We start from the raw sequence: 72,089 nt of genomic DNA, 5'->3' as shown, positions 1-72,089 counted from the left end.
GAGGCAAGTAACTCACTGTATCTTTATAATGGGTGCAGTCTATGATTCAGTCACTCCTGACACTGAGAAAAGCAGAGGGACCTGCTCTCTGAAGAAGCTATGGCATTTTATCATGCTCCATTGTTGTGGGCTTCTTTCTTATAGTCAAGAGACACCAGGGTTAGCCCAAATGTGAAAGAACCTTGTTATTATGAAAAGCTTGCCCCTGGAAAATGGGCACTAACCTCTGTCCTTCTCTTTACTGGCATGGAGGAAATGCACTGCAATAGCCATGTCTATAATTGCCCCCATTTTCTTTTTACTAGAATACATCTAAACCTGAGGTAGACCCAGCAAGGAGCCTTATGAATGATTATCAGCACTACTTTGTGACATTTTCCCAACATGCACTTGCGAGACACACTCACAAACAGACAATGGAAGGGTTCCTGCAGAATCAGAGCTGTGACTGGAACAGGGCAATCAGGGCGAGGGAAGTGAAATTATTATTTTTTACTCTGCTTGAGCATTGCTGTTCTGCTAAATCACTTAGATTAATTTTTAAATTAGTTTTCTCTTTGCCTCTGTGTAAAGTGCCACAGTAGCAGACAGTCACTCAATTAGTACTACACGCAAGGCAAAGAAAATAATAATAATCTGAGTGATTCAGTGCATCAACAATGGCCTAGCTCAAATAAAAATATATGATTTTACTTCTCCTGCCCCTCCATAGAGGATCAGGGGAAGTGTTCAGCTGACAGCAGAAAGAACCAAGGGTCGCTTGAGGTCAATATGCCATTTGAACGTGAGGATCATGCAAAATGTAATATTGCTCCTCCACTTAACCTCAAATAACACTATTTAAACAACACCAGTCCACACCCAAAGGGCCAGTGCATTCACATCCTTACAGAGGAATTAACTCAACAAATTCCCACTGATTCAATGGCCTGCTCTGGTTGTAACTTACTACTGGATTTCAGTCACTAAACCAGAAGCAGTAATATTGTCTAATGTAATATCTTTCACCTTGTCTCAGAGTTTTGCAAACCTCCACACATCAAACAAGGAAGAGAGGGAGGGAGGGAAGGGGAGAGAGAGAGAGAGAGAGAGAAGACCAGGAGCATCCTTCAGATTTCATTTTTCAGACTTTGTTCTGACTGTTGGCGTTTGTGGGGCCCCAATGTGTCCTGAGAGTAGCAAGTGTTTCCTTGGAACTTCTGAAGCTGCCCACCCTGAATTAGTGAATGCACACATATAAAACAAGTTAGCAATTTTTCTTAAAAGGTGCTTTAATGCCTGCAGCAATGAGTTCCTTAAAGCTGAGATAAGGTTTCCTCTCTGATCAGCATTACTTAGATGATGCCGTATCACCCCTTACATGTTAAACCATTTATATTGTTCCAGATTTTTCTAACTCTATTCTGTTTTCCATCCACGAATAAGCAAGTAATCCTTGCCTAACTGATGACATGGTTGATAAATTATCCTCCCCCTCCACCCCATTAGTTGCAAAACGCATCTATATAGACCTTTAAACTACATCTGTTACTTGATGCAGTGCTAGACAAGGATTACTATTATTGTCAGGGCTGTAACATACAGAATGAGAAAAGCTAGTCTTTTTATGGGATATTAATTAATAAGGCAGGGTACTGGGGGTATGATCCAATAAGCCCATTTAAATGCATGCAAGACATTGCAAATGCACAGATGGCTTTAACAGAAATGGCATAGCCCTCCACTTAACACACACACACACACACACACACACACACACACACACACCAGAGAAGGAAGGGAATATGCAAGCTTGTAAAAATAAAGGCTATCAGCATATAGCATCCTTAGGCAGCTGGCAGGGCCCCAGTACTGATGTCAGCATAATAGTTATTTAAATTTCCCACCATGCTCCCAGTACATTGCCATTCCAAGGCATTGTGAGAAATTAAAATGGCATTGTAGGGCACATTGTAGGAAATTGTTTTCTTGTTGTTGCCACCAGCTGACTTGATAGCTCAGTGGATTAGGTCTCTGGCTGCAGAGGCAGAGACTTGGGAGTTCGGTTCCTCACTAAGCAACCCAGAAAAGCTAACCTGTATTGCCTTGGACAATTCGCGCAGTCCTGGCATGCCAGAAGAAGGGAACGGTAAATCACTTCGGAGTGCTCTGTATCTAGAAAACCCTGGAAAGAATTGCCATAAGTTGGAACCGACTTGACAACACAGTGGGTGGAGCAGCAGGGGAAAAAAAGAAGACCTTATGAAATTTGTTGACTCAATAGAGGAGGCCACATCTGTTAGTTTGCAAGAATTGAGCAGAACTTACTGGAACAGACAATATTGCTAGGAAGGGGGGTCAGTAGGAAGAGGGAACAACCTAACATGAAATGGTTTTAGCAAGATCTGAGCAGAGTTAATGACATGACATGTTGGAGGTCAGTAACTCGTATAGTCACCACACATCAGAAGTGGCTTCATGGCACATATATTTGGTGGCATCTTTGGAAGGGTTTTTTTCCTTAATTACCAAACAATTGTATGGTGACAAGATTGGTGCAACAGATACCAAAACTCTACTAACATCATGCAAGACCATCTCCAGCCACAAAGCAAAAAACAGTAATTTCACAATATAAGAGTGAGCTTCTGAATATTTATTCTCTATTTTTTAAAATAACTTTTAGAATATTTTTACACCAGCAATAGAAACCCTTTTTACTGTCAGTTTGATTGGTATGGAGTTAAAAAGTTCTCCTCCTGAGAGTCATTTAATTTGGCCCTGATTGGCAGGGTCAATTGTTCAGATTTCCCTTCCACCTCTCAGTGTCTATGTTTAGAATGTTTGTGCTGATAACCAGTTTATAAGAAACCCAGAAAGTCCAACGTGTTTGAAATTATTTTTTTCAAAGTCAGTATTACAGCCCCTGATAGCTGGATTCCTTCCAATTTTTTTTTAAAAGCTGCTGGAACTAACTATTCTCTTTCAAGTTAAGCAAGCCTGGTCTGTTCAAAGTATTTGATCTGTTTTAAATCTGCGGACAGAAAAGGCTGCCAAAGTATTTGATCTGTTTTAAATCTGCGGACAGAAAAGGCTGCCAATGGGCAAAAAAGTTTTACTTTTAAAAAAACACAACTCAAAAACCATTTGTCCAAATGTCCCCAAATTTGGCACAAACTTTGCAGTAACAGACTGCTAAATCTGTGCAAACCTTGGTGCTTATCAGAGGTCCAGTTTCAAAATTATAGCTTTTTGTTTGGGATGCTCCCATTTCTAGAATTGCCTTATGGAATGCTGATTTGCTCTGTTGTACAATATCTATTGAAAAGACACAATAACATACACCCTCCCATCACAACTTGTATCAGTTTTAGAAACTTTTCCATTATTTCACAATTTTAAATGTTATTGATATTTAATTAAACTGTTATATGTGTATTCCTCTTAATAAAGAAATAATGAAGTTGAGATATACAACTCTCTCCCAGATACCCTGGCTGCTCCCTTCTATATCTTCTTGTGTGAGTGACAAACAAATAACTTATACTCCCCAACTATGCATACTTTCAAGATAATTCCGTGTAGCCCCTCTCACATGTCTTCACCTCAATGGTGAGATCTAGGGATGTTCACAGAAAATGAAATCAAATCATTCAAATAAATACCAATACATGTACATCATTGTGAGTTTCGTACACTGAACAAACAAGAATAATTTAGTCCTCAACAAACATGTACTTAGCACAGCAATATTAAAATTTTAAGATGAGAAAAAAAAGCTAGTTATGATTTCTTATACATTAGCCTTAAAGAATGATGCACAATGAGTGCCGCCTGATGTCTTAAATTGTCATTAGTAGATGTTCACTGATATATTTTTAAAGCCAGAGTTTAGAAGGCTGGTGGAAAGGCAAATATTAAATTCTGCTTTGAACTCTGATGAATTTTTTTAAAAAAATCTTCAGTATGTGAATGAATCATTTTCTCTTACATCCCAAAGTAAGAAGAGCGCTTTTATTGACAGTAGAGATACATTCAGTTATTACTTGCTATCAAGTTCCTTCACCGTATGATGGCCCTCATAGAGTTTGCAAAGTATATGAGATATTCAATGAGTGGTTTACCATTACTGACCCTGTCTCCCAGGAGTAGAAATTTGAACTCATGTCTCCTGTGTCTTGGTCTGACACTCTATCCACTATACCACACTGGTTCCAAAAGGTGTCCTACCTTTGCATAAAAATAGCAAGAAAACATACTGCCTCCCTGTGTTTCAAAAATAAAAATGAAGGAGTTTTTGTTGAGTGAGACAGGGAAAAGGGGTGACAATTACATTAGCCAACACCCCAGTACAACTTTATATACTACTTTGTATAAACGTCTTGTCTATTACGCTTATGTAGCTGAGGGTGTAGATTATAAAAAGTTCACACTGAAAGAAATCTGTTACTCTTAAAGATACAGTACTACAACTCTTTCATTTTTCTTTTTGCTATATGTACAGAAATAGACTAACGCACCTACCTCACTGAGAATTGCTCCACTGCTTTCTTATCTCTTCCAAAGTGTCATAATTCACTCTGGGTGAGGGTTTATGCCTAGATACTTCCCTTACCTTGGTAGCAGAAAGCAGCAGAAAGGAGTGGCAGCTGGTGACTCCAGCTTCAGATGACTGTCAATCCATTCTGAAATGTAGTCTGCACTGTATAGAAGTTGCCTACTGTGATGCCTCGCCACCACAATAGATTCAGCATCTTGGATAATTCTTGTGAAAGGGAGACAAACTCTGGAGTGGATTCAGCATACCTGAAGAATTGGATTCACCACTTGCTACTGGAAGAAAGGTCACAGCTATGGGTCCACAAAGCATTTAAGGGGGCTGACCATGGCACTATGTATTCAAGAATTCCTAGCCCACTGCTCTTGCCTCTCTGCCAGCATTGTAGCGAAGACTCAACGTATCAGGCTTATCAGCTTCAGTGCATGGAGGCACTGGTGGTTGCACCTCAAGCAGGAAGATGTCTTAGTCCCGCCCTGCCCAGGGGCTTTTGGCTGCAATCCAGTAGTAAGCTGCAACTAAAGCAAGCATGTTAAATCAGGGGGGGATTTGATGAGCCAACTCTTCTGTGAGCTCCCCTGAGCCAGAGGACGTACTCAGGTTATGACTTATCCCTGGATTTCAGCCAGTGTGTCCAATTGGTACATAACAAGAAGCCACGTTTTCTCTCTTTCCAACATTTAGTCTGAAGGGAAAAAGAAGACTCCGTCTTCCAAGGGAACCTGCTTCCAACATGCTCCACAGTATGAATTAACTGGACATTACAAAAAGCCCCATACATTTCACTCAAAAGATACTAAATCTCGTAATCATGCTGCCCAAGCTAAAGTCAAGGGCCTTTCTCAGTCTCATTACTGCTGTATTCAAAGGCAGCTGGCTTCTCACAGAGGCACCACCCCTGAACCTTTCATTTTGAGTGGAGAAACAGATGCACAGAGCAAATGAGTGCTGGTCAATCCCAAGAAAGCAGCCAGGGATTTCTAGATTTCCCTTTATGACCACAGGCTTTCGCCTCCCACCATTGTGGAAGATGATCAATGCGGATAAAGCAAGGCACAAATTGTGATTGCTTTTTAATGACCAGCGAAATGCCATTCTGATTGGTCCAAAAGGGCATGTGGTTGCTTAACTGCTCTCTCCGTAGAGAATTACCTTTTCACTCTGGGTTGTTGTTGTTGTTGTTTCTTTAAAGGGGGCTTACCTAATTAGGACCTTAGGCTAACGGTGGCAAATAATAGGTGGAGGACAAAGCCAGGAGGACATCTGGCGGAGCTGACAGATGCAGAAGTCAGCAGCCTCAGTAGGTTGCAGGGCAAGCAATTCAAGCCCCAGCAACAGAGGGAACTGCATGATTAATGAACCCAGTGCCTCCCCTCCGTGGAGTCCCCAGCCTTCCCACTTGGTGCAATTCATTAAATACTTATGTGGGCCACTATTAACACCCCAAAAGGGGAGTATCCAGCGGCTGCTGTAATAACAGCCATGAAGCGAAGCAAATGGGAAGGGGCGAAAGGGAGCGGGGAGAAGGGTGAAAAGGGCAGAGGAACCAGTTTGCTGGGCAAGCCATTTGCTCAGCATTTTCAAAAGGCCCTTGCCCTTGCAAAGGAAGCTGCAGATGTACCTTGCCTTTCCTAGAGGGGGTGGGGTGCTTTGAAAAGGGCTTTAAAAGCACACTTGTGCACACAAAGCATTTCCTGACAAAGGACAGTTTCCAATGGCCCTGAACAACGCATCATTAAGATGTTTGAGTAGTTGATCAAAACTCTCCCTCTTACCACTGGCTCGTTTTAAAACCCATGGATGGCTTCAGGAGCCATTCAGAGTACACTATCTGTGTCATAAATAAGGCCCGATTAAAGCATTGGTCCTCAAATTCAGTGTTTTCTTTTTATCTGCTTAATTGGCCAAATATATGTGCCGTGCAACATTCTTGACAGAAGTGAAACTGAACATACAAAACTTACTTTGTGCAGTGCTTTAATGAACAATTTTTTCCCAGCAGAAGGAAAGCGGGATTAAAGGAAGGGACACATGCTTAGCTGTAAGCCAGGGCTAACTTTTATTCTTAGCCTAATCAATTAAAACTTGGCCTTTTCAATCCCCTCCCATTGATTTATCAGGTGACATTAAATTAATTAGATACTAGTTACTGCCAGATAGCTCAGTGGTTTAGATATCTGGCCGCAGAGCCAGAGGTTGAGCAATTTCCCAGCGTGCCTCCTTGAGAGGGGCTAGACTCAATTATCCATAAAGTCCCTTCCACCTCTGCAGTTATAAGATGACAACAACTAGGGGGAAGAGGAGGAGAATGCTATGGTCCCTAAGATATGGGTCCCAACGTTGGCAGGACTGGGCCGTGGAGACAGATCTCCCGCCCCCGCATGCACAGATGCACATAAACACACATGCATGCGCAGACACACACATGCCCCTCACACATGCACAGATGCACGCATGCCCCCATGCACGCATGCCCCCTGCATGCATGCATGCCTCCAAGCACGCTCCCATGCACACACAGACATACTCCTGCACACATCCACGCACGCAGAGACACAACCCCCCTGCACACATGTTAAACTGGTCCACAGTGTCAAAAAGGTTGGGGACCACTGCCTTAGGACATACTCTTGGAGGTAAAAAGAAAAAGAAATAGAGCTCTGATATCAGACAGAAATTGGATCTTCCCTGTGCACCACTGTAGAAAGATCCCTGCCCCTCACATCTTCAAAACCAGCAGAAGGAAACACATGGTTCAGGTAGAGCGGTGGATGGGGTGGGGCGGGGCTTTGGGTCTCCAGGATCCAAAGCCTTCCTTTCCCCAAATGTGGCCCCAATGGGGTGAAACACTGAGATCAGACATGCAATTAGTCTGAATGATCCTTCATTCATTGTGAGCAATGGCAGGGGAATCGTTTATAAACTGAAGAAGGGTGGTAAATGCTCCTTCTTCCTTGCTCTAATCCACTTTGCCAGGAATAGCTGGGCAGGAGCTAGGTATTTCTGAGCCCTACTCTAAGTGCTCTGTTTTAAATATAGAGTTGCCCTCCACACCAAGCAAAGCTTTCAGTCTTACTCCTAAGTAAAAAGAAAGTTTAGGTGAGGAAGGTAAGCATCTTGAAGCACTGCTCAAGTTATGGGATTCATTCATTTTAAGTATGACTTGTAAGCCAGAATCCTACTAATGTTTATGTAAAGTTTGTGCTAATATAGAGAATGACAAACTTTACCTTTCAGCCTTGTTCTGAAAGATGGGTCTGGTAGTAGTGAAGGGAAATAGCAGCAAATAACGGCATGGCGGAACGCACTGTGGCTAACTCTGGGGTGCCAGAGCATGTTCTCAGTTGCATGCCTGGTCACATGCCTGATTGTGCATTCAAGATGCAGTCTGGTTCCTGATTGGTTAGGTACAATTTTTGAGCCACAGCAAGTTGTGCTAAACTTACACAAGCACTAACAGGATTCCAGACATAGAATTACAGAATCGAAGTACTGTAGAAGGCATCTCAAAGATCATCTAGTTCCATCCTCTGCTAATGCAGAAATCAACACCTAAATGTTTGTCTACACATGCTTATTTGGAGCAGGACGGGGTGGGCTAAGTAGGGTCACTTAAGGTTGGGCAGATGGCCTTTATGCTAACCTCGCATCCAGATGGCATTGGCACATCAAACAACCCTGTTGGGTTTGGTTCCTTCTACTGGGAACTTCCCATATCATGAAGTGGCTTAAGATAGCCACTTTATGATATTGGCATACTAAACATTTTGTTAGCTCCGTGGAGGAGAAGTGAATTTTTTTTATGTACCATATTACGCCAATTTAAACTCAGTACTTGACAGTGAATTCATCTATGAGCAGTTTCTTGACCAGACCTTTAAGAACAGTCACAAAGAAAAAGGGGGAAAATCCCTCTCCTTGCCGCCTCCTATCTTCTCCCACTTCCAGAAAGAAGTTTTCAAAAAGTATTTTTGATAAGTGTTGCAGCACATTAGTGTTGCTCTAATACATTGTAAAGGATTTTTAAAAATTTCCTCTTCCCCTCCATGGAGGAGCAGAGGAAGTGTTTAATTCACCAGTATTTTGTAGTGGCTGTCTTCTTAAAACACATCATGATACGGGAAATTCACAGGAGAATGCAGTTTGACAACAGCAAGTTCACATTGGTTTGTTTCCAGTGATCACGTGTGCTGGAAACAAACCAAAATAGAGTGATTCTACCTATACCAAAAGAAGTAGAAGTTCCTGAGAGGGACCCAGAAAGGTTCAGGTAGAAACCCTCTGCGGACAGGCTATTTTGCTCTAGCAATTACAGTGGACCCTCGACTTACAGAGGGCTCGACTTACAGACGTCTCTGGCTGCAAAATTTAGGTTCGACTTGCAGCCGGAGAATCGACTTGCAGACCAGAAAAAATCCAAAATGGAACAAAAATGGAACAAAAACAGCCGGTTACGGATTAATCAGTTTTCAATGCATTGTAGGTCAATGGAGACTCGACCTACAGACTTTTCAGCCTGCAGCCACCATTCCAATACAGATTAATTCCGTAAGTAGAGGGTCCACTGTACATCATGTGATCACCAGAAAAAGTAACAAACCATCCAGTCCTTGCAGTGGACCAAACAAAAGTATAAATGCTTGTCTGATCACACCCTAAGGCATTTCTAAGAGAAGGCCATCCAACCTCTGTTTTAAAACTCAAATTGAGAAGGTAGTCCATTGTACCATCAAAGAGCTCTTACTGCCAGGAAGTCCTTCCTAATGTTTAGCACATCTCTTTTTTTCTAGTTTTCATCCATCATCTCAGGTCTTCCCCTCTGGAGTAGAGAAAACAAGTGTGCTCCATCTTCCATGTGACAGTCCTTCATAACACTACTCAGTTATCTCCAAGCTAAACTTTCTCAGCTTCCACAATCACCTTTTACAGGGTTTAGTTTCCAGGCCCTGTGCTATCTTGATTGCCCTCCTCTGGACATGTTCCAGTTTGTCCATATCTTTCTTAACACAGGATGCTCACCGCTGGGCACAATTCTCCAGGTGAGGTCTCACCAAAGCAGAATGGAATGCTATTATTGCTTCCCTGGCCAGGGCAGCCCAAAGCCTTCCCATACCTCAGACAACAAAGAAAATGTCATTTTCCCTGTAATTGTCACCTTTATTTTTTCCTTCTTTCATCCATGCTTCTATTGCTTTTCTTCCCCCTTGGCATGTTTGTTTCTTCTTTGTCTCTCCCCCACACACTTCTGCTTTTGCTTTTCTCCTAAATGTGTGCCTTTCCTTTCTCCCTCCTCCTGACACCTCAGCATCTTCTTTTTTTGGGAGCGGATGGTGGTGGATTTTCTTGCCTCCTGGCACCTCCACCACTCCTTCCCACTCCCTCATCACCTCTGCCCCTCTTTCTTTTGTGTTTCACCCACTAGCATTTCTTTGTCTTTTCCAAGAAGTAGTGCTACCTATTTCTTGTTCCACCTCACGCTCTAACCACAGCCAAAAAACCATTCTTCCATTCCTTTAACCTCTCTTGCAGGATTGAGCTCACTTAGCCCTCCTGACCTTACTGCTTCAAATATTGATTACCCATTTGTTCTGTTCCTTCAAAATTGATTACTCATCTGTTCTCTTCCTTCAAAATTTGCTCTTCCTTCCATATCTTAGACATACAACTTTTGAATCTCATTTCATGCAAAAGCTCCTTAAACAGCTACCCTGGTTTCATGACCAGGTTACCAAAGATTTGAAACCAGAAAAATAAGAATTGGGAAAACAGTTGTATCCAATATGCTGGAGTTTCTTGGGTCATATAATGAGGATCCTGGTGACATTATTGAAGGTGAATTTACAATCCTGGCCGTACAGAATCTACCATGAACTCATTTTAAGTCATTCATTTTCAAACACATCAGTTACTCAAACCCTTTAAACTCATTTTCTGCAGTATTTTACCACATAGATCTCTATGCAATATTCTCTATGCAACTTCAAATCTCCAAAACGTTGCCTCAGCAGACCTTGTCTAATATTGGCCCATTAGAACAAACTTCACAGTAAAATAAGAAAAAGTGTAGATAACTTTTAGGCAAAATAAATGTTTTGTAGTGCTTCATACAGTATAAGCTTTCATTCTGCACAAAACTTCTGTTTTCTTTGGTTTCCTTTGTTGCTGCCTGTTCTTCAGAGAAAATCCATTTAAAGCAATAAAACATTATTCTGGGGATCAAAATGCACTAAACATAAATTCCTGAAATGCATTTTTCCTCTTTAAACAAAAGCTGAAAGACTTTGGGCAGGGGGAAAAAGGCAGACAGGATCCCTGTAGCCTTTTTTTCAAGATGAAGATGCTCTCTTCAAGCTGATTTTTTAAATGTATGAGAAATACACAGAACGTCCAGATCTCCCCCACTACATTTCAAGAAACCGCTTGTGGTAGAGGGATGAGAAAAGGTTAAGCAGCTTCATTTCTTCATCCTAGATCCACAGCCCTGCCCACTCTGCTTGTTTGCTTCAAGTTAAAACAGAGAGAAACAGAGGGCGACAGTACAAAACAACATGGAACTCAGGGTCGCATGGAGTTTAAGCAAAAGAGAGTGCTTGGTGTTAAGCCCTCATCCCATGCTTTTTTTCAGTCTGGTGAGGTTAAAGAAAGAAGCTCATTTACACTAATTAGTAATAATTGTGTGCTGTCAAGTCAATTCTGACTTATGGCTACCCTTTCCAGAATTTTCTAGATAAAAAGTACTCCGAAGTAGTTCACCATTCCCTTCTTCTGGGGGCATCCTGGAACTAAGAAGCTTGCCAAAGGCTGGCTCTTTTGGGATGCACAATGAGGACCTAAACTCCTAACCTCTGACTCCACAACCAGAAATCTTACTCACTCTGCTATCCAGCCGTTTTTTGGACACTAATTAAAGTAGACTGATGAGAGTAGAATTGTGCCACATGTAAAAGATGTCAGGTTACCTGCAAGCATGCTGGGACAGACAACTAGAAAAGTTTTCATATCGTTATAAATATGAAAAGAAAAAAACAAGAAGCTTACAAATGCAGTGGTAGAAGGGGTTTTCTTACACATTTTACAAAAACATTGCATTGGATGAGAAGATGAGGTTTACTATTATTTATAATACTGTACTACTAACTCAAAGCAAAGTGTGCTGCTTATATATTGCCCCATAGCACTTAAAGCCCTCTCTAGGCTGTTTACAATTTAATTATTCAGGCTACATGTTGCCCCACCCCACCTCCAGTGAGCATGATACTCAGTTTACCAACCACAGAAGGATGGAAGGCAGAGTCAATCTTGAGCTGGCTATCTGAGCCCCTCAGGATTAAATTTAGGTCATGAGCACAATGTTGGTGGCAGTATACTGCAGTTTAACCACATGCGGCACAGTAACTACCATTACTTACATTCAGTATTACCTTGAATAACTTGATTTCACTTATTCAGATAACCTCTCCAAGAATGCAGACCACAACTATTCCATTCCTGGGTTGTTTCCAACTGTTTTGTCATACCCAAGGCCCTGCCATTGTGGTAGCACCTGTCAGAGCTTATGCTCCACTGGCATAGCCTTTCATCTACCGGGTATAATAAAAACAATTTGAGTAGTGGCATCACTGAGAATAGAATTTAATGGGAAGGGCACCAAAGAGAATCTGCAGAAGGGAGAATATTAAAACAGAGACAATGTCCTAGAAAGTAGGGGTGTAGCACTGCCCCATTATAATCTCCATTTACATTTCTTTGTCGCTTCTTTTAATTATCTGTCAAGTCTGCTGGTGACTTCCTTAACGTGAGGGAAGATGGTAAAATATGCATAATCACTCAAAGACTGGAAGCCCTACAATATGGCATTTAAAACAGAATTTTAGGCCAGAAGTTAAACAGAATACATATTCTTTGCAATTAGCCTTGTTTTTCTTTTGCAGTATGACTTCCTCAAAGGCATGTGCCTTGGTATTCAGACATGCAAATGTTGCTTATGTTTACTTGGCAATGACCAATCACAAAACAAAGGATGCTAAATGCAAGGTACAGGGGTGTGGGAAAGCATGAATTATAACAAATGTTTTTCACCACTTCAAAATGCACACTGGGCATATATAATGTAGCATCTAGTTTGAGTGTCTGCTTCATGGGAAATTTTGTCTGCTCATTTTCATTTTTTAAAAAGACATAGCCCTAATTCTTTCAGTAATATGTTTGAAAATACATATAGTAGAGGCAGTTGAAAGAAATTTCTTGTGGTTTGAGTGAGGGCCTCCACCTTCTTGTTTGTCAAAGCAGGTAGCAGAATTGGATAAATTATGTAAAACAGTAAAGAATTCAAAATTAATTATAGCAAATAAGGAGGTTAATGCAAGATTATTCAAGATGCATAATGTAGACAGTCTGTAGAATCTGGTTTCTCTGGTTGCAGAATGTGAGTTGTCTGGACACAACTTTTACAAAATTTCAAATATATTCACATACTTTGCATGAGAACATAAATACAGAGAAAATTAGTGATTTTTGTCCCCTCCACTATAGCATAATCCTATGAATATTCCAGGAGAAAGTCACCTTCAGAAAATGATCTGGAGCTGATAAGTAGATATCTCAAAAGCACATGTCCTAGATCCCTTTCTAGGAAAGTTCCTTGGACAGCAACAAAAAATAAGAAAAGGTCTTGTGGAACCTTAAAGACCACTACATTTTATTTGCCATCAGCTTTAATGGACTGTTTTTCATTGTTTTAGCTTAAAAAAACAAATCTCAGTGGTTCCCACAGCCTGCTTTAGCAATTTTGTTCAATTGTGCTCCTCATCTGAAACAAAATATAGATTCTCCATAAGCAATTCACTCATGGCCACAAATAGAAAATCAGTGTGTCACAATGGTTAGTGTGTTTGACTGGACTTGGTTCCAGATTTAAGTCCCCATACGTAATGAAACTCACTGCAGGCTCATCCAGATAGACCATTTATTTGCCATATTGAATCTGATTTAGTACTGATTTTACCAGTATTTTTTCCTGCCATCCAGATGACTCAAGGCTTGTTTTTGTTCCAACAAGGGCAAGATCCATAACCTTCTATGTTTTGGTTTGGCTTGGTTTGCTTTTCCTTCCTGAAGCATGGTTTATTTCTTATCTTTGTATGGTTCAGAGGGCTAAATAATAATAATAATAATAATAATAATAATAATAATAATAATAATAATAATAATAATAATAATAATAATAATACAATTTATTGTCATTGTAAGTATATACACAGTATACCATACAACGAAATTCACAGACACCCAGAGACCAGACACATGCACACACATAACATTCCCCAAACACTCCCCACCCACTAGAAGTCCCCCACTAAACATACAAACATCTACACCTCAGGCCAAGTAACACAGTCCAACTAATTATTCACTACTGGTGGTCTTTAAGCTCATTATTAATTGCAATTATAGCTCTAGGATAAAAACTATTTAGAAAACGTGTGGTCCGAGTCTTAATTGTTCTATATCTTCTGCCAGACGGTAACAGTTCAAAAAAGTTATAAGCAGGATGGGAAGAGTCTCTCAGGATGCTGTGTGACTTCCTCAGACAGCGGGATGTGAAGATGTCATCCAGGGTTGGTAGCTGGAGCCCGATGATATTCTGGGCAATTTTAATGGTTCTCTGTAGAGCTTTTTTGTCCGCTACAGAGCTACTCCCAAACCATGCCAGAATGCCATAAGTTAGGACACTCTCAATGGTGCTACGGTAGTAGGACGGAAGTAAATACTGTGATAAATTTAACTTCCCGAGCATTCTCAGGAAATACAGCCTCTTCTGTGCCTTCTTTATTAGCATGTTGGCATTTATAGTCCATGAGAGGTCCTCTGAGATGTAAGTACCCAGAAATTTAAAACTACCAACTCTCTCCACTTCCTCACCGTTTATGTACAGTGGTAAATGTACATTTCTCTTCCTCCTAAAATCAATTATGAGTTCTTTAGTTTTTTTGATGTTAAGTGTGAGATGATTTTCTTTACACCATAGTATCAATCTTTGTACTTCCTTTCTATAAGCAGACTCATTGTTCTTATTTATGAGTTCCACCACTGTCGTATCATCCGCAAATTTAATAATTGCATTGGTGTTATATAGTGGGGTGCAATCATGTGTGTACAGGGAATAGAGGAAGGGACTTAGCACGCAGCCCTGGGGAGCTCCTGTACTTAGTACCAGGGTAGAAGAATGGTGGGATCCCATCCTTACTGACTGTGGCCTATCTGTCAGAAAATCCTTTATCCACATGCAGATCTCCTGAGGTAATCCCAGGTTGATCATTTTTAAAAACAACCTATTTGGTAGAATGGTGTTAAAAGCAGAGCTATAATCCACAAACAACAGCCTCGCATAAGTTCCCTGTTGTTCTAAGTGGCTCAATACAGTATGGAGTACGATGGACACAGCCTCATCAGTAGATCTATTTCTCCTGTATGCAAATTGCCATGGATCCAAAGAAGGTGGAAGACTAGCCTTAATGTAATCCAGCACCAATCTCTCAAAACATTTCATAATAACAGATGTTAAAGCTACTGGTCTATAATCATTGGGAGATACCACAGCTGACTGCTTCGGGACTGGCACTATAATAGATGTCTTCAGGCAAGTGGGGACAGAACACTGCAACAAGGATAGATTGAAAATATCCGTAAAAACTCCAGCTAATTCTGCAGCACAGCCCCTAACAACTCGTCCCATGATTCCATCTGGTCCAGCTGCCTTTCGAATATTAATATTCTGGAAAGCGCGTCTCACATCTGAAATCTGCAGAACTAGTGGTTGTCTGTCGATGGTAGATTCTAGTGATGTATTATGGACAGTAGGTGCTGGAATAATGGTTGTTCCTGTTTCCACCTCAAAACGGCTGAAAAATTGATTTAACTGCTCAGCCAAAAAATCACTGCTGCTACACAGACTGTTTTTGTTACTCTGACCAGTGATTTGTCGTAGGCCGTGCTACACTCGGCGAGTGTCAGAACTTTCAAGGTATTGTTCAATTCTCTGGCTGTACATAGCTTTGGCATCCCTAATGCCCCTTTTCAGTTTAGCTCTGGCCTCTCTATACTGTAGTTCATCACCAGAATGAAAAGCAGCATTTCTGGCTTTTAATAAAAGGCGCACTTCTCTATTTAGCCAAGGCTTGTTGTTAGAAAACACTCGTACTTGTCTTGTGGTAGTAATAACATTGATGCAGCTTTTGATATAAAACAGTACTGTCGAGGCATAAGTATCAACATTGTCCTCCTCAAACAGTGTCCAATCAGTGCTCCTAAAGCAATCTTGAAGTTGCTCAGTTGCATCCACTGGCCACACTTGTATTTCTCTAATTGATGGTCTGATTCTTTTAACAAGGGGTCTGTACGATGGAATCAAAAAAAGAGATATATGATCTGACTGTCCCAAGCTAGGCAATGGCTTCGTCTTATATCCATGCATGATGTTACAATATACCTGATCCAAGGTATTTTCCCCTCTAGTGGGACAGTCCACATACTGATAAAAGTTAGGGAGGACGGTCTTTAAATTGGCTTGATTGAAATCACCTGCTACCACCAGCACTCCATCTGGGTAGGCCTGCTGCTGTTTGCTGATAGCAGTTAACAAACAACTCAAAGCTGTGGTTGTGTTAGCATCAGGAGGTATATATATTGCTGTTATTATAACAACATTAAACTCACGAGGCAGGTAAAAGGGAGAACAGTGAATGTCCATTATTTTAACATCTGTGCTCCAATTATCGTTTGTGTAAACACAAACCCCTCCACCTCTGCTCTTCCCAGATTGAATACACCTGTCTGCTCGATGTACTCTGCGTCCTTGTAGTTCATTTACCTCCCCTGGGATGGAAGAATCAAGCCATGTCTCTGTAAAGATCATAACACAACAGTCTCGAATATTTTTCTGTAGGGAGATAGTAAGTTCCACCTCCTCAATCTTGTTGGGTAGAGATCTAACATTTGAGACAAAAAGACTTGGCAATGCAGGCTTGTGAGGATTTTTGCCTAACCTCACTTGTAGACCAGCCCTGCAACCTCTTTTCTGCTTGCGTTTTCTCCGTGTTCTTTTCTTCCTGACAGGGAGAGCAGGGGGAGTAACCCCCCGATATGCAGGCCGTCTTAAAAGCTCAGCTGGGATGTTGTAAGTTGAGACCCTCGATTCAAAGTTGCAACTGTCTCTGCCAATAGATAATAATTCTTGTCGACTGTAAGTTACTTGTACCTGAGCACGTAGAGTCCATAATAAGGACCGATCTCTGGAATGCCTAGCCGCTGCAAATACTTGCGCCGCCATCTTGACCAACTGTCAAGATTTTTTTTTCTGTGGCACTTCCCAATGTAAGTAAGAGGCATAAATGAAGAGCAAAGAGCTGACGACTGAGAGTAGTCGCAGCAGCTTTGAAGAGCACAAAGTAAAAGGTGGATCCATGTCATCAGTGGTTTGGGGAGGATCTCATGTAAAAATCACATGGATTCATGATGATCCTGGCTTGGAAGCCATGTTTTTGTGACACTACAAAGTCATCTGCCAAAGAAACCATGGTTTCTGTAGTGTACTGTGTGGGCATAGATGGCATCTATGATTTGATGGTCATTTGGTGAAGATTCCACATTAAAATCCACATAATAATTATATGAAATCATAATGATCCACTCTCAATTTCATGCACACTTTTTACCCAGACCTGTCTTGAAGGACAAATTAGTTTGGCACAAAGGACTGTGGGTGAAAGAGAGGTTCCACTGACGAAGGGTGGTCTGGCAGATGTGCCCACCATCCCCCTCAAAATGATGAATCTGCATGGTTGGGACAGCCATTTGGAAAAATAAATAAATATAAAAATAATTCCTTACACACACACACACACACACACAGAGAGAGAGAGAGAGAGAGAGAGAAAGTTTTAAATTTGGTATAATCCCCTGCACTGATAACACTGCACAATTTAAAACAGGATTACAAGTTGTCCCATTAAGATGCACACACTGACACAAAGACCACATGGCTATCATGTGATATTTAAACCTTCAAATACCTCTCAGTTCATTTCAGTTATGTAACTGTGCCCATAGATGCATTTATCCTCTTCAGGAATTAACAATCATGACAGGAGAACCAATAGTTCCAGTGGTGATGAAATTCTAGAAAAGCAGCAGCAGCAATGGAAGGGGACACTAGCAAATGATCTTTCAGAGACAGTGTCAGTGACACCCAAGCTAAGTCTTGTAAGTGCTGTGAAGAAGAAAGCAATGATAAATCACCTCTAAATATTCTACACTCTCTGATGAGACAGTTTGAAAGCTGCCAAGCAACGGGATTAAAGCCAAAAGGATATCTAGCTACTGATGTGCACAGAAATAAAATCTGAATTCAATGCAGCATGATGAGTGTAATTGGAAAATGGAGTGTGAGAAGTGTGAATCAAGGGAAGCTCAATAGTTTAAAGCAAAAAATAGACCATTTAAAAATTGCTGTACTTGGTGTGAACTAATTAAAGTGGATTGGAATAAGATATTTTAATCAGGTGACTGCAAAGTGCTTTATTCTAGAAATGACAAACTTGGAAGAAACAGCAAGGTTCTAACAGCAAGATGAGATTTCCCTGGAAGTAAAAATAGCTAAACTAAGGCTATTGTACTTTGGATATATAATGAAAAGACAAGACTCACTGAAAAAGACAGTGCATTCTTGGGAAAATAGAAGGCAATGGGAAATGAGGAAAACCTAATTCCAAAAGAACTGACATAGTAAAGGAAGCCACAACTTTAAATTTTCAAGACCTAAGTAGTGCAGTTAATGATAATACCTTTTGGAGGTCATTAATGCACAGGACTGTTTTAAGTCAGAAGTGATTTGATTGCACATAACAACAAACACTCAGGCATTTCTTCTTGTGATTGATTATTTAAAATATAAAGCTTCCAGATAATGGTCACCATTAGCTCATAGGTTAGTACACTGACATTCACCAGCATGCCAAGTCAAAAGAGCATTTATATATTTTCAAATAAAACAAACATACCCCTCTATACCCTGTGTCTTGGAGGAGAGAGAGAAATAACCGCTATCAATGTAATATCAAGGCAAGGACATTATCTCTACTTTTCAAAATGAATCAGCCTTATGACACCATCCCCAGCAGCCGCTGAACAGAGCTTTTAATATTATGTCCCCCTAGACGACTAAATAGCTTCCTTTTTTATGATTTCACATTTTTTATCAGAATCGGCTCTAATAAAATACAGGGATGCAAGGGTAGGTTTATTCCTTGACCTGCTTTCAGAATGATGTATGGCTGTGAGCCGAAAGAGTTTCTCCCCACAGTTTCACTCCCCATCAGCTGCTAAGAATCATAACTCAGAGCAGCAGCTAAGAGAATTGACTTGTGAAGCAATCTATAATGGATGCATTAAATGTTCTTTGTGGAATGTGAGATCAACCAGCCCTTTACGATGCATGTCAGCGATGGGCAACCATGATTTAGTCAAACAGCGATTGTAACAATACACAAAGAGTCAGGCACAGGTGCTTCAATCTCCAGGGGGGAAAAATCTGAAAATCTCTCCTGCCAAATATGTAATAAAGCATTTGTATTTCGTGTCCATTCTGAAAATGGAGGTCACTTTATCCTTTACATCAGTGGTGCTCCAACTGCGTCCTGGGAAACCCTGGAGTTGCTTGGAAGCTCCAGAGTTGCTAAGAATACAGTGGTGCCTCACTAGACAATAATAATCCATTCCACTGAAATCAGTGTTTATCGAAATCATTGTCTAGCAAAAAGCATTTCCCCATTGGAATGCATTGAAACCTGTTTAATGCGTTCCAATGGAGAAGAATCGTTGTTGTCTAGCGAAGATCGGCCATAGGAAAGCCACTTTGCGAACCACTGATCAGCTGTTTAAATTGCTGTCTTGCTAAGCTTAGATCCCGAAAACACTTGTTTGCGAGTGCAGAGGGAGCTGTCAAAATTGTCGACTAGTGAAAATTGGTTTGCGAAGCAAGGACCAAACATTGTCCAGCGAAACTCTCCCATAGGAATCACTGTTTTGCAAATCGCTATAGCAATTGCAAAAAGCCAATGTCTAGTGAAAAAACTGTCATGCGGGGTAACTGTCTAGCGAGGCACCACTGTATCAGTAAAGGCAGCAAATGGCCTTCTTTGAAAGACAGTTGATCGGCCAACAACTGCCAATCTCCTCTTGTAGTAGACAACTGTATAGGGATACTGTACAAGTTAGTTATTTTAAGTCACCAACAGCTCATGGTGTGGAGTGCAGACTCCTACCCACCTTCCCCCATTCAGACAATGGGCTGCCTTCATTGTAAATGTTTATTAAGAAGAATACACACAAAGGGAGAGAGGGAGGCCTCACTGGCCTTGTCAGCCTCCGGCAAGGACTGTTTGCATGCTGTACACTGTGACTAGAAGACGTAGATATTTGTTCATTCATTTATGCATTTGCTATTCAGTTATTTTTCTTCAGCCTTTCTACCTATGAGCCCAAGGTGATATCAATTGTTGTTACACCACCTGGTTTAAGCCAGAGCTTTGAACAGTTGGTTTTCTAACCTACATTCCCAGTGATCGTGATGGCTGGAAGATTCTGGGAACTATGATTCAAAAAGTAACTTTCTCAAGCTCTAGTGTTTTTTTGTTTTTTGTTTTTTGCAGAATTTTGAATTTCTAGTAATATTCTTTTGCTATGCAGTAGAACAACATAAATTCACAGATAATAATAGCTACAAGTTCCCCATACATTCCACCCACTTCTCATTAACTGGCACTTAAGGTACCAATAATTCACTCTGAGAGATTGGTAGGAGAAAGAATAAAAAAAACTTTTTTTTTTTACTTACAGTTGTGAAACAGATCAACAGCAAAACAAACTGCCTTCAACAGATGAAAAAAGGAAAGAACACAGAGTAGAGAGACAGGTCTCTCTTTGAATTCAGAGATGGGAAGAAATGATTGGTTAGTTCTGGATAGATTGAGAGCCCAGAAAGGTCTCTTCCAGCCACACCTAGTATAGGCAGCATGCAAAGTTGTAGGAATTCCAACAATTTTAATCTCCCCGCAATTGTGAGGTAGGCCAAACTGTGAACTAGTACCTGGACAAAGGCCACTGCATGCATTTTGTGGGGATTTGAGCCCAGTCTCAAGTCCCAGTGTGGGAATTTATTTATTTAACTAACTAACTAACTAACTAACTAACTAACTAACTAACTAACTAACTAACTAACTAACTAACTAACTAACTAACTAAAATAATATACAGACAGAAGAGCCAAAAAATAAAACAACCAAATAATTTTTTTTACCCATTTACAAATTTGTAAATGGGAAAAACTGCATTGATTCTTGAAAAGGTGCACAAGAATTTGTTAACATGAAGTCAATAAAATCTCCCCAAATACCGATAAAATAGTCTTATTTATCTCACCCTTCTTTAATTGAGCATTTCACATTCGTTTATTATTAATAGCTATATTCCAGACTTCTTTATACCATTCATCTAATTGAAAAATCATACTTAACTTTCCAGTTCCTTGCTATCATTAATTTTGCTGCTGTTAATAAATTTGAAATTAATTATTTCTTTGGACAACTCCATTCCTGCTTATCAAATATTGTTACTAAGTGAGCTATCTTAGGACAAACTTCTATATTATTTCACTAAGTTCATTCATGCTACAGCATCCTCGGATTCTGAGCTTAGATCTGAGATCCAACCTTTGCTGCCTCAGTGTGGAAGGATCAGATGGTTGTTACAGGGAGGAGGAAGAGGATAAGAATAGCTACTGGGTGAGCTGCCTTTTCCTTGTGCTATTGGTGGACACAACTCCAAAAAGCTTGATAAATTCTCATGTACAGTGGGGTCTCGACTTACGAACGGCTCGACATACGAACGTTTCGACTTACGAACTGCTCTCATAGGAATATATGGACTCGACTTACGAACTTAGATTCGAGTTACGAACTCTTTTTTTCCCTTTTTTTAAAGCTAAGTCATCTTAGGTTAAAAGGAAAAAAGAAAAAATATCCCCCTCTAGTGGCAGAAGGCGGAATAGCAGCTTCCCATTAGTTTCTGTGGACGAAAAGAGCAGATATGGATTAAATGGTTTTCAATGCATTCCTATGGGAAATGCAGATTCGACTTAAGAACTTTTCGACCTGAGAACTGCCTTCCAATACGGATTAAGTTCGTAAGTCGAGACCCCACTGTATATTTTCCATCCAGTTCCTCCCATCCCTCCCAAAACTGTCCTTGGAAAATCCTGTTGAGAATTTTCCATCAAGTTTTTAGGGTAAATGGAAATACTATTCATTCCTGTGAAGTTATTTTAGATTGTTTCTATCAACTTCATAGAACCATAAGAAGACAAAGAAACTGAAACATTCTGGTTCCTCCAGAAACATTGCTGCGGGACAAGCTGTATTATGAAGAATTTTGTTATGTATCTTGACAAGCCTGCTTTTGGAAAAGTAAATGTTCCAATCTGTCATTTTTGAACACTGAAAATAGATTTTCTTTATGTGAGACGTTCAGTTGCTGACGGGTGACTGGCATGTTTAAGAATTCACATGGTCAGTGCCATGGAAGGCTTTGAAGACACACCAGTCAGAAAACTAGATAACAGTTTTATTTCTCTCCCCACCAGGGATAAAACAGGAAACTCCAGATGACAACCAGATACAGTTAAACCCACTGCCGCTTAGTAACTGAAATATATAATAATGCTATCCAGACAGTATCGATTCAACTGCAGAGGGACTTACTTAGAATTTACTTTTCAGTAAATTGGTATAGGATGATGCTATACATGAGTTTTGAAACCTTAATATTTTGGTCGTCAATTGGTCAGTCTATCCGTTCGTTCATTCGATTGATTTATATACTGCCCAATTAGGGAATTCATACTACTCTGGGTGGTATAGAAACAAGCCCTAACCACTTCCTTCTCATGGAAGTTTCCACCAAAAATCGTACCGCAAATACGAAATGCTAACATCCGGCAATTCTCCCATTCTACATTGTTGGCTGCCACTGTACCAAAAAAACAAAACAAAACAAAATTAAAAAGAAAACACAGTACCTCACACTGGCTAAACAACTTGTTTGCAACTTCTCAAAGTTTCTGTTTAGGCATTTGTGCCTACCTACAGTTTTTCTCATAGCTTTAAGAATGTTTTCAATATATTTGGACTTGTTACTTTTTGAAGTATTTTTGTACGTGTAGAGCAATGGAGATAAATCAAGTTTGTGGAATTGGGCAAGCTGATGTTCCTTGGAATTATTGCAGCAACGAAAAGACTTGATGCCTTGATGCCCAGATACATTTTGAATTGTTTGGAAATGATTCTCTGTTTTCAGGCTTCTGATTTTCTTTTCCTCCTAGAGATCTTTAAAGTTTTGTAGGGCTCTTAGGGAGATGTTTAGGCATCAGACTCTCTGACCTGACAACCTGACATAGCAATCAATTGAAAAGGCATGGGGGGGGAGGATTGTTCAAAGCAAAGATGTGCTGTCTTGAAGGGGATGTTCCTGTTGTACTTTTTTTTTTTAAAAAAAGGCTGTGACATCAACATTATCTTAGGACACTTCCCCTTTGGACCACTGTTGATTATTACATCAATCAGAAACCCAACAAAAAGCAACGCAAGAAGAATTGCTACCAGAAAAACCCGTAGCTCGTGCTGGCTGAACAAAAAAACAGTGTTGTGTAGTTGACCAAAAATACATCAAATTTAACTGTGCCAACTCTGGCACAAAGAATAGGGTACATTGCAATAGAGTTGCACCCTCTGTTGGAGATACATCATTGGACAAAGCATAACATGCACACTAACTTGGTTGGTTGTTCTAAAATTAAGAAATCTCAACAATTTTCAGAGGCATTTCTCCTTAAAATGTAAAGCAAATGATGTCAGGAAAACATCTGCTATCTTTCTAAAAAGTTAAACACACGTACTGTAATAAAAAAAGATAATTGACATAAACCTTCACATTTGTTTGGATATATTATTCAAATGACACAAAGTGTGCTTTTTCCTCCCCCAACCAAATATTTTAGTTCAAATACCAATGGGCTGTTGGGACATTAACAAGTGTTCTTTAATTAATCAGCCTGCTCAGTTAAGTCATGAGACAGAAAGGGGTAATGGGTAGTTTTGACAGTTTTCCATAATTTTCTGGAAAATTATTTTCTGGAAAACCCACATATGTGGTAGTGACATTCACTGAAGTCTTTAAAATAGGATGAGACCATTTCATCATCGTGTGACTTCATAGTGCACAAAATGGCAATTACTCAAAAAACCCCATCATAAAAATAGCTTCTGAAACATGAAATTTTGAGGGAGAAATACTGTCAATACCAGAAATTGGGTGGATTCCCAAGGGGCATGTGAGACAACCAGATATTATTTACCAGGATAAAAAGCTAGCCTACATTGGCCCTGGGTGTGTCAACAACTCTGGTTCATAATAAACAAAAGGAAACACCTACATGCAAAGACAGAATTGTCCTTCATACCCTGCCTATAATCACTGCTGCTATCATGCCTTGCTTGAAGGTATTCTTATAAACATCTGTTTCTTAGAAACCTCTGGAACCATGGTGCTACAACCGATGGCATGACAAGCTGATGCATTTTGGCGAGAGCATTCTGGGACTCGGAACCCAAAAATGTAAGATTTCCAAGCTCTGTGGGAGAATGACGCTTGTGGATGCAAATCACAGAACATGCAGGTTAATCCCACACTCTTCCAGAACAAAGGAGATGAACGGGGGCGGGGGAGGGGAGGAGAACAAAGAAGTACACATGTTCACCTGGAAGAGCCTTAAAATTAAGAAACGTGTTATATCATTTTATTCAAGAAAGAAAACACCACTGTTGATGTCTTGATAAGTCCCACTGCCTTGAAAAATATTAAATTTTTTCTTACTCCTTGAGCAATCGTTCTCATTGTTTTTCAGCCTGAGAATTAGGCCATGAAGAGAAGTAGCATTTTGGGGTCAGCTTTTTCCAGCAGTATTTGGTGGGCTTTCTATACCACTTTTCCCCATGCATTTCACTACAGATCGTTATAGTACAATTTTCAGAAGCATGCCATTGTCATGTGTCCTGGGCAAAAAAAATACTATCAGTTTAAGACAACCATTTTAAACATTTGGAATGGCTTTAATTGTAATTTACAATCTGCCATCTCACTCAAACATCACTTGCTGGCACTGAAGATGACATTCCACATTGCTTCGCAGAATGGGAAATAATTATCCTCATTCTATTAACCCTCTACAATCCCACTTAGATTGGCAAGCTGTCACTCTCCACATTGGAGGCAAGATAATATTCTAGTCTGCAGTTAAGAAGGAACTTTGATTTCTAGGCAAAGGACAGATCCATTACCCCCAGCCATGTGCAGCTTTCAGCTCCATTAGGCCGAAAGTACAGGCTTGATTATTCCCATTTTTAAAAATGAGGAAAATGGAAATGTATTGCTTCCCAAAAAGTCTTTGGAGAAGAGGGTAAGGTACACATACATCAACCTCGTATTCAATTTGCCAAGACATGATCATTGAAAGCCACTGGGAGAGGAGAAAGAGGAAGAAATCTAGGAATGTTTGGTTCATGTCCCTGTGCCCCCTTTTCCCTGACATCCTTTGAGGGTTAATACAGTTATGGCCTCACTGAATCTAGCAGAAGTTAAATCTAACCCAGAAGTCAGTCTCTTTGCCCATGGGAAAGACATGATCTAGGAAATGCTTAAGGAGGGCATGATGGTGTCCTGTGGTGGGCCACTCAGAGAATTTACGAGGCTTGGAGCAAATATAATGTTAAGGACTTTGTTATGGCACTCTCTGAGGACCTACATATGTGGGGAACTCTGGTTAGCAATATGGCAGAGCAGAATGATATACCAGGGAAAAGCAGGGTGGATTCCTTTATTTGTGGAGACCCAGATCAAATAGCCATGGCTGATCCCTACTCCATAGCAGTGCCACTATGTCCTTGAACTGGTCTGCTTCCTAGACCACAGGGTCTCTCCATCCCAGTTCCCTTTTGGTCCTTTCCCATTTTCTCAACCATTTAACCTTTATGCTCTCCTGGCTAATCCTGGCTATATCCTACTTCTGGGAGTATAACTTCAGTTTCTTTTCCCTCCCTGTCAAGCTCCTCCACCATTCTGTCACCCTTTTCTCCTCAACCTCTATTCAGCTTTTTATACCTGCAGTAAACAACTTTCCTCCAGATTATGCAAAAGTGTAGTTCCAGCTACAGAGGCTATTTGATTCTTTTCCAGGTACAGTATATGGGAAATCTGGTCTCCTCATCCTCTCAAGTGTTTCAGAGTAACTCCTTCTGCTAATGCTTTTTCAACATTCATCGGAGGAGGGGCGCTGCTCACTTCTTAGGATGGGAGGTGTTGGAAGAATCTTTCAGAACATCACTTATTTTGCACTTTTGCCCATGGATGCCCAGTAGGGACATTTTGGAAGTAAGAGCAGGCTGAAACTATTCCTTTCACTGGCTATTGCTTACTGGTCTATTGCCCCTTCTAAAGACTCAAGGATTTTCCACCTCCTTTTTTTTTTTTTTTTTTGGACTTATATACCGCTGGTTAAAACGCTGTACTGCAGCTAAAACTGTGCTCACGACCTGGGGTTCAAATCCCAGGTAGCCGGCTCAAGGTTGACTCAGCCTTCCATCCTTCCGAGGTCGGTAAAATGAGTACCCAGCTTGCTGGGGAGGCAATGTGTAGCCTGTATAATTACAATTGTAAACCGCCCGGAGAGTGCTTGTATGGGGCGGTATATAAGTCCAATAAATAAATAAATAAATAAATAAATAAATAAATAAATAAATAAATAAATAAATAAATAAATAAATAAATAAATAAATAAATAAAAAGCTCACAGGGACATCATTGCTGTTTACTCTGCTAAGAGATCCCCAGAGCTTCCCACAGACTTAACAGTCTGAATCAAAATTTACACTAGTTTCAACCTCTTTCTGTCAGTACCCGAGAAACTTAAAACTGCCCCCCTGAAGCCCTTTCAAAGACCATACCCTCAGGTTGCTAACAAGCAAAGCCAAATAGTGTTTCATTTTATTTTTTGAAATGTGGTAAATAAATTATTAAGTAATTATTTTCATATTATGATTTGTACTATACTTATTATGAAAATGAACTATTTTTTCTTGGATATGGACCACTGTCATCATCCACCAGCACAATCACCATCGTTACCACCACTGCCACCATCTTGCTTTATTTTGAACCATTTTCAGCCCATTGGCCAAAATCCCCTTGTGGCGCTCCACCTGTGCGGCAAGAATGAGGTCAGGACTATAGCAGATTGCTGCCAATTAAAGAGTTTTTTCCCCTCATTTTTAAGTGCATGTGACTCGCACACAATGAGCTGAAGTTGCATGCATCCTGAAATGGAAAAAGGAATGCTTTTATTAACAACATGTTGCCCATGCTCATGCAATCATTTTCATCATGCAGGTAGAGCTCTGGAGGAGGTTACTAGCCAATACATATGGAAAAGCGATATTGTAAATGTTGCTTCAATTTTGGGGAGTTCAAGGAAACAGTTGGGTTGCTGAGATGTTTTCAGAAAAACGGTTTTACAGCTTGCTCAGGTTTACTATTACCTTATTTTGTCTTTGGGGGGAGACTGATGATGCTTTAAAAATGCCTATTAGCCTTCTCTTCTCAGTGCTGAATTTGTCTCTGTAGACAGAGATATTATGAAAACAGCCTAAGCTTCTGTTGTTCTTTCATCACAACAGAACTGGTCCGATCAAAGGATGCCCTTTGGAATTTTTCCAAATCGCAGGGGAGAACAGCATACCAAATATACAAATATTATTTTGTAAAAGAAAGGAAAGATAGATGTTTGTTTTCAAGGCCCTCAGCAGTCCATTAGTGCCCTCTTTGATTACTCTTTGGTTTGAGAATTATTTGCTGTCAATTGCAAAGCTTTTTTTGTCTTTGCAAAACATTTAACATAATTCCTTGATGTTTGTTCTATTTTCTCTTTGCTGTCATAGTGTCTGTGGAAAGAAGGTTTGTTATACAATCTTCGTACACCCCTCATCTGCATTCCCTTTCTCCTTGAATCTAAACACTCTTTGCTAAAATGTTATTGCAGAAGATGATCAAATAATAGGACAATGGCAGTTCTGAAATGAAGCAGAAGTTATTCACATATCCTTTCACAGACTTCGGGCCCAGTGTAGCAAAACAGACACTATTATCTTATTACAGAATTTCAAACATCAAGGACGGAGAGACTGGCAGGTATTAACATGTGAAGAAAATGTACATAGTAAATCTCATGCTGTACAAATCAGATCTGCAAAACAACAGAGATTAGCATATGCCCACCATCCTGATGGATGCTGTGTGCCAGAGATGGGGATGCATGTTCATATAGAATAAGGAATATATAGTGTATTTCATAGGTCTGTGCCATTGATAGCCAGGACATTCATTGTTAACTGAAGGGAAGATTTTACCCTTGCCATGACCCTATGCTTTACTTTTTGTCATTGAATTGAATGGAAATGTGATTGGATTCACACTCTAAAGTAAGCAGTTCCCCTTTCACTAGACGATTAACGACAGGAGATGCAATTTCTTTAACCAAACGTTTAGTATATTCAGGAGGGGAGGGGTGTATTACAACTTTGGTGGGTCCAACAGGACTATTAAACATCAGTAAACCATTCCACATCATCATATCTGATCCACTCTGTATAGCGGTTTCTTTTAACGCGGCACCGTCCCAAATCTCTCTCGATCGGTCGGCTTCCTCAAAGGGTTACTTCACACTGCGCAAATGGTCCCATAGCATGGGTGTTGTGCCCAGTCCCCTTCGCGAAGGGTCTCACCAGTAGGAATAGGTTCCGGACGCACCACCTTCTTCCAAGGACCTTTCGCCCTCAGGTAGACATACACTGTCCATTCTAGAGGGTCTAATTCTCCCAATTGAACTTCTATCCCTGCTGGTGTTCGCCCTGGCATAGGTCTTCCACCCCTCTCACTACCTTTCTCATCTCTCCTTGGCAAAGTAAAAATATATGGTCTTTCCTCACTCTTTTATTCCTCACTCTCCCTCTTCATTACTTCCTCCTCCTCTGCTGCCGCCAAGCTCACCAACAAATCAACTGGCCACACAGGTGGAGGAGAAAATTGGCTAAAGAGCCTTGTTTTCGGCTTGCTAACATAACTCTTCTGTAGCTCAATAGGACACTATGACATCAAAGACAATATAGAACAATAGAACCTCTCGTTCCCTATTTCCATCTCAGTGGAGACTGGAAAAAAGTGAATCAACCCATCAGTTCTTAATTGTGGAGGCCAAGACATTGTTCTTGATCAGCCTGTAATCTGAACTCTCCCTAAATAGGATGACATAAGCATTGGGTTGCCACCACTCCCCAGCAATGCCAAGGTAGGCTGGGTTGTGTGACTTTGTGCAAAAAGGCAGAACATGGCCCAGTTAAGCTTCTCTTTGTGTTGTTATTTAAATGATGGAGAGTCTGTGCGTGGTGAGTGTTTGCTGGGTAGCCGCTATGGGGGACAAGAAGGGGAAGGGTAGAGCCCATATTTTGGGAAATGATGAGTCTGTCATCCTACCTTTATCAGCATATTTAGAAACTAGTTCCACACCACTCCTCCCTAGTAAAGTTACAGTGGATTGGGGCCATCAGAGTTTATTTATTTACAATATTTTATTTATTTACAATATTTTTTAGCCGCACCATTGCCAATGGCTTCCAGTCTCCTGGAATGGTCACTCTGAAAAGCAAGCCAGTCACTTGTTGGGAGGCCTCAGCCAGGGAGATTAAATCCAAAAGACGGACCAAGTGTCTCTCAAGGGTGTCATTTCTCCACATTTTATGGCCTAAACCTATTTCGATGGAAGGTGCTTCCATATTCGAAAAGAAAAGAATGAGAGAAAAGTGTGCTGAGGATCACTGCCACTCTTTGTTACCCCAGGCTTTAACACTGTTATTCTTTACCCGTGTTGAGGCTTTTTCAATAAGAATCTTCATTTGCCATCTTCAAGACTTCTTCCTGGTGCACAGACCAAGTCAGCTTCCACAAGCAGGATTCCCTATGTGTGTTATGAACTGTGGCATCCGACACATTTTTCTGCATCAGTTCAAGCACTCAAATGACGTGAACTGATGTGAACAGAACCATTTTTTAAAAGCAGAAGCCCCAGCAACAGAGGGAAAAAGAAAACTACTGCTTTGTGGGAGAAAACTCCGAGCTGATTTGCATTTCCTTTTGCATCACGTGGTCAATGGGAAAAATGCAAATTAGCCCTCCCAAACCCATAGCATTGTGTTCATGTTTTGCCAGTGTGGTCAGGCTGTGATATCTGGATTCCAGTTTCATGATGACAACAGAACATTATTTTCCCCATATATGAGGTCAGCAAGATGCCTTCGGATGCCACATGGTAGTCAGTGCTCTTTTCTCCAGAACCTGCTGTACAGCATCTGTTTCTCTGAGGCAGAGCCTCACTCAGTCCAAGAGCAGGGCCAGCCTGGCAGCACTAAGAATATTCAGCACACACACATTCCTATTGCTGGCAAAACCAGAAACACAGAGGCCCTTTCTAAGTGACCAGAGCAGTCCTGTATTTTAAGTCCATCAAAAACTGCACAGTCTATCTCATTCTAGTCTAAGAGCAAATCTGTGACTCTTGTAATTTCTTTGATGTAGGTGCCTAATGAAGCCCTCCTGAAATGCATTAAGATTGATCAGGAGGTTAGAGGTGGAACTCCCACACACCCTGGGTTCTGGCAATTTATTTTCAATCAAGGCAGTCTGGAGCTTCACATAAATGTCCTTCACCTAACAGCTACTCATATTGTCTTGAAAAAGACAAGACAACTGGAAAACCCTTTCTTTTCCAGGAAGACAGGGCAACAAATCCATTTCTTGAAGCCCAGGTCACTCTCTCCTAACAATCAGTACCTTCGTGCAGATTCAGCTGTAAGACAGAGAAATCTATCCATCTTTGGGGCTCAGCACAATTAAATGGTGTTCAAGGGGAGGAGTTCTCTCTCTAGCAGAAATCAATATGTCTCTAGTCCAGACAGTGTAGCTGCCCTGATATTTGCCAACGCAGGATGTCACCAGTTAGTTTCAGAATACTTAACACGAAAGCTTAAGTTGATTTCTATCTGTATTATGTTTCTCCAATACGTATTTGTAACCTGATCCTAACCTCCCTACCTTTCAAAGATGACCATAAATAATTAAACTCATTGACAGCAGGGTGTTTAATCTTGCAGACCCATCATCATGAATATTTATGGTCCAAGCCCATCTTCTCCCACACAGCCACCTTTCCTTCTGCAGTGCAAAAATCTTTTGTCTCTGTAACACACGGAAGGAGACAGCCAAAAAGAGAGAGAGAGAGAGAGAGGATGAAAATGGCCAAAAAAAGGATGATAGTTTGATCTGCAGAGTAAGCAGAGTAAGCAAGATGTCCAGGTTAATGAAAAGATAGGAAACTCGTGTGTGTGTGTGTGTGTGTGTGTGTGTGTGTGTGTGTGTGTGTGTGTGTGTGTGTGTGTGTGTGTGTGTGTGTGTGTGTGTGTGTGTGTTTTCTCTCTCTCTCTCTCTCTCTCTCTCTCTCTGTGTGTGTGTGTGTGTGTGTGTGTTTCTTGGGGTTAGTGGTGCCACCTTGCAAACGAGATGCATCAGTCAAGATCACAGAGCTTTCCTTCAAGAAATGAATTAACATGCTAACAACAGTTTACATTTGCCCTTGGCTTCCATAAAGGCCACTCTGTGTTTTACCACAGCAAATGAAAACAAGGCTTGTGAGTGGAAACCACATTGAATTGAATAGGTGGAAGTTGTTTCTTTTTCAGCAGGTGTTACACAAAGCCTCCCTCTGAAGCTTCCAGTGATCTATAACAACAGATCCCCCTCGGGATGATTCTTTGTTCATTTTAGAAATGCAGTCAAAGTGGCTTTTCAGAACCGCAGGGAAAAAGAAAGAGAGAATATGTCAAGTTAAGGCCGCTTTTAAAATCCTTATTACAATTAGAGGTGATCAGATTAGTTTCTTTTTCTCATTCGATTCCCAGGAGAATGAAGGGCTGTGATTGCTTGTTTTACAAGTCATGCACCTCACACACTTTACAACTGTGGTCTGTAAGCCAAAAAGAAAACAATTAAAATGAATTTTAAATGCTTAATGAGACTTCTGTCATTTTGCAGGTCTCTGTTTTAATGTTTTAACCCCAGGCATGAATATTTCCTCACTGTATGGGAGATTTTAAGCAGATGGATAAATGAAACAAAAAGTTACAAGCAAAGGAGCATTGCTCAATGGTGAAGTGAATCCTTTAGTACAAACTCAGAGGATCTCTGGTTCCATCTCTACCTTTACCAGTTAAAGCCTGGGAAAGACCTTAGTGAGCCATGGCCAGTCAGAGTCAACCAAGACAGTGAGCTTGTTGTTAGAATCTTCTTGCCCAGTGTTCCCTCCAGGATGCAGTTCATGCCTGATTTGCAGCTGAAGCCCATATTTACCTGCCAATAACCTATGACAGGACAAATAATTTGCAAAATGTAGAGTTAAGAGAAGCTCATACTGGGACATACTGAGACACATCTGGAAGATAACTTTCTAAATGTGTAGCGGTTGATTGTGTGTAATTTGACCCCCAGAATTTTTAACTAGACAGACCAGCATCTGACTTGATATAAAGAAATAAACAGACATTATAGGTAACCCATAATTGGAAGATGGATGCTTTTGTGGTTAACTGAGTGCGAGTGTCACAGAAAGAATTTCTTTAGCCTCCGGGAATTTGCAAATAAGAATGCTTTGTTTTGTGAGTGGTTTGCAGGACTGAAGCATGGGAATACTGTACTTTGATGCCTGATTCCCAAGCATGAGAAGCTGGCATAATCACAGACAAATGTGACATAACAGACATAAACACAGACAAATGTGTTTTAGCTCTACTTTATAGTGACCCAGAGAGGGCTAGACAGGGAGTATGGTGGGCCAGATTTGGTTTCTGGGATGCAAACTGAAAGCCATTATGATAGATATTGTTCACAAGGCCTTTCAAAAAACCTTCTGACTAAGTCCTTCACCAAAGGCTCCTGAATAATCATTGTTGTTGTAGGATATAGATAGGTACTCTTATGGTCTGTTAACTGGCACAGATCATACCAGAGAGTGGGGATAAGTGGGTATTTCATTTGGCAGAACTGATAATAAATTGAATTGAATTGACAGTAAAGTCATAAACCTTGGAGAACTGGGGAATCCTAACTTCACACATGCTCTGAAGTAGTATTAGTTGGCAGTGACAGACTACCTTGGAAAGATTTCTTGAGGTAACGTTCATAGCTTAGCTGAATAGTGACCCAACTATGCATCAGCTTTGAAGGAAGCAAAATCCTCTGGATCTTTCAGAAGGGAGGTAAAAAATGTACTGATGTTGTTATGTCACCTGTATACAGATAGAACCTGTGATACAACTACACATGAAATATTGTATAGACCTCCAGTGACCACATCTTGGGAAGGGGAATATATTGTAGCATTGGAGAAAGTTCAGAAATAGAAACCAAAATGATTGGAGTTGGAGCAGTTTCCATACAAATAACTGTTACCATGCTGAAAACAGTTTAACCTAGTGAAAAACTAAGTAAGGCAAGATGTAACAGAAGTTACCTCCGTGGTTTAGTTGGATTCCCTATTATGCCTCCTTCACAGGGGCTGGACTCAACGATCCACAGGGTCCCTTCCAACTCTGCAGTTTGGTTATGATTATGACGAGATTATACAATTTTGCCTGGCATGGAGAAAAATGCTAAAATCTAGAGCCATTGTATACGTATCGACAGTGGCAGATTCATAACAAAGGGGAGTACTTTTTTCAAAAAGCACAGTTCTGCTGCCTCTTGCTGATGGCTACCAAGTTAATAATGATAATTACATTCTGTCAAGCTGATTCTTATTTATGGCAACCCTTTTCAGGGTTTTCTACATATAGAGTACTCAGAAATTAATTTACTCTTCCCTTCTTCACAGGATGCTTTGAGACTTGACAGCTTGTCCAAGGCTACACAGGCTGGCTCTTCTCACAGTTACCCTGCCAGCCAAGTTAAATAGTTCTTAAAAGGAGATGAAAGAAGGCTATCTGTAGTATTAATCATTATGGTTAGATACTGACTCTGGCATCAGCTTCTCAATCTCAGCTACTGGCAAACAAATGCTTCCTGCGGGCATCCAACTGGCCAGTAGGAGAGACAGCATATTGGAGTAGATTATCTGTACGCTACAGCAGGGTTTATATTGTTACATGGAATAGAGAAGGTAGTCCTGAAATTTAAGTAATTCCAAAACATATATTCTGGTGGGGTTTTTCCCCCTTCAGAAAAACACATTTGTTTTGATACTTTTCTGTCTTCAAAAAAAGTCAGGACGATGAGTAAAGCCCAAACAGTACTACTACAAGCAACCATGATAAGGCCTCGATGCTCCAGCTTACAAGAAAGCCCATGTGAGCTTTAGTTTTAAAGGCTTGCTAGGGAAACAGTCTCTGGTGTGTATCTGTGTGTGTGTGTGTGTGTGTGTGTGCATTCTGAAGTCCCCTGCATAAACACAGACCAGAGGCACCCCTGCATTGTTTCTGAACGCTAATGAGATAACACCTCCAAGCTCTAATATAGCCTTGACATTAAGAGCAGGTTAGTCATGTAGCATTGTTCCTGTTCCTCACAAAATGTGAATCCTTTAAATATAATTTGCTAATAAGAAAAACAAAAAAAAATTACGAGTTCTTCTATGGCTCTGCAAATTCATGGTGGGAAACAGAAACCTCTAATTGGGTTATATGGAGCATGCTTCTTGTTTCACAATGCCCCAGTCTTTGGCTCCAGTCCTGTAAGCATTCACCACCTGCTCTTAGAGAGACGGGTGTGTGAAGGAAATGTGTCATGCTGAAAAATGGCTTGTGTGCTCAGATATAGTTTCTCCAGATATATTTATTTGCAGAGAAGGCTAATGTCCAAGAAGATATCTGTAATGTACTGATAAATGGCCCTGAACTGGGAAGAGAAACAGAACAACATCATCTCTCCCAGTAAGCCATTTGTCACATGGAGCTAATGATAAATTAAAGTCAAAAGTCATATCCTTCTCACTTCACTATTGTAATACAATAAAGATACCAGTTCCCATAATAGTGGTATTTTGCTACCTTAAATATATTTATAAGTAAAGAAAAATGCACTGTAGCACCAGTCAGTGCTTAGTAACAGAGGTTTTCACAGCAGTTCAATTAGTATGATCACTAGGTGTTGGTCCGGCAACAAAAAATAGATTTATTCTCCCCCTATTCCATTAAAATGCAGCCCCCAGCCCCATTGCAGGAGCTTTAGAAACTGGGCTCTTCCCACAATAAATACTGCTAATGTTTGAGATGGGAATGGAGCATCTGTGGCCACAAGTCAAATGCAACAGGCACACCGTCCCAATGCCGATCCTACAGCAAATTTATCTGTTGTTCTCTTCAACCATTGGTTACAAACACGAGAGTATCTGAAAACCTTAAACTGAACATGCAAAATTGCCTGATGAATTACACATTTGTATAAGGGCCATTGCACATCTCCACCCTGCTCTGCTCCCTACAGCTGTCTTTTGTGTGACCAGCTATGCACAGGCTGCAACGTCAGCTGTACAAGCAGTCAGAAAAAGGGCAGTGAAAAATGGCTGTCCTTCCAGCCATTTTCTTTGTAGGGTTGTGGCCTAAATACATCCCCAACATTCAGTGGTGCTTTTGAGAGTGGGAAGTTGTTCCACGGAATTACAGGGAGGCATGTTTCTTGGGCTCCACCCACTCTGTGAGTGAGTGAGTGGGTGTGCGTGTGATAGAGGGAAGGAAGGCAGGGAAGCACTCCCAGATGCAGATTCAACTATTTCAAAATTTATTATTTTTCAGCAAGCTATATTTTACTACCTTTTTAGAAATTATTACCATTCTCCTAGTTCTTCTCAGTTTATGCCATAGTTTTACCTCTGCAAATGCTCTCAAGAGGATTTGATTAATGTTCTTTCCTCAAGAATAACCTTTGCTTCTGTTTTAATGGCGTTGTGAATACAAGGCTTTAGCTGAAATCCAGTATTCACTAGAACAATGGAGAACATCTCTCTGTGCTGCTCTCATGCTCTCTCACTCTCTCTCTGCATGCACATATGTGTGCAGTTATTCATACATGCACACATGTGCATCTTCAGCCTGCTCATACATTGATTGCAATGGTACAGAGTCCACAAAAGACATAGGTTTCCATTTCCACAGTACTCAAAGTAATGTTTAAGGAACGGCAACAATATCAGAAATGTTGGTGGCATCATTACATATCATACCAGCTATTATGTCAGGGCCAATAACACTTGCATTGGAAATAGTCACATTATAAATACTGCTTGGACTGCAAGTTTCATTTTCTATGTTCAGTAGATGTACAAATCACAAAACTACCCAATGTCATGGCAAGTGGATAAGTGAAATCAAAGGCAGTGTTGCTTCTTCAGTTAATGTAGATGCTGGCTTAAATCATGTTGTTTGAGATGGTACATTGCACTGGAATGGGCCCATTGAATCAGGAGGGATTTGGTGAGTCTACGCCTCCATAAGTTCCATTGATTCAAATCAGCATCCTCTAATTTTGCTTTACTGCACTAAAGTAAGGCACAACTAGAGTAGGTCCATTTGAATCAATGGAGTTTAACAGAGGAGTTGACTCACCAAATCTCCTTGGATTCAATGGGCCTATTCCAATCTGTTTTACTATGCTAAGCAATAGGATTTTAGCCAGTAATTTGGTTACATATAATATCAAACAATCTTTCATTCCTTTATGAGTGGAACGCTTTTTAAATTCAATAACTGGTTAAAAAATAATTGGACAGGACTCATTTCCTGCTTTAGCAGGGAGTAGAGTAGTAAATGACCTTTGGGGTCACTTTCAACTGGACAGTTCTATAATTTTATGATTGCTAGGGGCCAACTCAAATTGCTTTGGAGACAACTTGAGGCCTGTGTATCACCAGTTGACCAATCCTTTTTTTCAGGATGTATAATTAGCATCAGACAGGGCGGTGAAACTGTGGGCCTCCTAATAATTTGAACTGGTCATATGGGATCTGCTATGACAAGAACCTCTCTCATCTCCCAGTATTTTGAAAATCAGCTTGCTTTGCTATTGGTCTTGGCAACTTAAGTGTGAGATTCCCCAGAAATCTGATGTATCAAACATGAAAAACTGCCTCAGTTATGTCTCTCCAACACTAACATATTTCAGATCTAATAATGAGTGATGAATAAAATATGTTTCTGTCCCAAGCACTGCCTTTCAGTCCCAGTTTGCCTTTTGCTTCTAGAGATAATTGGTGAGCCAACTTTACAGATGTCTTTGACTGGATCAACAGCTGCATTTGCTGCCTTGCCAGTGGCAGCCAGTGATTCCAGGTTTGCTTTCAGTCTGCACCTTAAAGGAGGTGTCCTGAACTTGGAGGTGAAGGTGAAGCTTCAGCACATTGGATAGCTCCTGAAATATGCACACTAAAATCACCAGCTGCCACTGTGCCATACCTATCACAGTCTGGAAAGCTGGGGTTTCTGCAGCAAATGTGCTAAACTGCCATTCCTGCACAGCACAAAAAGCACTTCAGAAATACTTTTAATTTGTAAAGGTCCACAGAAAGACCAAGCTGAAAGGAGGATGAAAAACCTGCCAATGTAGCCTTGGACAAGCTGCATAGTCCCATGGTGCCCCCCCCCAGACAAAGGGAATGGTAAACCACTTTTGTGCACACTTCTCCCTTGAATTGCACAGGTTTAAGTGGCATGGTTTTGGTTGTACAGATGTTTTTAAAACAAACAAACATTGATACATACTGTGCTTCTATTCTGCAGGAAGTGGCTTGAGAAAGGTGGATCTTGGACTTACCGAGGTTGCTGTTGTTGGTGCAGCAATCCCTGATCGGATGGTGGCAGCCCAGCTGGTCCCTCTCGTGGAATGGCAGCTCTCTATGTGGTTGCTGGGGAGGGTGATGTGGCATGCTAGGAGGCTGACACGGCTCTGGGAAGGTCACAAGAGTGTGCTGCTCTCTTGAGGGAAAGGAGGAGGAATGGTGCCTCTGTTTTCCCCCATGTATGTGTGTATGTGAATCAACTGTTTATGTGTTGCCATTACATTTGGGGGCATGAGTTATATACAGATTTTGAACTACATGATGGGTCCGACACCCTTAACCCCAATGTTATTGAAGGGAGAAGTGTATTCTCTACTTTGTAAGTCCTGAAAAGGTTCATGATATGTCTGAATTGACTCAGTGGCACACAATTATTAATAAGTCTCATAAAATGCATTTCCTCTAGCCTGTTGCACAGGATTTGCTTTCTTGACAGTAAATTTTGTATCACCAAGTTTGGCAACTGGTTGGCAAGCCCTTACCCTGCTGTACTGGGGGCAGGGGTGGGCGGATCAGGCTTCCCTCTTTTGGAAAGGAAAGGAAAAGGCTGCTTCTTCTCCCAGGAGGCACAGAGGAGAATCAAACGCACAACTTTTGGCATTGTGGCCAGGTATTCAACTCACTGAGCTATTCAGAGGGCTAAATTTTGGAACTATTGCTGGAAGAAAACAGAGAGGAGTTGTGATCATGCCCTCCCTATGAGTTTCCAAGATCATCTCTTTCCTATGGGAAAAAGACTGACTTCTGAAGTTGATCAAGCTTCTGCTGGATTCAGTGAAGCAGTAACTGTATTAGCCCTAAAAGGATTTAAGGGAAAAGGAGCGGGGGGAGAGACATGAACTGAACATTCCTAGATTTCTTCCTCTTTCTCCTCTCTCAATGGTTTTTCAATTATTGTATCCTGTTTACTTGCCAAAATAAATGCTAGATTGATGCCTGTGTAGCTAGCTTACCCTCTTCTCCAACGACCTTTTGTGAAGGCAATACATTTTTATAAACTCCCAACCTCTGGCTATACAGCCAGATATCTAAACTACTGAGCTATTTTAGGCTCAGCTTAATAGTTGCTAAAGGCTGAACGATGTTTTTATCTCCAGAATCCCTTCAGGTTGCCAGTATAGCCCAGAGGTAGAATAAACTGTGTTTAACATGCAGCATTCAGAAATCACGGCATAGATCATGAAATGGATGAACACAAACTGCAGCCTTGGCTCTCTACAGATGGTCACAAACTTGATTAGGAAAGTTTGGCAATAGTCAAGGTGTATCATCAATGATCTACTAGGTCCTATCAGTGTACAGAGGATCCTTGATTGATCTCTTTGCCTCTCCCTCCTTTCAGGTAAGGGGCAAAGCATAAAATGCATCTCTGCCTGACATCACAGATGGGTGGTCTGTGGACTTGAGCCCTTTGAACAGGATGAGAAGAAGCAATTACAATAGGGCTGAGAGGTCTGCAGCCCTCCAAATCTTGATAGACTCTTGTTCTCATCAGTCCCAACCAGCCTGGCTGGCGATGAGGTATGTTGTGAGTTGTTGTTTAACTTCTGGAGGACAATAGGTTCTTGACTGCAAGGAGGCAAATTCAGGAAGTAGGTTTATGAAGAATTTCTTTATCAAAAGAGCAGTTCTCTTATAGAACAGACTGCCCAGGGATGCTCTGGCATCACAGTCTCTAACTTAGTACAAGACAACAGACATTTATGATTACCTATCTAATTTTATATGTTTTGTTAACATCTTTTATCTAACTGTATTAATTGCATATCAATACATTACTGGTTTAAGAAAATAACTTTTCTTAACTAATACCCACTTCTAGCTTTGACTCTTTCGTACAATAATGTTTTCCACTTCCATGTTATTTCTCCTTTGTTTGACTTACTTCAGCTGCACTGTCATTAGCAGTTATCAACATAATTTGAATCTGCAAATTGTTATACTGCATCAATTGTTAGATCATCCTGAGAAATTTCCTTTGAGGATGCCAACAGGATTCAACCCATATCCACCCTGACTGATTGAGGGACCAACTTGAGGGAGACAGCACTTGGGTCAGTTCAGTGGTCAGCATATTTATTATGTGAGGAGTGTGTATTTTGCTTTGTTTTGTTTTGCTTTGTTTATCATATAGGTTGCAGGATAAGACTGCACTTTGAGGAGCACCACAACATTTTAGAGCTTCTCCCTTTATGTCATATTCCCGCCTGCCCCTTGGTTGTTTCACCAAACTACGTGTCATTCAGCTGCCACCAGTTCCTTTGTTGTTGTTTAGTCATTTAGTCATGTCCGACTCTTCGTGACCCCATGGACCAGAGCATGCCAGGCCCTCCTGTCTTCCACTGCCTCCTGGAGTTGGGTCAAATTCATGTTGGTAGCTTCTTTTTTATTTTTTAACATAAGGGGTGACAGAAATGAAAAAGGGAATTAGAATTCATGTTGGTAGCTTCGATGACACTGTCCAACCATCTCATCCTCTGTCGTCCCCTTCTCCTCCTGCCTTCATACTTTCCTAACATCAGTGTCTTTTCCAAGGAGTCTTCTCTTCTCATGAGATGACCAAACTATTGGAGCCTCAGCTTCAGGATCTGTCCTTCCAGTGAGCATTCAGATTTGATTTCCTCTAGAATTGATAGGTTTATTCTTGTTGCAGTCCAGGGGACTCTCAAGGATCTCCTCTAGCACCACAATTCAAAAGCATCAATTCTTTGGCGGTCAGCTTTCTTTATGGTCCAGCTCTCACTTCCGTACATCACTACAGGAAAAACCATAGCTTTGACTATTCTGACTTTTGTTGGCAAGGTGATGTCTTTGCTTTTTAAGATGCTGTCGAGGTTTGTCATCGCTTTCCTCCCATTAATGACAGATGTCCGGGCAACGTATCATTTAAGAACCAAGTAGAAATTGTTTATTGTTACAGGTGATAAAAGTCCTGTCAATGTTGTTAACTCTCAAGCGAAACAACATTCTGTCTTCACTCTCAACCACCTCCTCTCCCTCTCCCTCCTTTTCTTTATCCCACTTAACTCCACCCCTCACTAGCTCCTATTGGTGCATACAAATCTCATCATAAATATAAATGAGCAGGGTGAACGCTACACTTCACTATAAACTCTTTGCCTCCAGTTGCTTTATTTTTTTGGCAGTCAGCATTTCTGTGGATACCCTTTTAACTAATGTCAGTTAGCAGAGATGTATTACACCATGATTACAGCAATTACACTAGAGTGGTGGACTTTATTCAGAAAGCACCCTAATAGTCTGTTATGGAGTATCTCAGTGGGCACTTCCATTTCTTGTGCCCATACCGTGGAACAGTCTTCTCTCAGAGGTTTGCTTGATACACGTCCCCTTTCAGGTCAGGTAAAGACATTTGCAACTTCTGGGTATTTGAAATGGAAGAGTGTCCCTACGCTATGTGCTAACAGGAACAGGAAAGGTAGAGACCGGGCGATGAATCCCTCACATATTCCTTTTTGTTTCTTTTTTTTTCCCTTTTGTAAAGAGACTGATATGCTGAGGTTGGACTTCTTTTCACTCATATTTTTTAAACACCTAATTGTGTAATTTGTAGTCAACAACCCCATCAACCCCTATCTCTCAGACACATAATTTAATATTGAATAAATGCTCTTCTCTTAAAACCATCTTTGATATGATTCCAAGAGGCCAAACTCCACACAAAATCAATGTTTGGTAAGCGCTGAGTTCCTTCTGCCAGTGATCTGTTGAGGGCTGAACATAGGGAGCTTGCCTTGTTGGTCCAATTAGTCAGAAAGTCAGTCCTAGTAGAGCAATAACTGAAACTGACTGGCAGAAGCCAGGGCCACAGAACGGATTATTTCCTAACCCTTCCTGGACAAACAGTGGACTGCAGCTGGAATTTCTTGAACACAAAATGTGTGTTGTGCTGCTGCTCTACAGCACAGAAAATAACGTGGTTTGTTTCCACTGGATTGAATTTTGTTTTTACCATTGTAAACCTCTGTAAATTATAGCATGGGAAATGGTTTTAAAACATATTACATGAAATTAAGTCATCCTTAGAACCAAGGTACAGTGGTGGTGGTGGGGGGGGGGGGGTTGTGGATGTCAGTAAGATTGCCTCTTCCAGAGGAGATCTTGTAAATCGTTCCACTCCTCAATAGACCTCATGACAAGGTCACAGTCTTGTTCCATTATCAGTGTCAGAAGCAGTGTTGGCCAGAGCCTTTGCGTCAAGCCAAGAAGAGGGTGGAGGCTTTGTGTCACCACCTCACCCTTGGTACTCAAAAACCAGAGTGAGGAATCAGCCTTGACACTTGCCGTTAGAGTTTTGTTTGTGTTTCTTGATTGATTTAGCTTCCTAGAGCTTTTATAGAAGAGTCTGTAAAACAAATAAAACAGCTCCCCTATTTTTCTCTTGTTAGTTGTTTACTCCACGTACTATGCTAGATTCTTTTATGTAATCGGAGTTTTTCTCTCCTTCTCTCTCCCTTTGCTCCAAACAGGAAACCTTTTGCAGATTGCAGACTCCTCAGTTTAGCAGACCATATGGTTGTCCACTGGGGCTGGTCAGCTCAAATGAGGGTCCCCTTCTCCCATTATTACAACGCCGGCTTCACTCATGTAGGATATGACACACTCTCCAAACAGGTTAGCTACTGCAAGCATAGGGCAGCAGTTTCAAGAAACCAGATTTCAGTCCTGAAATCTGGTTTCTTTTTTTCATGCCACTATTTTATTTTAGGTCTTTTGAAGTCTTCAGGCAGTATACATTTGGGCCGTGTAACCCCTATGAAATATTGGTTCAGACCAAAGGGGTGGGACTAAGAATGAGCAGGGCTATTAGTAAGAGATTTGAGTGAGCTGTGAGCCATGTGAATGGAAAAAACTGAAACCATTCAAAAACATGTAAAATTGGAATAACTAGGGTTCTTTTGGCTCATGGTCGAGCCTTGAGTTTAGTACTAGATCACCTTGTTATTACACTGACGACCTACAACAGGCTATGATGTTTCTGCAGTATTTGTGTATGTCTTTGTATGTTGTGAATAACTTCAGGAAACAATTCCTTTTCCTAACACCATGCAGCACTTTGAAGAGCCCACAGGCTTTACAATGAAACATAAGAGCAAAGGTGGGGATTGACAGAAAGCAGGATCAAAGGAAGGTGGTCTGTGGTGCATATCAAGCCACATCCGATGGAGGGCCCAGCTGGCACTGAAACAATCCACAGTCTCCATGTGATCACCTAGTCCAAACAGAAGCCCAGTTATTCTCCCTGCCCATTCATTTCTGTGCATCTAAAGCTACTATCCAACAACATGCGATATATATATGACTGCTCAGATGTCCGTAACATTTTCTTGAATGGGTTTACTTCTCAGTAGGTCAGTATGGTGGATTTCTTAAGATATAACAATAGGGACAGCGTAAATTGGATGTATAGGCTTTTCTCTTGGCAAGGGAGTGGGTTGCAGAATGCGTTTTGGTAGCAGAGATGTCACGAAGTTACTGTGCACAATAAAAACCCTCTTAAATTTTTTTCCTCTTAAATTAAGGACTCATGTGGCATTTCTTCTGCTTTACAGTCTGGGCCCTGCACAGATCATGTCACTATTTTCCCTAATCTGCAAATGACATTTTGCTTATAGTAGTTAATAATTAAATCATGTGTCTTCAAGTCAGTTCTGACTTATGGCAACCCTTTTCGGGGTTTTCCCAGTAGAGAATGCCCAGAAGTGGTTTACCATTCCCTTCTTGGCCCTGGGGCTGTGCAGCTTGCCCAAGGCCATACAGGCTGACTCTTTTCCGGGGAGACACAGTGGGGAATCGAACTCTCCTCTCCATAGCCAGATACCTAAACCACTGGACTATCCAGCCACTTGGAATTAAGTACATGATTAATATATTTTAATGAATCAGGTCATGGAAGCTGGAATTTCATTGTCAAGGTTATGAGAACTTTTCCATTTATTTTATGATTAGTTTCCTGTAGCATTTCAGCTGCTTCCTCAGTTGGTCATGATCCACCAATAACTACTAAGTAAATCCCAAACACCAATTTGAACTTGGAAGTCAATTATATGGCAAATGATTTTGACACCGATGGACTTGAAAGCAAGTTGCTGAAAATGGCACTTCTGTGTTTACAGAATCTTTCTCGAACAACATCTGAAAAACAAATCTTGAATCAATACTCTTTCATTTCGTAATAATGAGAAGCATAAAAATGGCTTATGAAATGGACTGCACAGCAGTTTCTGCAACCTGTGTTTTAGATTATACAGGAGATTATGATTAGGGCAGGTTTTCATTAGAGTTGTTTTCATTACTGTTATCTATTATTTCCTTGAATAACAAAGTGAGATGATTGAATATTAGTTTGCAAACAGCTATACATTTTAACCCCCCCCCCCAAAAGGAAATGATTTCTATTGTAGGGAGACTCTGTCTCTAGCTGCACCAAAGAATATTAAGCAAATATTCCCAAACTGCCTGATAAGGATTTTTAAAGTTCCAGGATTTGATTCTAGGTAGATCAGATTATCTAGTAACTCCCCTCACCACCTGGAAGTAGAGCTTCTGCTTTTACATGTCTGCCCCTGTCTTTGTGGTTAATCGAGTTTGAGGGGAACAAAGGACCACTCAGTCATAGCTATGTTGAAGACCTGGATTTCTGTGGATGGCTCTCATTTCTGCTCCAAAGAAGCAAGATTGGATGGGGGAAAACTCAAAGAATCACAATTCATTTGGGTGTTGAGGATCTCTCAGTTCACCATCTCTGTGAGAGCAATTGGGGTGTTTACTGTCAAAATGCCAGTTTAAAAGGAGCAGGAAGGAAGCAAAGGAAAGTTCCAGATTATTCAGGCTTCAGGTTAGGGAAACTAAGCAAAACTCCTATACTTGTACTATATGGCAGGAGAGAGAAATTTTCCCGTTATTCAGCATTCTTCCACACAACACACATATTACATACAGATAATGTCCATAGTAAACTCTCGGAACATTATGTAGCTCAGCAGGAAAGTGGAAAGGAGAACAAATGTACCTTTTTATCCCTTCCTCACTCTTGAAAATATTCCTGCCTTGAGAGGCCCCCAAAGCACTACGGGGTTTCTTTTTCCCCCAGGCTGGCTGGAGCCTTGATGAGAACATTGCTTTTAATACCTATGGACAAGCTACAACATTTTTTGTTGTTTCTCTTTGTTTTCCTTCATCTATTCCAGTAGCAGTCCCACGCCTTTCTGAATGAAAGCACAATCACAGCCCTCCTCATTCAAAATCACATACCATTCATTCAAAATTGCCTACCTACGATGGAACAGAAATGCTCACTTACAATCATCCCACCCATCTTCTCCACTTTCCCAAGTGCAGAACCAAAATGTTTGCTTAGCAACATTCTTGGTGTAAATGCAGAATTGTATGTGTGCCAAGGCAAACTCTCAGTAGTTCAACAGGGAGGGATCCTGACAATAACCTTCCCTTGCAGAGAATGCACCAGCAACTATCCTCCCAGCTCCTAAATGAAACGATAGCCTGCAGACAGTATGAGTCTTTGTAAATTGTATTTTTTAAAAAAGTTTTTTTCATTTAATTTAGTGGTGTACCACTTAACTTTTTTGTTGTTTAGTCGTGTCCGACTCTTCATGCCCCATGGACCAGAGCACGCCAGGCCCTCCTGTCTTCCACTGCCTCCCGGAGCTGTGTCAGTTTCATGTTGGTTGCTTTGCAGACACTGTCCAGCCATCTCATCCTCTGTTGTCCCCTTCTCCTCTTGCCTTCACACTTTCCTAACATCAGGGTCTTTTCAGGGGAGTCTTCTCTTCTCATGTGATGGCCAAAGTATTGGAGCCTCAGCTAATTCAAATGTCTGCTATGTCTTGTCAAGTCATCACTATTTCAGTGAAAGAATAAAAGAGGAAAGTAGTAAGAGTGCCATGATAATGGCAGAGAAGGGTGAGGGGGAAAGGAGCTGTATGATATTTGGACACTTGAAAAACATCCTCCTGGGATAATTAAACTCTGTGGACTGCAGCAGCGATTTAAGTACAGAACGGAGCAGGGTGTCGCCGTACAGAAGTGTGCCCCAGCTTGACGCAAACATTCTAGATGAAGTTGTGAGAATGTGGTGGACCCATTTCACCACATGCCTCAGCAAATATTTATAATTATTAAATAAATCTCACGAGCAGTAGGGCTTCCAGGCACTGCTCTCCCAACTCCTGACTAAGGACTCCAGGCTTCTGGGTGGCAAACAGAGGTAGGCGGTTATAGAGCTCAGTGGCAGAGATGGCAATCCCTGCACTGAGACAAGAACTATACAATCAGAATGAGAGGGAGAATCTAGTTCCATTACACCAATCACTGAAAACTTAAAATTAATCCTGGTCTGAGGAGTAAAGATATTGGTGTGGGTGTTGTCTTTGATTGTGTGGTTGTATACTTCAGAGGGGAGAGCTAATATCTGTGGTCTAAACATAAATAATTGTTATTTAGAATAACTGACTCACTTTTCACAGAACTCTGGGGCAATCAAGAAATGTTTTAGTGATTAAGTCTCTCTGTTCTTTGCATCAACATTACCATCTTCACTAAATAAATAAGGTATCTCTTTTCAAGTTACATTTGGGGGGCTAATTAAAATATAGCTGCATTTCTAAAGTAATTGCTAAATAATCTCTGACACGTTGAGCAAGGGAAATAATTTGGAGCATTATGACTGGCACAAAAAACACCCTTTTACAAAGGAGAGTACATAATGATTAAAACCTCAATTTTCAATCCATGATTTATTCATTAATCAGCCTATCAATTATGCAAATTAATACTGCCACTCTGAATGAATCACAAAGCAGCTAATTACATTGATAATTACATTTGGTTTGCCAAACAGGAGCAAACTTTTTAAAAAAATACTGCCTTTGCTGCAGTGATGAATGAAATTTTTGTGTGCTCCATCATTGCTTTTTAAAACTGCTAAACTGAAGGAAGAACAAGGAAAGTAGTGAACCATGGAAATCACATGAAGTTGCATTTTCTTCTGACTTACCAAGGTCACGATGTGAAATAGTATTTGCCAGAGAAGTTATATTACTTTGCTGAAAGGAGGCTAATTTTGTCCCCTTGCTTGGGCTCTATTACGACAGATGGTGGAAGAATCTATTGTAGAATGTGCTGATTCAGACCATCCCCTAATTCAGCTGATGATTTTAAATGTTCCCACTTTTAATGTTGCGGCAACTACAGGACAGATAAGGGAAGGGTTGAAGAACAGGAGAAGCGCTACTCTGGCTCCATCTCCTCCTTCCTCTGTGCTCCCTTCTTTCACTAGTCTGAAGAATTCATCAAGAGTTTCAGTGCAAAGTCTTTTCTATTTCATTACATGCCTTAATTAACCGACCTATGCAAGAGTGCCTGTAGTACAACCCAACTGCTGTTTATTAATGATAATTTCCATGTCTCTGCTTTTTTCATTTCTTTCATTTTTAATAAGATTTTATTAGTTTTTCAATCTATATACATTCAGTTCATGCCTGTTAAACATTGTGTCACATAGGTTGCTTATAATTATTTGGTTTTGCATCTTGGTTTGGTTGTCCCTTCAAAATCTTTACGTTTTTTAAACATTGAACCAATTATGTGTATATTTTAGTGTACATAATTGGCTACCATCATAATATTGCTCTCATAGTACAGTATACAAGTTCTCAAAATCCTCTAATAAAGTACCTAATACAAACAATTCTGGTTTGAAATCTATATAATTTGAGGCAATTTAACCAACCCAACTTTGTATTTACCAATAATAGCTAAATAGGTTCCTAACACATGGAATGTTATCTAAAGCATTTTACATAGATTTTCTTTATATAATTGTTTAGCCATTTCTATCTCCACATTTTCTGTCATGTCTATATCAATATCATATCTAATATATGTTAATTAAGTACTATTTGTTTTTCCTCTTTCTTATGACTAGCTTCAATTTATCTTAACAACCACCTTGTTATGCCTTAACCCTGATTAATGATCCCTTATTTCAATTTGATTCCCTTTCCTACTATATATGATATGTCCCCTTACTGTTCCAGAAGTTAGGTGCATGCATGTTTTCAATGTTGAAGGCCACCTTAATGTTTTTTACCTTTGCATCTTTCTAAGTAATTCCTTCTCTTTTTTGTCTTTTCCCAATTCTAATTCCTATCTCTCTAAGAATTTAGCCATCTCTTGTACCATCTGTCATCATTTTTTGCACTTGATCTATCTCCAATAGATCTTCCAAGCTACAGTATTTTTAATTAAATCTGCTGGTCCTCTCTCCTTATCTTCTCTCAGCACACCTAAGATTCTCCTTGGCTCCAGGGTTAGAATTAGACCTCCTAAATTTCCTCCTCTGATTCCCTCCAGTCCCTCTTTTGATTGGCATACATCATCCACCCCCCTCTAATTTCCTTCTTTTTTATTCCCTATCTCCTGTTGACTATAGTCTTTCTTTAACTGCTCATTGAATAATTTCGCCTCTTTGTTGTGGGATCTCACTATTTCTAAAATTGTTTGAAGAGTAGATTTTGTTTCCTCCCTAAATTTGTCTTGTTGTAGCATTATGTCCCAGATATCAAATGACTGTATTCCAAGTGAAAGTTATCCAGTTGTTTAGTAGTAATCAGTCCAATTCCATCAATACTTGCGTCCATAGGTTCATTTTAATAGATTGGTCATCTTTAGGGTTAAACTTGAATCCAGTCTCAGATGTATAGGGTTTCCCTTGCTTGTTGACTGAAGGACACTTGCTCATCAAATAGTTCCCTCGATGTTTATATAGCCTGATGTCTTTTGTAATCCAGCCCCAGAAGCAGTCCATTTCCATATTAATCCTATCCCAGCTTGTGCTCCAATCAAATTCAGAGCTCAAGATACAGTTTATTTATTTAAAAAATCCACTTCTGCAGAATTAGGCTTTTGAGGGTTAATTTGTCTATATTTCAATCAGTCCTCAGAGAAAAAAAAGTCAGAGTCTCCATAAAGTCTTCAAGGTCAATGTTCTGTGCTTTTTGCTAACACTGTAGATAGCTGTAAGTAGCTGTAGCTGTAACATTACCAGTTTAATTCCAGAAGTGTTTAAGAATTTTATGAGAAAGATTTCTTAAGTTTCTAATGTCAGAGTAGTACCAAACTTCCTTCCTTGAAGTATAATTAAATGTCTAAATAGTTTCCAATTTATTTTCTTTGCTTCTCTTTGTGTCTCCTCCCTTCTCCAGATTCACCACTGCTCTTTAAGTGTCGAGGCTCACTTTTCTGTTATAGGGATTGTCTCGTCCAGGGATGGTCATAAAATAAAATAGTTATAAATATTTCTCACCCAATGATAACAATGTGCTGGTTTACCACTTCTCAATTGCTGGCTGCCGACGATTTGCAAGCAAGCTTTTCAGCATCTCCCCCATTTCACCACCTCTTCAGGGTGATTTTAACCTCCTGGGGGGTCCCAAACAAGTCAGAATTCAGCCCAGAGGACAAAGCTCCATCCTCCTGCTGCTGTATTGCCACAGCATCAAGCCGGAAGTCTCTGCTGCTTTTTGCATTTCTGTTTCCTTTGGTCCTGTTGAATATAATCCTCCACTCACATAAGTTCATCTGTATATTAAACTCTGTCATGTAACTGAGATACAACAAAAACTTTTCATCCTCATAGATGTGTTAACCTGCTGATCTAAGCCAAGATGTCTGTATTGCCTCCCAATTACTGTTTATTGATTATGACAGTTCAGATAATATCATGTAGGCCTTTTTTATTTCAGTTTCCCCACTCCCCTCTCCTACTCAAACATTTCTGTAAAGATTTGTGAACTGAGACAACACTTTACATATCTGATGAAGTGGGTGGAGGTCCTTGAAACTATATATCTTTATAAAACATGTTAATCTTCAAGGTGCTACTAGAATCTGTTTCTTTTGCAGCAACGGATCAACGCAGCTGCCACCACCACTCCAAAAGCATTCTCTAGGATTCTGCAGGATTTCCAAACATTCCTGGCAGAAACAGGAGTGAAAAACAGCTCAAAGTTGTGCGACTACATCTAGTACAATGGATGGGTGTACCTGTGCTGTGGCTTTCATGGGCTAATGTAATGATGTGGGTGAAAAGCTAGACTCTGAGCTGGGAAGTCCCCAGTCCAAATCTTGTACTCAACCGTAAGCACATCATAGGTCACTAGATAAGGCACATTCTCTCACCTCTAGTATCCAGTTACATAATGGGAAGAATGACACCTTCAAGACTGTTGTAACAATTACTGTAACAATGTTAAATGCAATGAACTCTCTAAAAAGCTGTTCAAATGCTAGATAAGATGACGGAGGAATTTTACTAATTGCATACTTGGTGACTTCATATTATTTAAACACTTTAAACAACCTAATTTTTTTCCTCCAATGTACAACCATTTATTACCTTGTAGAGTGTTTTTGATCATATCATCAGAACAGTGTTTGCATGTATAATTCATCTCCCACGATTGCCATTAAGAGTGAATTTTACTACAGTAAACATTTGCTACAGTGAAGTCCCCACAGTTCTAGGACGGGGACTAGAGACAAAATGTCAAGGCATGCAGTTCACTCGGTAACTTAGTACCAATATTTCTCATCCAATCCTACCTCAAAGAGCTACAGTATTTTGAGAAAAATATGGGGGAGAACTATGCCACCTTTCTTGGATTAAAACCAGGGTAGAACTATAAACAGACAGTTTGTGAAAATATTAGAAATTCTTTACTTCACAATCCATTAAATTTCACCCTTCTGTCATAGTTATACATCTAGAGGGAAATGCATGTGAATTCATAGGTGGCTCATTAATGGAGCAGGAGTGGTTCTCCCACCTGAAATTTTGGGATGAGGTGCCCTTCCCTGGGGCCATGAATTGTCCCATGGAAATGAATTAATTAACTGTGTGTCATCAAGTCAATTCAGACTTATGGTGACCCTTTTCAGGGTTTTCTAGGGAGAGAGTACTCAGATGTGGTTTGCCAATTCTTTTTTTCCAGAGGTGTTCAGGGTTTATGTAGCTTGCCCGAGGCCACACAGGCTGGCTCTTCTGAGATGGACAGTGGGGAATTGAACTACCAACCTCTGGCTTCACAGCTAGATACCTAACTCACTGAGCTATCCAGCCAGTTCCCATGGAAAATAGGATTCCAATTGACACACATTTCTCCAGGGATGGGGACTTGACTCTCAGGTCTCGCTGTCAAGTCAGACTTAAGTAGCACCAGTAACATGAATTGGACGTGATTCCCCCCCCCCAAAAAAACTGAATTGGACCCAACTTGTGACTTGGAACCCACCAACCTTCTCTCTTTGTTCTAGGTAAAAAAAGCTTATTTTTTAAAATAGGGATTCAGACTTGGGGCTTGGAATTCAGGACTTGGTACCAAAGACATGGACTCAGACTTGGGAATCCAGCAACTGCAGCTCTAGAGGCAAAAAGACCGGCCAACAGCCCTGCATTTCGCTTTCAGCCAGATTCTTCCACATCAGTTGGGCAACACTACAGAAAGAAGTCTCCTCTACAGGACAAGATCCAGAAATAGGGCTCCAGGGTGTACGTGTGGCCACTATACCACTTCTAAGCTATTTTAAGTCAGGACTGAGCTTCTTGATCCTTCATTTTCTCCATTTCTCTGTATTATTCTCTCTTCTAAGCCTCCCAAGCCTCATTTCCCAATCCTTTCCTGTTTTCTGTTGCTTTTAAGATTCTGGAGAATCCTGTTTTCTTAGGTCCATGTTTCACTTCATCTGCCTTTCCTTCACTCTCTTGCCTGTTGTGTTTCCTCCTTGTAGTTCAACAGCTCAGACAGTGGCTGGAATCCAGTAGCTACAGCTCCAGTGGCATAAATAGTGATGACAGAAATGTTTGATTCAATTTAATTTAATTTAAACTTGCCACATAAACCCCTACCTCAGGTTCTGAGACTCTTTAGGGATCTGTTTTGTCCTGGGGTAGCCTTCTGGAGCCTCAGGAAAAGAAGCCTTTAACATCCAAAAATTGCCGCCCTATCACCCCTACCAGTCCTGATCCCATTGGCTACAATCTAGCAGCCATTTTTGAATATTATATGTAAGGCTCCTACAGGCGTCTCTAGGGATCCCTGAAAGGGAGGGAGGACAAGAAACTTTACATTACATTAAATTTAAGATTTTGCAGGTGGATGATGACATCATCATCATTTACATTGGTGGAGTTACTTCACAGGATTTCAGCCAATGTCAGCAACAGAAGAGGGCTTGTCCTCTTATCTGCCTGCCTGAGACATTAAGGCAGCTCAGCCCATTTCTACTCTAAAAACACAATTATTATTCCATACGGAAAAGAAACACAGTTTGCACAAACTCTAATAACTGTTAATAAAATTCCTGCTGACCTTTTATTCCCCAGGTAGACCTTCTTACAATATCAGCTTTGTTACAGTACTAATGGACAATTCTTTATTTGAGAAATAGGCTTTTTAAGCTTTCCAAATTGCATGAAACAAACAAGATTTTCAGTCAATGACTTCCACCATGCATGACTTGTTCAAGAATATATCATTTAAAGAAATAAACTGTTGAGACTTCTTTTAAAAAAATCAGAGAGAAATGAATGCATCAACTTAAAATAATAAAAAAAAACCTTCCTCATAATTCTGATGAGTACTAATGCAATCTGGACTCCTGGGAGAAATTAGACCTGACAAAACAGCATGAAAAATGGGTTTGTGTTGCCTGAGTAATAGACAGCTCAGCAGTTTGTTTTATAGTACATAGCGGCTTGGATCTTGTCAACCTAAGTCCCTTCCTTATTAAATACAGGGAATGGCAACTTTCCAGATATGCCAGAGTGAAGTAATTGCTTTAATTACATGAGAGCCCTTCTCGACTATATTGCACGAGAGCCCCACTGCTCACGACAGCTTCGGCTTCAACTATTAGACTAACGTTAAACGTGCATGTTTAGACACTGTTCCATGGTCTCTGCCCTTTGACAAAGACGTTGAATTGAAACCAGATTTTGTTAAGTGTTGTATAAAAATGATGATAGCTGTTATTTCAGTATTTGCTGTAAGACCATCTGAGATATTTTTTTAAAAAAAAATGACTCCTGGGCATTCAGCCAAGGAAAATAAATTTCATCCCAGTAACTTTTGAGATATAGCTGACCTTGGAGAACGCGTAGCCTGTGTTCTAAGTGTGGCCCTCACCCTTTTTTTTTGCAATCCACTTAAGGTTCTGTGAGCCCTGCCAACCCTCCCCAGGTCGGTGGGTGGACAATACTCCATTCCCAGATTAATGGAATCCACACCAACTTGTGCAAAAACAACAGGGTTCTATGGAAACTTGGGTGGAGGGATCAACAGCTGATGAATTAAACAAGATTCTACCTTCAGGGCTAATGTCTTCATTAGCCACAACTCAGTCCTGTCCCTTCTCCTTCCCCTGAGTTAGCAGCACTGGGGGAACCTGAATCCACAGCCTATCTCAATGGTATGCACCATGTTCCTCCGAAGCTTGAGGCCCACAAAAGCAAAGGCAAGTATGCCTTCAGTGACACATGGCAGGGCACATGGCATATCTGAAGTTTCACTCCCGGGTGCCTGGTGCCCTCTAACTGCAGTTTTTCCTTGCAGAGGTGACACAGACAACCTTTTTGGAGCTGCTGACTCCAGAACTGCAACTGAATTGGGGTCAGCTCTCCTTCATAGGCTCTCCGGGGGGTGGGGTGGGGTTGAGGACCTTGTCTCTGTCACCTCTCACAGAGTAATGCAGGTGATAAGGAGGGTGAGGATACTAGAATTTCCTCCCCTCACCTCTAAGTCTACTCTCTCTGTCCCCACCTCCTCCAGTGCCTCCCTTATAACCCTTAGGTCCCAACTCCCCCCAATTCACCTTCTCCCCCTCCAGTGGGTGCTTCACAAAGGGAAGGCTGGGTTCCCATGTTGTTTTGGCAGGGAAGGCCTTGATCTGGGTTGCAAAGTCTAGAAGGCTGGGCACACCCCCTGGGGCCTTCTCAGTTGGGTCAGTAAGCAATGCCTCAGCCTGCACTGAACAGTCTTTAACCCTGGGTCAAGTGTACACAATATCCGCCAGCAAGACAGACACACTGATCTCCTGGGGCCCTGGACTTGGGCTAGACAGCCCGCTGGAGGTGCCTCCACTGACCTCTTCCTCACAGATTCACTCCTCTCTTCTGTGAAAGAGCCATGAAACAGGCAATGTTTGACCTTTAAGAGTGGCTACATGTATTGTTTGATGACAAAACGATGCTCTTGAAGGCAAACAATCTCTTCAAATCAGTTTTTTGCAGATTTGCTGATTGGATCGTGCATGCGCTTCTAGTAGGCTCAGAGGAGGAGGTCAAGGTAGATTAACCATCCAAGGAAAATTACAGATTGGTTTTACCCTCTTTTGGTATTATGCTTTTCTTTTCTCTCAAGCAGATTAATGGGCATATTGAATACTTGGAGGCTACATTTAAAGATTCATTCAGGAAGTCCCTGGTTCTATGTAACTGTCACAGCACGAGCTTTTTCATCTCCTCCTACTCCTACTACTAATTCTGTGCTATCAAGTTGATTCCAATTTATGGCAACTCTTCCCAAGGTTTTCTTGGTATAAAATACTCATTTATAAAATACTCACTTAGTTTATCATTCCCTTCCTCTGGGAATACAGCATAGGCTGGTCCTTCTCCTACAAGGCACAGTGGGGAATTGGATTCCTGACCCCTGCCTCAGCAGCGAAGTGCTCTGTCTCACTGAGCTCATCCAGCCAGCCACAAACATACTATGCAGATCAGCTTTCTTTATTTTGCTATTCATTCATTCATTTATTTCACAACATGCTATTCTTCTGCTGCCTTTGTTCCAGTTCTGGGGCCCAAGGTAGTCACAAACGATTAGCAAAACAGATACCAGTAACAATACAGTACCTTGCAGCATTAAAAAGCAATTAAACATACATTAACACCAAAAAGGAGCACCAGTCTAAAAATATTTTAAAATACTAAAGCACACATAAAGATCCACACATACATCAGCCAGCACTATAATCTACAGCAGTGGTTCTTAACCTTGGGTTACTCAGGTGTTTTTGGACTGCAACTCCCAGAAGCCTTCACCACCAGCTGTGCTGGCCGGGGTTTCTGGGAGTTGCAGTTCAAAAACACCTGAGTAACCCAAGGTTAAGAACCACTGATCTACAACATCCCACTATAAATCTCTTTCAAAGTTGCTCAACTTGAGGTCCTTGGCTACATGTCAAAATACTCGTGTTTTGCACCAGATTTGGCACAACTGAAATCAAATTCAAAATCTCCAGCTACACAATGTGCAGCTAAGCACTTGTGCATGTGTTTTTTTCCAGCTGGGAAGCAGGGGGGTTCAGTTCCTGCTTGGTAGTTGTTCATTTTAAATTAATTCTGGTCACACTTTATTTTACTCATTTTGGTATGTGTCGGATTAAATTGTGTCTGTGGAATCTGCAAGGTTTCCGGAGTACAACAGGTTTTGGATTGCAGGCTACTCTATTGTCTGAACTCTTCCTCTTTTTTTCCTAACTGTTTCTGTTTTAGTGCTACATCAAATTTAGCACTATGCCAGTTCAAAATGTAATATTTAAAAAAATTAAAATGCAATTTATCAGACATGCTAAATCTTAAAGGAGAGAGGAAATAGCTGTTAGGGTTGTTGTGGGCTGTGTTGTAAGCTGATGATCCTGGCTTTGCTGAATAAAAGCTGCTGAGTCTGGCATCAGCTGTCTCAAGGCAGGCAAGTTTCACCTTGAAGAATTAATTCCCAGTACAGAACACAAACCAGTGGAACAGGGCCCTGGAACACCAAAGTGTCATTGTACCACTTAGTTTTTGAACTACAACTCTCAGCATCCCCAGCCTTGATAAAGGGCTGTGAAAGTTGTCATCCATAATATCTAGTGTACCAGTGGCTTTCCCTTCCTGCCTCAGTGGGCACCACTGACCTATTGGCTGCCCTGTTGGACTCATAGAGCTGAAAGTAACTTCAGTTCAGAGTCATTGAGACAAGTGTACTGTATATGCCTAGTTTGGGGAATATACAGCACTACAGTAACAGCATTTAAACAATTTTAATCATGAGTGTTTACACAATTGTGCTTTCAGCAATATGTATCTTTGTTTACCGGGGGGGGGGTTAATAGCGTACATCTTATTACATCGACACCACTGCAAGCTAAAATGCACCAACTGTGTAATCCTGTACTTGTCTTCTCAGAAGAAATCCCCACTGAATTCAGCGGGGCATATTTCTAGATACAGTACGCAATATCGAATTGCCTCTCAAAGAACAGGGCACCTGAGAATGTGACTTCATGTGCTTCCAGATAACTCTTAATGCGCCAATCCAATGGCACTGTGCAGCTTTCTTTCCATAATAGATTTTCTTGAGGTCAGAAAAAAGACAAAGGAAGTGGTTGAAAACACAGAGCATTTCAAACAGAAGATGGCAATGACTGCAACTCTCTAAAATTCAATGAATACAGCACAGGGATTGTACAACTGAAGCCTCATCTGGAAGCATTTTCACTTTTGCATCACGTAGAAATCTGACACTTGCATTTTTCCAACCATAAAACATCCCCTCACCTCCTTCTCCCATCTGTCCTCACTCCCACCCTCTCATTCCCTCCTATTCTCTGCCCTATCTTCACTCCTTGTCTCTTTCCCTTCCATTAATGTTGCCTTATTGAAAGATCCAGCCAGGAGTAACTTAGCATGGGAGGATCCATCCATGTACTGCCATATACTTGTGGTTGAAGTTGAAAAGCAAGCTATAGATATTTGGAATCTGCACCTGCAGAATACATGCTGAACACCACAGCGATTATACACAAATGCTGTTTCCATTACCTTCACCCTCTGTTCTGTTCTGGTGTGTTCCTCTCTCCCCATCCCAATTGATCTTAGCCTAGAATTTGTCAGCAACTTTCATTTTAGTAGTGGAAGCTTCTCTTTTGTGAAGAAACATGGAGAAAAGTCTACAGTGGTTGAAGGAGAGCTTAAAGCCATTAGCTCTTTTTCCACTGCAACATAAAACAGTGTGTTATATTGATTCACAATGTAGAAGGTGAGAGGCAGCTGTGCCGGAAAGAACCCCCCCACCTATCTCCGCCCTCCATTTAGAAAGTCAATGAGAGACAGCCCTGCTCGGTGTTAAGAACATTCTCATATATAACATTACAATGGATGCGAGGAGAGTTCTAAGTCTGCACTGCCCCACAGAAACCTGGTCCATTCAAAATGAAGGAACTAAAATGGCCGACACATCTTGAACGACCAGGGCTACAAAACAAACAAACAAAAAAGAACCATTCCTAAGTAAGGCAAAATAATCTTGAAAAGGGAAGGTTTGATTCATGCCTCAAGTAACATCAAATAATTTTGTTAAACTAATCCAAATTAGTGGGCAGCTGAACCTCTTCTAAAACAGGAGCAATTAGAATGTATGGATGAACTCAGAGAAAGCCAGACCACATTTAAGACAGAATGCTGAACTACAAGATTCCATCTCTTTACATGCTTGAATCAGGCTTGGGCTGGGATTAGGAAGACCTCTAATAATAGCCAAGATAGTCATCACTTTACGTATTAAAGGCAGACTCATTCTCTAAGTACATATTGCATCGTCCATGCACAAAAACAAATTGTCAGCAGGACTGAGGGAACTCTTGACGTAAATACACAAGAAACTTTTAAATATTTTTGTTTTATTTTTTACTCAAAGGTGGAGGAACCTTGCCCTGCAAACACTCCTGCAAGACTGAATGTGCTCAGTAGACAATTAACTCCTGGGAAAAAATGGAAACTGAGAGGAAGGAAAATGCAATGGAATATTCTGGAAAATATTAACAACTGGTTGATTGGATGACTGGAATCCCTCTTACTTCTTCTGATGCATGATCAGTCAAATCTTCCCATGTTCATAATTAAGTAACCAAAATTATGCACAAGAGAGATCTGAGGTCATACTGAAGTCTGCACATGCCCCAGACCCTGCAAACAGATGTATATGATAACTTTTAAGAGAACTGCATTAATGATAGACATTCCAAACAAATGAGCAAGACTTTTTCTTTTGGTGAGTGGTTGTTGGTTTTAAAAAGCACTTACTCGGTCTAAGAATTCCCCAGTTAAAATAGCACAAAACAACAAGCTGAAAAAATATATATACTTCCTTGTGGTCTCTTTCAAGGGAAGGAAAATCAGCTCTTTGTAAGACAAATGAGCTTCCGGTCTTCAGCTCTGAATAGCCAATATACAGGTGATGGCAACCTGTGAGGCTGAAAGTCATGCATTTCATTATTACTGAGTGTTACAGCCAAGAGAAAATCAAATTTACTGCTACATCAGTGGCTCTGTGCTATAATCAAATGAAGGAGAAGAAGAAAAAACATTAGTTGAGGTGGAACATATTAAAATGGAAGCTTAAATAAGAAGGGGTTTTCAAATACAGTTGTTTTGTTAAACATCTCATTTCCTTTGACCACAAGATTTTAAAAATAATGTTTGTATTTATTCTCAGATGACAGACAGACAGACAGACAATGTTCTTTTAAAAAAAATATAGCTTGAAATACAGCTAGAAAAGGTGTCTATGGTTGAAATAGGTGTGAAGGTGAACCTGGGGTTGCTGCTGAAAATGGCAGCTAGAAATCTACTTTTATTTATGTAGTATGTGTTGGAGAAAAACAATCTTGCATGTATCTCCTTTAACACTGGCTGTCTACAGGGAGCATGCTCAATATTTGCCACTAAACATGTGAGTTCTTTTTCCATGCATCCAAGTCTTTAAGACTACTCCTTCCTTCCTTTATTAGCTGTTTTTCCTTGCTCCTCCATTTTTCTACTCTTTGAAGATAGACATGAGGAGATGTAGCTCAACAGTAGTAAGCTGAAACTACGGTAGATCTTGGTGTGCTGGGGGACAGCTTGATCAAAATGTCAACCCAGTGTGCGGTGGCAGTGAGGTAGACCAATTCCATGCTAGGTCTCATTAAAAAAGGGGATTGAAAATAAAACTGCCAACATTATACTGCCATTGTACAAAACACTGGTAAGGCCACTCCTGGAGTATTGCATACAGTTCTGGTCAACGCACCTTGAAAAAGATGAACTGGAAAGGTGCAGAAGAGAGCAATTGAAATGATGACTGGGCTGGAGCACCTCCCTTATGAGGAAAAGCTACAGCATTTGGGGCTCTTTAATCTAGGAAAAGTCTATCGCAGTTTACAAGGCATGATGGGGATGTATAATCTCCAGACTTAAAAGGAAGGTACCTCCAAATGACAGATGCAGGGGAGTGGTACCGGGAGACAGGTATCTAGTTGTCTTGTGTGCTCCCAGAGGCATCTGGTGGGACCACGGTGAGATGCAGGAAGCTGGACTAGACGGGCCCTTGGCCTGATCCATCAGGGCTCTTCTTATGTTCTTATGTTGACCTATTGATTTATGGGGATTTGGTGAATCAACTCTTCTATATTATTTTTCTTTCTCCAAGAGACTGCCAAATCCTTCCAAGTTCTTCCCTGCACTAAAAAAGAGAATAAATAAATTCTAAATCCATCCAGCAGCAATTTATATCCCAAACGGTTCTTCCATCTTAGAATTCAGAGCAGCTTTCCCAGAATGCACAGCTGGTGTCTCTCACCTCAGGCCTTGACTAGACCAATATCCTGCTTAGCATCAGTATGTTTGCCACACTTTGTACTTTCAAACCATGTCCTGGGAGATTTGTCTATAACCTTCACCACATAATTATTTACATATATGTGTACAGTATGGACACACACCCCACCATCATCATGTACACCATTCTATGATGGGATCGACAAGATTCCAAAGGAAGATTCCATCTGATGTGACTGCTGCTTCTCTTATCTGTTCACTTGTGCTAAAAGGTCCTGGATCTATCAGCACCCAAGAAGTTCCTGTTCCCGTACCCACCTGATGTCATTTTTGGAAGCTCTCTTCCAAATGATTCCACCATCTGAGGAAAGACAGGTGGCAGTCAGAGGTGGCTCTGTAGTTGTTGGATTTCCTTTTCCAAGAGGCACCAGCATTGACCCCAAGCCAGAGCCAGATCACAGACAGTTCAAAGGGCTCACCTGCTCCAGGCTTCTGCATTTTGGGGGAGGCTGGAGCTACAGAACACCATAGCAGTGCTGGCCAAGGCAGCAACCATCTGCAGGCTTGAGTGCTTTGTCTCCTCTTTCTCCTTTCCTTACCTGATCCCTGAGCAGCTTCTCATCCTCAGTCAGGGAAGCAACTTGATAGCATTGCCCATTCACCAAGAGGGCAGCTAAGCAAAGAAGTGCTTGAGGGGCTTTAAAAGGGCAATCAAAGGCCATTTCGACATTAACAAAATGTTCCTGTGACATTTTCTCAGAAATTAATCCAGCTATTTTTAATTATGTTATGCTCTTTCAAGCTTGCTGCTATTCCTGCTTCATTTAGTTATTTTATTTCTATGCCACCACTCCAAAACAGTCCACATAGATGCACAAAGGGGGACCCTGTTTCTGAAACTGCTCCAGGGTTCCAAATGCCTTAATCTGGCCAGCTGAGGTGGTTTTCTGGTACTAAGGGCTGACTGGCAATTGCAGGACTCCCTTCTCCCTCTGTTTACGTTTCTGCACCTCTAAGGCTGCAACTACATGGTCAAATACTGTGGAATTTGCTCCACTTATAAAGTGGGTGAATTCAGAGGAATTTTTATTGGTCACATGACACAAAGACTGAATCAAACTGGTCCAGCCCCTTTTGCTCCCAAAGCAGCTGTCCCCCCCTCCTCTGCTGCTGGAGACGGGCTTCTACTTTTTCAAGCCAGAATAATTTGAACAGATTTTTTCCCCATGTGATTAGTTGTGATACGTTCTTGTATCTGGGACCGCGTCTATAGGTGGTGCTTCAGTGATGTAGGCAGTTGGAACATGACCTTCAGGTCTGGGGCAAACATGCTCTTGCATTCCTTCCTCTCCCCTGATCACCCTCCAGATTAAAAATAAATAGATAAACAATTCTTACGTATATGAGGTTAGTGCTAGATCACCTTACTGTTGGGTCCATGTTACTAATTATTTCCCATATTTATGCCTGATAAAAGGATTGGCAGAGGTGGGATCAGAGGAAGGAAGGAAAGAAGTGGGGCTGTGCACTGGAATGTGAATTGCATCTCATCCAGTACGACCCAGGGAACTTGTAAATCAAATTGCAGCAAAGCTAAATCGTTCTGTAGTCAGTGTAGTCACACTGAAGCTGCATTTCAACTAAATAGCAGTCAAGCAGAGGACATCTTCCATCTCAATATTCTCTACTTGGGTGTAGGACGAAAAGGTATCCTACCAGGGAAGCAGGGGAGAGAGAAGGAGCTTGAGACAAGGCCGTTGTTCTTGGCAGCCAATCTTGATTTGTCACATCTGTTCTGTACTTCACAAAGGTTGTAGAATGACTAAGGGCCACCTCAGAAAGGTATCTACACCACCTGATAACTCAGCACTTGATGACTCACACCAGATTGTGTAGGAAAGCACCATTGAGAAGCTGTGGCTATGAGGAAAGACGACAGAAATTTGTATGGGATCCACAATGATTCATTCACACATGTTGCAAAGGCAGTTGCTAGAGACACCTTCCTGCAAACCAAGTTTTTCTCATGTGGCAATGCTCCAGCAGTTTGCCTGTCTTTGAAATGTCCCTTTGCTTGTTTGTTTAGGCTATAGAAATGATATTATTCTTTCCATCACCGTTCAGCTACCAATGTAACTATTGCGACTGCAATTTCTACATGGAACATTTCTGAACAGATTTGACAGCTCTTAATAGACAGTCTGTGCATTATCCAGATCAGAGTTTGCACGGTTGTGTACTCTCTAGTACCATATCCTCAAGCTAATTACTTTCGATGCTGGTCATGGTCTACTCCTAATAAAACAGAGGTGAGAAAATTTCACTTGTAGCCGGCATGGCAGTTTAAAAAAAAAACTTTTCCAAGCTCTGTGATGCATCACTAGTTTTCTCCCTCTCTAACATTAGTAACAGAAATGGCAGAGAACAGTTTGTGTTTATTTGTTTTTTGTTTGTTTGTTTGTTTGTTTTAATTGATTGTGTTAAAACTACAAAACATTAAAAATATCTTCTTAAATAAAAAATGGGATTCAGGAACTCAGACATGATTATTAGAAGCCTGCCTGATAAGATGTGCCTTCAGCCATCAGCTGAAGGAGAAAAGGGAGGAAGAAGAACATTCCATGACTTAGGAGCAGCCACAGAGAGGGCCTTTGGATCTAAGGAAGTGTGTAACCGCCTAAAAGGTGTTTATGTTATATCTTCTCTGACAAGCTCTTCTTCTTCTTCGCTCATACAGTATGCAAAGAAATAAGTGGTATTCTTCTCATGTGGTGCTAAAACTAACTCAATAAACATGGCCAAATTTCCCTTCAGAGCATGACTTTTGATTCACAGTATCCTGCTCGGGACCACACATGTAGACATTAAAATATTTTATAACAGGAATTTCCATTGCTTTTACAATTCCTGTAAAATGTGACTCCTGTAACTCAGAATCTGGCAAGCTGCCACTATGACGATAAACATTGTTGTTTTGTCCATCAACAGTCTGCACTGGCTATAACGATAAGGAGAGCAACTCACAGAAGAAACAAAGTGCTGGGATTGATATATCAAGGTATAGCAAGCCACTGGATCTAATAAAATAAGATAGAGTAAATCACAGGATCTGCAGACACTGCTTCTCTGTCATGTTGATGTTTAACAAGCAATTATTTCAATGCACTTTCAATTCTCTCCTCTGTTGGCGGCTATCAGAGGATCAGATGGTTGGACAGTGTCATCAACGCTACCAACATGAATATGACCGAACTCCGGGAGGCAGTGGAAGACAGGAGGGCCTGGCGTGCCCTGGTCCATGGGGTCACGAAGAGTCGGACACAACTTACCAACTAAACAACAATAACAATAATTTGTAAATAGATTCAACTGTCAGGAATGTTACTGTAAACATGTTCAGCTGTCAGGATCTTGCTTCCAGACCTGGCTGCAGAGCTGTTTGTTTTGCAGTAACTTTCAAGAAACTATTGCTTGAACCTCATTTTTAAATGCAATGTAAATTTCCAGGGCTGCTGCTTCTACTCCCTTAATTATTTCAACACTCTATCACACAATATTTCATACCTTGACTGTTGAGTCTGGGGATGTCTTGCTCATAAATCTTCTCTGTTGTTCAAAAGTCCATTGGATGGCCACTGGTGCTGGAGCTGACTGCCTCTGGGCAGACATCATCCGTCTTTTGATGTCTTGCAGCTATCCTTGCTTACAGATCTTGCATCGCTCAGTGCAGGCTCCTTGTTCTGTGTTGATCTACTCGGCTCTGGATCTGTCTTCTCTTGAAGACCTGTATATGTTGCGTGTTGCTCTAACCTGAAAAGAAAAAAAAAGAGAAAGAAAAAAAGAGGACAAGAAGAGTGTGTCCATGCTTAGCCTGATTTTTTTAAAAAACTTATTTTTTGCTTTGCTGCCATTTTGTTCACATGTTATCAGCATGGGCGAAACTTCCAAAACTTAAAAAAAAAATCACAATTCAGTATTAAAAGCTGAAAATTGAAAAGTTGAAAGCAACAGGCTCCTTTAAAATTGTTTCTTTTAAAACAAATTGCTGTGTAGAAAGCAATGTTTCCATGTAGTTTTGACAAAAAACTGACCTTAAATTTCTTAGAATTCCAGTTGCAATATAGTTCAGTATAAAACAGCTGTTCGGTTTTATTTAACTAAGCTGTCTCCATGGAATGTTGATTGAAGCACCTGAGAACATCTATCTGAAACCAGTTCTTCTGTCTCTTGGGGGGGATTGATACCCAGACATCATCTTTCTTATTTCTTTAGAATGAAGGGGGGGAAATGGCAGACCAAATAGCTGTTTTGCTCAATATGAATTGACCTCTTGAGTTCCTATCCTGTAGACCAGTGATCCCCAAACTTGGGCCTCCAGATGTTCTTGGACTTCGACTTCCAGAAATCCTGGCCAACAGAGGTGGTGGTGAAGGCTTCTGGGAGTTGTAGTCCAAGAACATCTGGAGGCCCAAGGTTGGGGACCACTGCTGTAGACCACCTTGTCTATTACCATTGGTGTTGTCAATATTCATACTGCCCTTTGCTACATGAAGCTTGGCATCCCTTTTTCCTGCTGTCAGTGCAGGCACAATACTGTGTAGCAATATCGGGTCATTTCCTAGCATTTTGAATAGTGAGTACAGAAGCACAATACTCCACATTCACAAACCAAAGGTTTTTTTTTAAAGAATTAAATTGTTATATGGCTATATGATCCTCCTGGCTGCTCTCAAAAAATGTCATCTCAGAGAGCACCACACCTGAACATCTCTCTAAGAGCCCTGCAGAGCTTTATAGACCTCTGGGGAAAAAGCAGAAGCCGATGGTTTTTTTTAAAATTACTTGGAAAGTATACATTTTATAAATCATCTAGAAAAACCTAAAGTCATATTTGAAACTTTATCCTTACCCCCATCTAACACTGAAAGCAAATTATATTTTCAGGACAGTAGCTGCTCAGCTATGGCAAATTCATACTTTTATTTGGATAAGTTCCAAAAGGAAAACGTTGATCAGTTTCATTAGCAGGTGCACAGAGAAGAATGGTGAGTAATCTGAAACCAGAATATCTTTGATCCATGTTCACTACACCAAACAGGAAAGATGCTTCAGACATATCAAAAAAGGGTTTCATTTCCTTTAGCTCATATGCTAGTATTTCTATACGAGTAAGAGACTCATCCCTGTCTTTGTATACTTACAAATGCACAAGCACAGGTGATAGCAAATGGAATACTAAGCAGGGAACATAGTCTGCATTTGGTTGCCCAAAAAGCAATTTGTGACACTATCTCCCCCCCACACTGCAATAAAGAGCCACACCCCAGTTTCCAGTTAATATCAGCTGGGAACTCTCACCTAGTCTCTCCCCACCTAAGCACCAATTGCCGAGGGATTGTTTTCAAACACATCCATGGAGACTCAGCCCTGGTTGAAGACTTTCCCTGCAGGGGAATTAGCCATTCAGTAAACAATGCATCAATGCCTTATGAAATATTAATATTCTCCTGTCAGTTCCCTGGCCACCATTTCCAATGATGAAGCTGGCCAAACACACAACATATATTTGTCACAGCATGTCATTAATTCAGCCAAGGGTGGTTTTTCCAAAGCTCCATAGGACCAGCTACTAAATTTCATCCTCCTCCTTGAGGGCTTTTTTTTCCTAGTTGTAGCAGTTTAGGTGCGGCTCTAGCTAGAGCTATGAGGAGAGATGTGTGGGTAACCCACATCTACTCCTCCAAAAGCAGTACTCCAGAAAATCATCACATTCTTCTCAACCTCACTTTGAATTGTTAGACAAATGCAATAAAAAAGAGAGGGGAAATTCATTAGGAATGTAAGACAGAGAAGCAAATATTTTGAGAAGCAAATACAATCACTTAAAATTTAAGTTGCAGTCCAAGTCAAGGATCGCTAATGGTTTTGAGATGTTTGTTTTGCTTCCAGTATTTCAGAGAAGAGAAGAGAATTAGTGTTGAAAATCAGGACTTCAATGCTGTTGTTTTTCTCAACTAGAATAGACCTACTGAATCAAGTGAGTTTATGAAAATATTCTATTGCTATTCAGTGGCTGAGTCAGTAAATCTACTCTAACTGGAACTAGCAGTTCAGGAACCATGTACCAGGCTGGTTAAAATATTTTGTATTTAGATCAATTAATATAATCCATTTTGTCATGGGTACAGCCAAAGATCCGGAACCTGAGGGGTTAACTACAGCTGAGGAGAATGCTGAGGGATTAGAAGCACGACAGCTGAATCACCACCAGATTCTCCTCCCCCAATAGCCAGAGTAAGGGCTAGACTCAGGCAAAGACTCATGACACAAAAGTCAGAAGATCGCCCGAATGCTGCCCGCAGAAATATCGGGTCAGCTAGTCCTGAGTTTTAACAGGATGAAAGGCTTCCAGGAGTCCGATGACTGTTTTGCTATATAATCAGCTCCCAGACCGCTGGGAAGTTCATGGAAGGAACAAGTCAAAACTCTGGCCCACATCCATGCTCCTGACTACCTTGAACCTTGTTCTCTGGACACTTGGCTTTGGACCCTGACCTCGGATTATGGTTTGTGATTTGGCTTTGGCATTTTGATATTGGCTTTGTGTTCTCTGGACTTCTGATATTGGACTGGCTTATCGGACTTTGCTGTTGAAACCCCCAGGAATGTGACACATTTACATTTTATGCAGACTGATCAACATAAACTCTTTACAAATGTGGCATACAACCCTTCCTAAAATAAATTATAATGTAATGCTGGTTATATTGCCATTTGAAATATTTAACTTGAAAATATATGTATTTTTAAGCATGTGTAGCCCCTGTGAAATATCAGAAAGAGTAGAAGAGCTGAAAAGACTGGAGGTGTTCTTGCCACTTAGGCTGCTAAGGCCGTTGCCAACTTGGTCAAGGTAGGATTCCTATATATTTGTGGTGGAGGGGTGAATCCACATAATGAATTAATGTATATGCAGTTGAATTGATATTTCATTCTAGGATCTGGAGCTGATTCTTCCATATTGTGGATACGCAATGCAGTTGAGGAAGATACCTTGGATTTTTTGACTGAATTTGAAATTTGAAAGCACACTTGCAGTTCTACAAGTAGCTTCTGTATTGCTGTTTTCACCAAGGACTTGGTTGCACAAATTGTAGCATTTTGTTGCTGTTTACTACTGCTCATGTTGTCTGTTATATAATTGTGAATAAGAAAAGACTCATTTTTGTGAAATTGTGCCTGCAAGGTTCATCAATAAATATCCAAGTAAATTAGTAGCTCCATAGAAACATTCAACCTGCAATTACTGATATTCAGCCAGCAAGGATTAATATTTCATTCTCCAGAACTCAACCACATATGAAAACTGAATGGACAGAACAAATTTCTATACAAGGTTTTTATGTTAGCTAACAAAGTAGGGATGAGCAAAACAATCTCATGTGTGTGTTTCTTAATCTCTGTCCAAGCAGAGAAAAACAGTAATTATAAATGCTGTTATAGAAATCGGCTCCAAGGACCAAGTTGTTCAAAAAACAAATTGTACAGTTCTGATTGCCTCCTCTCAAAAGGTTATTGTCAGACTGGTAATGAAGCAGAGCTCACTGGGAGGGGAGGGTCCCAGTTGTCATTTGTATAATTATTTAAACTATCCAGAGAGGGCTCTAGTGGTACGAGACTCGTATATAAGTCAAAACAATAATTTTTTCTCAAATTCTATTGTAACTTAAATGTAACTCCATTCTGTTCAATAGAGTTTACTTCCAACTTAATGTGACAGAATGCCATTCTACAATTATTATCTCAGGCTTACAGGACTTTTTTTACAAGGAAAAAAAGTATAGCAGCATGTTGGTTTTGCTTTTTAATTTTGAAGGGGAAGGAACTAGAGGATAGAGGACTGACTGTGTTTTATCATGGGTGATATTAAAGGTGTTGGTGATTTTTGTTCCTCTCATAATGCTAGCCTTCAGAGCACAAGTAAAGTTCACTGGCAGTAGTTCCAGGGCAAGATATACTGTAACTACTGCTCAAAAGCATGCATAATTCACTTGCAGTACCCTAAAATGTCCTGACAAAGGTGTGAAAATTGGAAAACGAAGAATGGCAGAAAAAGTTGATTCTTCTGAATTGTGTCGGAGGAGAGTTTATGGTTACTATCTTCTGGTAGATCACATCAAACCTGAACTCTTAACACAAATTAAAATGACTAAATTGAGGTTTTCATAGTTTGGGCACATAAGACACAACTAACAGGAAAGAGCAGTTTTAAGAAAATTTGGAGGTAGCAGGTTAATAGGAAAATCAAATGTGAGATGGACTGACTCAATAAAGAAAACTCTGAGACTTAGCATGCAAAACGTGAGTGTAGTGGTTAACAATGGGACCTTTTAGGAAGTCATAAATCCATGGGGTCACCATCAATCAACTGACAGCACATAACACGTCCATCCAGAGACTAGTGTCAAAGATCCACTCAAATGTCTTTTGCCTAACCAAATTTGTGAAAGACCGATCGCATTGACAAATGAGAAAGAAATACAGAACCCTTTTACTAAAGAATTACTCTGAATATGGAGGAAATATATGAAAATCTTAGCTCCCCCTGTATCTCCATTATGTCCTATATTAGAACACTCTAAATTTAAATTTCAAGATAAATAAGCACAATTTGAATAAGGGAAAGAGAGATAAATGAACAGAATAAGAGACTTACTTATATAAGGAAAACCTATTACAATTGGACAGCTCCAGGGGAAAACTAGACATATGGTAACTAACTGGTACCAGATATCCCAAATTAGAAATTTGGCAGCTCAGCTATATAAAATACCCAGCTCAAATAGACCACTAACAGAAATTGAGAAATATTGTATAGAAATAGTGAATAAAAGGAAAACAGGGTTAATTTCAACAATTTATAAAAGCATTATAGATAAACAACTGGGAGACAACATGGGATCCAAGATAGTTTGGGAGACAAATTTAAAAACTGGGATATTAGAAAATACATGGTAAAGAATATGGACCTCTCAACCTTATAAATCAGATCTCAAGCTAAAGAAACAGTGTTAAAAGTAGTGCACAGATGGTACTTATAACCTTTAAAATTACACAGAATAAATAAAGGACTATCAGACATGTGTTGGAGGAATTGCAGGAATAAAGGAACTCTGGAACATATATGGTTAACATGCCCAAGAATGGAAATTTTCTGGTCTGAAGTAATTAAGGGGTTGAAAAGGATAACAAAAAAAAAAAATAATAATTTCAAATGAAGCTTTACTACTTTTTTTGTTATTTACGGGAGATAATGAAAAAATTGTGAAGAAAGAACTAATTGTGATTATATTAGGAGGAGCCCGTAATGAAATTGCCCATCAGTGGAAGGACGCTCAGGACTTGTCCTTGCAAAGATTTCAACACAGAATATGGAGACTGGCTCTGATGGAAAAACTGACTTATCGCATTAAAATATACAGAGGTGAAATAAAACAAGATAAATGTATGGAAGTATGGAATCCATTGTTAGCCTCTGGTGTAGGAGATCAAATGGAAAATAGGCTGAAATGCTGGCTAGACTGAGTAAGTATAGGATTAGAAGCAATATATATATAAATGTTGAAACATTATTAGTACAGTATACTGTAGATAAGGAAATTATTGGAAGTGTAACTGTATTTATAGGTATTTATTATTCTTTTGTTTTTTACTATGTGATCAGAGGATTGCAATTCATTTTTTAAATCACACACAAAAATATTTTTAATGTCTTTTGCCTAACCAAACTTGAGAGAGAGATCTACTGACACTGGATCAGTAGATTGGAAACAGACTATCTGATGGACCATATCTCCTCATATAACCCTCTTTAGGTCTTAAAATTGTCCAGGGAGACCTATTTATCTTGTTTCTAACATATGTACAGACACATTCAACAAGGACCCAAGAGCAGGCCTTCTTAGCGGTTGCCCCTAGGTTATGGAATTGCCTGCCTTATATTCCCTCAAGCTTTTGGTTCTCTGGTTTTCACGTAGCTAACCACCCTACATTTTGTGCCAATGTATCCTTTTTGATATCCTTTATTATTTTTCTGTATTTCTTAATTTGTTTTTATATGATTATGATTATTCCTTCTTTAATACTTTCTAGAAGTTGTTTATATGTTGTTTCAATTCTTGTCTTTTTAAATTATTTCTGAGCCGCCTTGAGTTCTACTGTTGGGAGAAAGATGATAAACAAACAAAGGAGTTTATGTTTACATGAATGCAAGTATGCTTAGATATGGGGTGGGGGGTACAATGCGGCTGATGGTTATGCCATGCTGTGCCACACTTGTCAGCAGGCACTGATCCTATAGTTGGTAGGACAAAAAACCTGAATGCAACAGATTTCAGCTTATCTAGCCAGGTCATTCTTAATATTTCTATTTTTACTCATAATGAAATGACACTCTTTCATAAAAGTATCCTGTTATTATGAGCAACTCCTTTGCTGAGTTCGTCTTGTTTCCCGGAACTTTGAACACTTTCTGTAGTATTTTAAGGCCACTTTTGCAACTGGAGAGACGTCTTGATCAAAGTGTCAGCTACACTTCAATTGACATTTGAATTGAATCCTGTCAGAATTTCCAACATGGTCGTTTTTCTTTGTCCAGAGCTGACAAAGAAATTGGATCAAGGTAAATTCCAGGGTCTGGGCCACTAATGTCATCTCCACTGATTACCTAACAGATCTAGTCTCCTTTATTTGGCTGTTTCTATAGGGGGGGGGGAAAGGAGGGAGGGAAGGAGGGAGAATCATTTCTTTAACCGCCTCAAAAGGACTTCTGAGGGTCTCCTTATTGAACAAGTCATTTACGCTTTATCAAGTGTGGGTGTGTGTATATGGGGATACTATCTCAATCCAGGCTCAAAAAAACCAGAAGCATTACCAGAAGAACACCTCAGAAAAAATGGCTCCGTCCTCTCTCTGCCACTGCTGGATTCCTATGGTTACGTGAAGAAAAATACTTAACATTCAGTGTTGGTTTTGTTTTAAAAAAAAAAACAGAGAGGTGGTAGCCTTGTTAGTCTATACCAGCAGAAACAACAAATTGCTTATACTGTAGTTCCTTAACAACTAGGAAATTTATGATGATGGCATGAAAAATGTTTCACAATAAATCTCTTTTTTTAATGTTATAACTCATTACCTTCAAAGAACACTTCCATCTGTCCACGAAAGAACTGGAGGAAGACAGAGGGGGCTTTGGGGGCTGGAAGAGAAAGAGTAACACTCACTTCCCTACCACCGAATGGAGCAGCAAGGTATATTTAGATCCTGGACTTAGTACATAAGCTCCTCCCTTAGAGGGCCATGTCTATTATTATTCAGACCTTGGAAAAGTAAAAAAAATTTAGGGCAATGACAAGACATCCTCTGATGGAATAGCTTTGCTGGGGATTTGTCGTCTAGAAAAGAACATTTCCCCAGCTTTGCCCAAGACATTGTTGTGCCTAAGGAGTGAGAATTGAAATGATCCCCTCTAAAATCTCTTGCACAAGCCCCACTGAAGTTCCCCGAAGCTGCCTATGAGCTCAGCTGTTGATTTTTTTTTTTACAAGAACTGGTTGCAAAAGAGTTCCTGGGAGTTCATGATCCATGGGGTAGATCAGCTATCTGGGCTGCTTCACCCTCACATTGCTGTTCTTAATGTGCCTCACATCTTCTGGGTTTTTTTAAAGTATCTTTGTTAATTTCCAAGTTTTCAATAATTTATGTATACATTAGGACTCCCCATATCCATGGGGGACTGGTTCCAAACCTCCCCATGCATGATGAAAAATGTGGATTATAATAAACACCATTTTAATAGCAAATGCTATACATAACATGATCTCTGCCTCCCTCTAGTGGCCTGTTTTATTAAATTCACCTTTAGAAATATATATTTCTAGGATTTTTCTTTTAATATTTTTAATATTTTCAGACCATGGATAAGAGAATCAGCAGATACTCATCCTATGGATAAACGGGTCCTACTGTATGTAATCATACAGATAACCATACAGTATATGGCTAGCTGGCCAGATAGCTCAGTTAATTAGGTATTCAACGGCAGAGCCAGAAGTTGGGTGTTCAGTTCTCCACTGTGCCTCCCAGAAGAGTGAGCCTATGTAGCCATGGGCAAGCTGCACAGTCTCAGGGCAACCGCAAAAGAAGGAAATCGTAAACTAGTTCTGAGTCTTCTCTACCTATAAAACACTGGAAAAGGTCATCGTAAGTCAACATTGACTTGATAGTACACACTTATTTAATCATATATGAGAATATATATAGAAAGGTACATAGTTGTAGAAAACCATAACCTAGGATTAATAAATAAAGTATATTTTTCTATAAATCTCTTAGATGAAGTCCCTTCTTTATTTTGTTTATCATATATGAGTTTAGTTAAGTATGCTGTGGCCCATCTCCATTCATGCGGATATAAGATAAAAATAAAATGGGAAAATTTCCATTCACAAGCAGCAGTTTGTCTCTAAACCTAACTCTCCATCTCCCCCCAAAATTCCTTTTCTTGAACTACATAGGTAGGTGATCAAACATTATTTGTTTCACGTACTATTCTTCTATGCGCATGTTTATTTAGAAATACGTCCCTATAATTTCAATAGGACATTTCCCTCTACTTGATTGATGGGGGGGGGGTGTTGGAATTAAATGTCAAAAGGCCAAGAGCATCAAGCAATAACATTAGCAGAAGCAACAGCAGAAGAAATATTTTGGCGCTGTTCTTG

General features: G+C 40.4%; 1 long non-coding RNA gene across 1 annotated transcript; it reads right to left on the bottom strand.

Annotated features, from left to right (window-relative positions):
* Positions 1-37,852: 37,852 nt before the first annotated feature.
* LOC144588955 (uncharacterized) lies at positions 37,853-65,586 on the bottom strand. The gene is made up of 2 exons (XR_013544735.1): positions 62,872-65,586; positions 37,853-43,781 (listed from the first exon to the last, which is right to left on the bottom strand). It is a non-coding gene; the product is annotated as an uncharacterized LOC144588955 (long non-coding RNA).
* Between the last annotated feature and the right edge of the window lie 6,503 nt (positions 65,587-72,089).

This window comes from Pogona vitticeps, chromosome 4, assembly GCF_051106095.1.
Source record: "Pogona vitticeps strain Pit_001003342236 chromosome 4, PviZW2.1, whole genome shotgun sequence".
NCBI classification, from domain to species: Eukaryota; Metazoa; Chordata; class Lepidosauria; order Squamata; family Agamidae; genus Pogona; species Pogona vitticeps.
This window is presented reverse-complemented; position numbering and strand designations above follow the sequence as displayed.